This window comes from Lethenteron reissneri, unplaced genomic scaffold (assembly GCF_015708825.2).
Source record: "Lethenteron reissneri isolate LAM-NWPU_2019-01 unplaced genomic scaffold, ASM1570882v1 scaffold_1869, whole genome shotgun sequence".
Taxonomy (NCBI): domain Eukaryota; kingdom Metazoa; phylum Chordata; class Hyperoartia; order Petromyzontiformes; family Petromyzontidae; genus Lethenteron; species Lethenteron reissneri.
Window position 1 is genome coordinate 2,246 of NW_026891629.1, and position 72,089 is coordinate 74,334.

The 72,089-nt window shown below is 55.3% G+C and overlaps 1 protein-coding gene across 1 annotated transcript; it reads left to right on the plus strand.

Moving 5' to 3' along the window:
- Positions 1–11,325: 11,325 nt before the first annotated feature.
- LOC133339534 (dual specificity tyrosine-phosphorylation-regulated kinase 4-like) lies at positions 11,326–17,294 on the plus strand. The gene is made up of 4 exons (XM_061547639.1): positions 11,326–11,480; positions 12,157–12,217; positions 12,850–12,967; positions 16,942–17,294. Exons 1-4 carry the CDS (start codon positions 11,337–11,339, stop codon positions 17,207–17,209), a joined length of 591 nt encoding a protein of 196 aa, XP_061403623.1. The 5' UTR covers positions 11,326–11,336; the 3' UTR covers positions 17,210–17,294.
- Positions 17,295–72,089: the final 54,795 nt, after the last annotated feature.

Genomic DNA, 72,089 nt, shown 5'->3' on the forward strand with positions numbered 1-72,089 from the left:
TTTAAACCGGCTAAATGTTTTCTGCTTCGGGAATCGGTCAGGTATTTGGGCCATATCGTTAGCCGTTCAGGGATCTCTACAGACCCTGCTAAGACGAAATGCGTCAGCTCATGGCCAACGCCGACCTCTGTCACTGAAGTCCGCAGTTTCATAGGATTCGCCTCCTATTACCGTCGTTTTGTCAAGCAGTTTGCCACCATAGCCAGGCCCCTGCACGCTTTGACGGCTAAAGGGGTGCGGTTTCACTGGGGGTCGGAAGAGGAGGCCGCGTTCTGCTCCCTTCGTGACGCCTTGGTGCAGGCTCCCCCCTTGTGTTACCCCGATTTCACGCAACCGTTTGTGCTCGACACGGATGCCAGTAACACGGGTATCGGGGGAGTGCTCTCACAGGTGGTCGGGGGGGTCGAACGGGTGGTCGCCTATGGTAGCAGGGTTCTGTCCCCCGCGGAACAACGCTACTGCGTGACACGTCGTGAATTGCTGGCGATTGTGTTTTTTATACAGCAATTCAGGCCGTATCTTTATGGCCGTCATTTTACGGTTCGCACGGACCATGCGGCTCTCCAATACGCTATGCGGGTGGCGCAGCCATCCGGCCAATTGTCCCGATGGTTGGAGGTCCTTCAGGACTACCAATTCACGACGATTTACCGCAAGGGGTTGCGCCACTCGAATGCGGATGCATTGTCGCGGTTGCCGCCGCGTACGGAATGCGCATGTCAGTTGGGATCGGCGCGGTGTAAACCCTCTGTCGCTGTCCCCGCGGAAGTTGTGCTCGCCGCCACGGATACTACGGGGGTCGACGCTCCCACGGGGAGGGACTCGCTGTTAGCGTTGCCTCTCATCGAGTGGGGCCGTCTGCAAATGTCCGACAGCTCCCTACTCACGCTACGTCGGAAGGTTGACGATCCCGAGGGAGGGGAAACGCGGGTCGGTTCCTGGGTGTGCAGACAGGGCCTTTTGATGAGGTGGGACAACATGTCCCGGCGTCACGTGCTCGTGGTGCCGTTTGCTATGCGGGGTAGGGTCGTCCTGGCTGCCCATGAACGACTCATGCACCTGGGGTTTCACAAAACGCTCGCCCTCATTCAGCGAGACTACTATTGGCCGGGGATGGGCAACGACGTGGCGAACATTCTTAAGGGATGTGTAGGGTGCGCCCAAAGAAAACCACCACCAATAGCGGCTAATCCACCGCTGCAATCCATTCAGGTTTCGCGCACGAACGAATTGGTCGTGCTAGACATCTTGGGGCCCTTTCCCGTTACACCTCGGGGAAATAAGTTCCTGCTGGTTGGCGTAGAGTACTTCACCCGCTGGCCCATGGCATGGCCACTCGCCAACCAGTCGGCTGCGGCAGTGGCGGACGCCTTTGTCCAAGGTTATGTTTTGTACAAAGGCGCCCCCGAACGCTTGCTGACGGATCAAGGAAAACATTTTTCGAGCATTTTGTTGCGCGAGGTGTGCGACCTGTTGGGTACAAAGAAAGTACGTACCTCCCCGTACCACCCGCAGACTGACGGTATGGTTGAACGTCTGAACAGGACGATTACGTCTATGCTGTGCCAACAGGTATGCGACGACCAGGTGGATTGGGACTTACAGGTACCGGGGGTACTAGCGGCCTATCGAATGGCCCCTCATGCGGCGATGGGGTTTTCTCCATTTTTTCTGATGTATGGGCGGGAGGCTGATCCGGCCATGGACGTCCAACTGGGGATTTCCCAGCCACGTGCAAAATCTAAATTGGCAGACCATATCAAGTTTAATATCGCCAGATTGGCTGAAGCGCGAGAGGCTGCGAGATTGAATTCGCGGTCTCGGCAGATCGCGAACGAGCGATTGCATGAACGGAAGGTGCATACGCACGATTGGGAACCGGGCGATAAGGCCTGGCTGCATTGTCCACACGCACCGTTGGCTACGTCCCCCAAACTGTTGAGACCATGGAGAGGACCGGTGGAAATTGTGCGGGTTGCACGACCCCAGAGTATACAGATTAAATGGGGAAGACGCCGTTGGTACGTGCACCCCTCCCGACTGAAACCCTACGCGGCGCCGCGTGACCCCGTTTCGTGCCGTGACGACCGGGCGTGTGATGTGTCCGTCGACTCGGGGAGGGATGTGTCGCAGGCTGATCCTCACGTGTCTCCACCTGACCCACCCCCAGGTGTCTCGGACCTGACGGCTGTTGACCGTTGGGAAGCGGAACCCCGCGGCTCGCGCAGAGCCCCGAGGCCTGGCCCATGCCTTCCTGAACTGCCGGCGTCACCGGATGGCCGACCGCGTCTGGTGCCGTACGACGGACCGGCAAGGCGGACTCGGGCTAGGACGCAACACTTTTCATGAGAGAAAGAAAAAAAAAATTTCTTTTTTTGTTCAAAACCCGACCTCGCCGCCGTGTCCCCCCCTCTGCCGGGGAAATGTCCCGTTCAAGGGACGCTCGGACATATTGGGACGCTGCACGAGTCGGAGAGAAAGGAAGAGAAAAAGAATAAAGAAATGTTTTTTTATTACTCCTTCTGCATACACATTATCGTTGCCACTCGCCGGATTGTACATATTGTTCTTGCTGTGGGTGTGGCGGTTGCTGGTTTTTTGCGGATAGCGGTGTTCATGTTGTGTTGTTATGTTTTTGTTGTTATGTTACGGGGCACACATAAGGGGGAGAGGGTGTTGTATATTTTGTTAGCAGCCGGGTCGGCTGCGAGCTATGTGGTAGGGGGTGATGTAGTGGTGGTGTTGACGTGCGCCGACAGTGATGGATCACGGGGCGCGGGGTTGGGCACGCGATGTGGGCGTGGTATGAACGCGCACGCCGGTGGTGAGGCGCGCTGATACAATCGGGGAAAAGAGGATCGTAGCCAGCGCGCGCAGTGATTGGTCAATAAGATGGGTGCTCTCAGCGACGTCCGCAGGAGGGGTATAAAGGGAGACGCGAGAGAGCACTCGTGGTCAGTGTTAACCAGTTGAAGACCGAAGACGGAGTGGAGGAGGTAGTGGCCCGAGACCCCTAGTCCCGCTGTCCTTGTCGGGACCGGGGCCCTGTGTGGCTCGGAGCCGAGACTGGGGAACCCGTAGTCCGACGCCCGCGTGGGTCGGGACGGTGGTACCCAGAGCCGAGACGGACACCCCAGCCGGGTGTGTTCCGGAAGGCTACGGGGCGTAAGAGCCCGTGTCAGTATAGCTGAGTGGGTGTTAGTCACCCGAGTAGCTGAGTGGGTGTTAGTCACCCGAGTAGCTGAGTGGGTGTTAGTCACCCGTGTAGCTAAGTGGGTGTTAGTCACCCGTGGAGCTGAGTGGGTGTTAGTCACCCAAGGGGCTGAGTGGGTGTTAGTCACCCAAGGGGCTGGGTGAGTGTTAGTCACCCATATAACAGTTTGGTGTCAATAAAAAGGAGTGTGCTACTCGTGAAGACGTCTCCCGCCGAGTTACTACTTTACACATATGTAATAAAGGACTCGACCACGAAGTCTGGCTTGGTGTCCTTTATTCAGTTCTTCCTCGTAACCCACACGGCTGTCCTTCTATAAGACTTCTATACCGACACTGATACTGCTGTTAACCCCGTCACGCCAACAGTTCCTCTGTTGGTCTCCTGTTGCTCTCGTAGCCTTGCTGGCTGTCACCCTCACGCAGCCCCCCCACTGGCTGCTCTCCTGCAGTTTCTCCTCTCGTCGTTCTCTCAGCCTCTCTCTCCTCTCGTCGCTCTCGTAGCCTCTCCCTCACACACAGCCTCGCCGGCTGTGTTCACCGCAGCTCCTCGTCCGCCTTCTCTCCAGCAGCCCCACCGCTGTCTTCTCTCGCAGCTCCGCTGGCTGCTCCCTTAGCTGGCCACCGCTGGCCGCCCCTGCCACCCCTTCTGGCTTTGCCCACGTGGCCTTACTCTGGTCCAGTCCCACCCGTTCTGCCTTCCTCTTCCGGTCTCCTCCCTTAAGAACCTTAACCTTGCTCCCACGTCACCTAACTCCACCTCTCCGTGACGTCACATCCGGGAGGTCGCCCGCGCCCGCATTACACCACCCTCCCCCGTGGAGAAAAACCCAGCCGACCTCGGCTGAACAACACCAACAGTAATGCGGGCGAACCCGAGCGTAACACACCAAAGGACACCAAGCATGCAATATAACAGTAAGAACAATCAACACAACTCAACAATCAAATAACGTAGCAGAAGCAGGCAATAAATACACAGTAAGAACAACACAACATAACAAGCAACGAAACGCAAGGGATTTAGAGCGTGTGCGGGTCGCCGGCCCGTCCCGGACGGTCGGCGGCCCATCCGCGGAACGGGAACGTGATTGAGTTTGAGGAGCGACAGGGTGAAATCCCCCTGTCGCTGTTGGAAGTCCACCAACGTCCCGTGTCCCTTAAGGATCAGTCTTGGGCGTGTCCCGCGGATGTGTCTGCAGCGGGGTCGGAAGGGCTGCAGGGCTCGAAGGACCCGCAGATCTGGCAGGCACCCTCCGAGCAGGGCGCCTCGTCCCCTCCGGTGTCAAGGCCGGCCTGCCTGGAACAGGTACGACAGGCGCTCTAGCAAGATCAATGGACGCAGGCGGGGGAGAGTCGGCAGCAACAGACCCCGGCAAGGCAACATTGGGAGATGAAGCATCATGTAGGGGAGCAACATACGGTTTCAAGCGCGACGTGTGAACAAACCAGCGGCGAGAACCAATTTGAACACGCGCCGACTGAGGGTTAGGAACCTCAATGAGGCGGACGGGCCCTTGCCAAGGTTTGTGAAATTTGGGAGAGGTACCCGGCCGCACCTGCGGGCAATGGAGCCAGGCCAGGTCCCCAACCTTCCAGGGGCACTCCCCCTTGGAACGCCGTGCATACCTCTCATTCCGGGCCTGAGCTTTGGCCGTAGCCACACGGGCACTCTCCCGCGCCTCCGAGACCCGGCGAACAGTGTCCCGAATGTAGTCAGGAAGCGGTTTACAAGGTCCCCTTACACCGGTTCCCATCTGCACATCCATTGGCGGCACGTTTTCCCGACCATACATAAGGTAAAACGGCGAATAACCCGTAGCCGCATGAGGAGTCATCCTGTACGCCGAAAGCACCCCCGGGATGTGCAGGTCCCAATCCGATTGTTGCTCACTCACCGTGTGGCACAGCATGGCAGACAATGTCCGGTTTAGCCGCTCAACCATACCATCCGTTTGCGGATGGTATGGGGATGTCCGGACCTTCTTAGTCCCTAGGCCCGCGCATACTTCCGCCAATAATTTAGAAGAAAAATTTCGGCCCTGATCCGTAAGGAGTCTCTCCGGCGCACCCTTGTCCATGACATATCCGAACAAAAAGGCGTCGGTAATGGCCGCGGCCGATTGGTCGGGCAACGGCCAGGCCATCGGCCAACGGGAGAGGTACTCAACCCCGACCAGCAAATATTTATTACCCCTCGCCGAAGGTGGAAAAGGTCCCAAAATGTCCAGTGCCACCAATTCATTGACCCGAGACACCTGAATTGACTGTAAGGGTGGCACATAAGGATGTTTAGGTGGCTTACGCCGGGCACAGTCAGGGCACGCGCGGACGTGCCCCACGACATCCGTCGCCATGCCGTGCCAAAAATAATGACGTTGCAACGTCAACAAGGTCTTCTGCACACCCAGATGTAATAGCGTGTCACAATGGAGAGTTCTAATCAACTCGTATCGTAGGGACGCAGGCACTACTAGACGCCAGTGTTCCCGGAGACTTTCCCTCCACATAAGCAGACCATCTCGGACCGCGGTTTCCGGCGCACCCTCCGTAACCGGACCCCCAATCTCCACTTTGGATCGCTTCCGCAAGGACACTAACGACTCATCCATCATTTGCTCCCTTATCCAAACAGACCGTGGCAGATTCAAAACCCCATCAGTCGGCCCCGGTTCCACAGGAGCATCCGACTTCTCCACAGCCAATACCACCGGCTGAGGGGGGGGTAGGCTGGGCGCACATCTCTGCGTCCCCGACGCACATTTGCAAGGGGAGCGCTGCGGCAATCTAGAAAGTGCGTCTGCGTTCGCATGGCGCACCCCTTTACGATGGTGAATTTGAAATGAAAATTCTTGTAGCGTGTCCAACCAACGCGACAGCTGGCCGGAAGGTTGATCCATTTTAAGGGCATATTGCAAGGCCGCATGATCCGTACGTACGATAAAGGAACGGCCGTACAGGTACGGTCGAAACTGACGTAGGAAAAAAACAACGGCTAGGAGTTCCCTGCGAGTGACACAGTAGCGGGTTTCCGCGGGCGACAAGACCCGGCTACCATACGCAACGACGCGCTCTACGCCCCCTTTAGACTGAGACAACACCGCGCCAATACCTGTGTCGCTCGCATCCGTATCAAGAATGAACGGTTGATTGAAATCCGGATAATCCAATGTTGGGGCGGTAGCCAACAGATTACGCAGACTCTGAAAGGCCGCCTCTTCTGGCGGTCCCCACGCAAACTTACGTCCCTTACCCGTAAGGAGGTGCAAGGGCCTCGCGATGGTCGCAAAATTCGGTACAAATCTTCGATAATACGAGGCAAATCCCAGAAAGCGACGTACATCCCCCACGGTGGCCGGAGTTGGCCAATCTCGGACGCACGCCGTTTTTTCCGGGTCCGTAGACACCCCCTCAGCACTCACGATGTGCCCCAAATAACGGACGGACCGTTGCAGTAGGTGACATTTCTTTGGTTTAAATTTCAAGTTCGCGGAGCGCATCCTCGCGAACACCGTCTCCAGCCGCCTTAAATGTTCATCAAATGTGCGGCTGAAGACGATAATATCGTCCAAATATATGAGACATGTCTCCCACTGCAACCCCGTCAAAACGAGCTCCATGAGCCTTTGAAATGTGGCAGGGGCCGCATTCAGCCCCATCGGAAGGCAGTTAAATTGAAACAACCCCTGCGGCGTACGGAATGCGGTCTTCTCCCGTGAGGGCTCGTCAAGGGGAAGCTGCCAAAATCCCGAAGAGAGGTCCAGTGTAGAGAAAAACTTAGCCCCCGACAATGCGTCGAGGGAGTCGTCCATACGCGGCAGGGGATACGCATCTGCCACCAATATCTTATTCAATTTTCGAAAGTCAACACAGAATCGCAATTTGCCATCCTTTTTCTTAACCAAAACCACAGGCGCGCCCCATGGGCTGTTTGACGGCGATATAATATCCGCAGCCAACATATCCTCCACTGCCCCCCGAACGTGTTCTCGCTCGGCGGGACTCATTCGGTGCGAATTCAACCGAATAGGGGCAGCGTCGCCTGTATCAATGTGATGGTGAAGCAACGAGGTGCGTCCCAAATCCAAATCATTGGAGCTGAACACATCGGAATACGTCAATAACAATTTGTGAAGCGCACCCCGTTGATCCACAGACAGGGAAGAATTTCCGTCACGTAAGCTAGCAATCCAGCGGTCATCCGAAGCCACAGGCTCGGAAACACCAGCAACCACTCCCTGGCTATGCGAACAATCGTGAGCCGTAAATGCCGTGGTGGCATGTGCCACAACCGTGCTGGCCGGGACGCAAACATTTTCAGTACCCGCATTGAGCACCTGCAAAAACGGTAATTGATCTGGCCGGACGATGGTCTGCGCTCCGACCAGCACCAACCCGGCCGTTATCGAGGCTGAAGGTGACAACAAGATCCCAACCGCTCCCAGCCGACCAGGCAGGGGCTTCCGATACCGCAGGGGAATAAGCATCTGTGAACCAGGTGGAATGTCAACAGATGCCACGGATAGCGCCTGCACTTGTACGGCCGAAACAGGTCGCCCCCAGGGCGACGGCAGAAACGAAATTTGACGGCCACCCGGCAGTTCAATACAATTCTCATTAATTTTGATCAAAATAGGCATCTTAGCCAGAAAATCAGTGCCCAATAAACAAGGAACTGCCAAGGATCTCGAAATCAACACAACGCCCGAGGCCGACACATCCCCAATAGATATTTTAGCGTCCACCTGGCCCACGATGCCCATACTACCCCCGTTCGCAGCGACGCACGACCCGTAAACCGGACGCACGGCCCCTGGTGGAATGCCTAACAGATGAAAAATGACATCCGAAATAATAGTCGCGGACGCCCCGGAATCAACCAAAATGCGCACGTCCACCCCTTGTATAGACCCCGGCACGGTGGACGAACCCGTAGCGGCCGCGACAACCCTCCGTGCCAATTTGCGCCACTGCGTCACAGAGCGACAAGGCCCCGTCGAAGGTCTCTCTTTAACAACAACACTATGACCGCACAACGAAGGTGATGGGTGAGGTGTAAAGCCTTGCCGGGTGTCTGGTGCGTGCCGACTTGCCTGTTTCGGTGGATCCTTGGGCGGCTTGGCCGGTGATGAGGCCTCCTGTTGTGGCGGACCCGGGATGCGGGCCCAGCAGTCCTTCGCGTAGTGGCCCCTCCGTCCGCAGCGGAAACAATCGGCGTCGTTGCGCCGAAGCGCAGGCCTTGCATCGCGCCGACCTCGTATCGGCGGTGCAGCACGAGAGGCCGGTCCACCGCGGCTTGACCATGGCCCCGAGGCGGCCGTCAGCTCCTGAGGGCCCCCCCCATCCGGCACGTATACCGACTTCGTAGGGTCCCAACCCAGAGCGCCACCCTCTGCGACGGGCCCCCCTGTCCACGCCGCGACTTGTTTCCATCGTCGTAGGTTGAATTGTGCATCCAGACATTTCGCCGCCGCCCGGGAGGTGAGCTTCTCATGCCCGCACACCGGCATGGGAATCCCAAGATCCCTCGACAGCTCGAGCATCTTGCCCAAGATGAGAGGCTCGAGCAGGTCAGGTGTTGTATCTGGATACGCGGCCATAGCCAAATCAAGCACTGCACCCCTGTACGCCACAGGCGACTCCTCGGGCGCTCGTTGTCGTTGAGCGAATCGCCGATGCGCGTCGTCAGGTGGCTCGTAGGCGTCGGCCATTTCTTGAAAAACTCCGTATAATGTCCTCTTCTTCTCGGCCTTAATGGAGCGAAAAAAACGAACAGATTCGTCGTCCAGAAGAGTCGGCAACACGTCTAAGGCCTCAGCATCGGTCCATCTCGCAGAACGGACCGCCGCCAAAAATCTGCAGGCGAAAGCGCTCCAGTCGCCCCCAATGGCGAATTCTTTGACCGTGGTGAGATGGCGACTCCGACTTCGCTTTACTCCGCCCTCCGCCGATGGTTCCTCCGGAGGCAAATTCAAAATGGCGTCGAACCGCGGCGTGGTCAAGATGGCGGTTTCCCGCCGCGGAACGCGCAAGATGGCGGCCTCCTGCCGCGTGGTCAATGGCGCCGGGAGTGAAGATACCGTGGCGGCCTGTGGAGCACTCTCCGCTCTCTCCGTCGCCGTCCTTGGGGTGACGAGATGACACAATTGGCCCAGGGCGTCCTTGAGAGTCTCCAGTTGCTCCGCCACCTGCAGCCATCGCAGATCAGCGTCTGATGTTGTCGGCGGCCCTGACACTGTGGCTACATCTTCAACTCCCGTCCCCGCACTCGTTTCAGCAGGGCTCTCCTCTCCCACCCCGGCAGGATCCATGTTTGGAGGGAAGTCTTCGTCTTCGGACGAAGAAGCCGATGCTGGCGCTGGAACATTTTTCTTTCTCACTTGTTTCGACATGCCGTTGCACTTCCGACACCAATGTAATAAAGGACTCGACCACGAAGTCTGGCATGGTGTCCTTTATTCAGTTCTTCCTCGTAACCCACACGGCTGTCCTTCTATAAGACTTCTATACCGACACTGATACTGCTGTTAACCCCGTCACGCCAACAGTTCCTCTGTTGGTCTCCTGTTGCTCTCGTAGCCTTGCTGGCTGTCACCCTCACGCAGCCCCCCACTGGCTGCTCTCCTGCAGTTTCTCCTCTCGTCGTTCTCTCAGCCTCTCTCTCCTCTCGTCGCTCTCGTAGCCTCTCCCTCACACACAGCCTCGCCGGCTGTGTTCACCGCAGCTCCTCGTCCGCCTTCTCTCCAGCAGCCCCACCGCTGTCTTCTCTCGCAGCTCCGCTGGCTGCTCCCTTAGCTGGCCACCGCTGGCCGCCCCTGCCACCCCTTCTGGCTTTGCCCACGTGGCCTTACTCTGGTCCAGTCCCACCCGTTCTGCCTTCCTCTTCCGGTCTCCTCCCTTAAGAACCTTAACCTTGCTCCCACGTCACCTAACTCCACCTCTCCGTGACGTCACATCCGGGAGGTCGCCCGCGCCCGCATTACACATATAAAGGATTTGTAGTGAAAAACTTTGTTTTTACGGGTTAATTTTTTCAGGGTTAGCTCGCGTCAATGTCAACGTTGTGTCGTCAAAACCCGCCACCACCCGACGCAGCCACTCAGTGAGGTTCAGCGTCACGTGACCAGGACGCTCCAATTGACCACTTGCACAGCGCCAACCGGTGCGATGCAGAGGTCGCAAACGGGTTTTGATTCCTTAATCCTCGTACCCGTACCCTACCCGTACCCTACCCGTACCCGTACCCGGCCGCACCAGGGTCGCAAATGGGTACTCGTACCCAGCTGTACCCGTACCCGGCCGGGTATCGGGTAGGGTACGGGTTTTGGGTACCCGATTGCGACCTCCTGGGATGAAGCCATGTTGCAGGCGCGGGTGGGTTGATTCTAGGAACTTGAATTGTGAGAAGAGACAAGACGTTGGGAAATGAGTGACAAACGGTGACTCACCCAGTGACTCACGGCTTACCCGTACCCGTACCCGGCCGCACCAGGGTCGCAAACGGGTCCCCGTACCCGTACCCGGCCGGGTACGGGTAGCCGGGTATCGGGTAGGGTACGGGTATCGGGTACCCGGTTGCGACCTCTGGTGTACTGGAGATGTAAACCCACTACGACGTTTACAATTCGAGCGTCATCATCAGGCGGGCAGCCAGAGTACGCGGTCCAACCCAAAAAAACTCGCCTTCGCCGTGAAATATCGGTAGCAGAAGCCGACTACGCGTTTGACCGACCGAAAAGAAACCTGTTCAACCCACGTCGCTGTTGACGGAGGGACTACTTCATATCAGAGGTCGCAACCGGGTACCCGATACCCGTACCCTACCCGATACCCGGTCGGGTACGGGTACGGCCGGGTACGGGTACCCGTTTGCGACCCTGGTGCGGAATCAAAACCCGTTTGCGACCTCTGGGTGGTAGTGGTGGTAGTGGTGGTAGTGGTAGTGGTGGTAGTGGTGGTAGTGGTAGTGGTGGTAGTGGTGGTGGTGGTAGTGGTAGTGGTGGGGTCACGGTACCTCTGGTGAAGACAATTCGGGACGACCTCTGCTTCATATTCATTGTCGTTGTTGTTGTCGTTGTTGTTGTTGTTGTGCAGCCCAAACCGTGGGTGGGACGTTGCCCTACATGTCCCCGGAGCTGCCGCTGGGCTACCAGGTCACGTGCGCTGTGGACATGTGGGCGCTGGGCTGCACCGTGGCCGAGATGGCCACCGGCAAGGATCTCTTTGACTCACGGACATATGAAGAGCACCTGCCCTGCTGCATCGAGGTATGGGCTGTGGGTGGGAACGGTGGGTGTGGTGGGTGTGGTGGGTATGGTGGGTGTGGTGGGTGGGTATGGTGGGTATGGTGGGTGGGTATGGTGGGTGTGGTGGGTGGGTATGGTGGGTGGGTATGGTGGGTATGGTGGGTGGGTATGGTGGGTGGGTATGGTGGGTATGGTGGGTGGTGTGAGTACGGTGGGTACGGTGGGTGGGTATGGTGGGTGGGTATGGTGGGTACGGTGGGTATGGTGGGTGGGTATGGTGGGTGGGTATGGTGGGTGTGGTGGGTGGGTATGGTGGGTGGGTATGGTGGGTGGGTATGGTGGGTGGGCAGGCAGGTCTCTATGGGTCTCTGTTGGTCTGCACAAAGACCCATACTCACCCACAGAGACCCATACAGGCCCACAGAGACCCATACAGACCCACAGAGACCCATGCTCATAGAGACCCATACAGACCCACAGAGACCCATACTCGTAGAGACCCATACAGACCCACAGAGACCCACAGAGACCCATACAGACCCACAGAGACCCATCCTCATAGAATTTGATTCCCTCTCACGGCCACAATGGGCCCGCTGAGGCTACACCGGCTGTAACCCCCCCTCCTCCTCCTCCTTCCCCTCCTCCTCCCCCTCCTCCCCCTCCTCCTTTTGTCTTCATCTGAAACCACGTGCAGATCCTGGGCATGCCCCCGACAAAGATGGTGGACGAAGCCCCAAATGGGTCACTCTACTTTGGTGAGTCGAAGGCTCGGGCAGGCTGGTGTGTGAGTGAGCAGGTAGGTGGGTGGGTAGGTGAGTGGGTGGGTAGGTGAGTGGGTGGGTGAGCGGGTGGGTGAGTGGGTGGGTGGGTGAGTGAGTGGGTGGGTGAGTGAGTTGTTGGGTAGGTGAGTAGGTAGGTGAGTGGGTGGGTGAGTGAGTGTGTGGGTGAGTGAGTGGGTGAGTGAGTTGTTGGGTAGGTGAGTAGGTAGGTGAGTGGGTGGGTGAGTGGGTGGGTAGGTGAGTGGGTGGGTGAGTGGATGTTTGAGTGGGTGGGTGAGTGGGTGGGTTTGTAAGTGAGTGGTTGGGTAGGTGAGTGAGTGGGTGGGTGAGTGGGCGGGTGAGTGAGTGGGTGGGTGAGTGGGTGGGTGAGTGGGCGGGTGACTGAGTGGGTGGGTGAGTGGGTGGGTGAGTGGGTGGGTGAGTGGTTGGGTAGGTGAGTAGGTAGGGGAGTGGGTGGGTGAGTGAGTGAGATAGTGGCTGTGTAGTTGAGTGGGTGGGTGAGTGAGTTGGTATGTAGGTGTATATGAAGGTGGGTAGTCAAGTGGCTGAGTGGGTATGTGGGCGACATGCTGGCGGGTGACTTTGCGTGCGTCTCTGTCTCTCTGCAGACCCTGAGGGTCTCCCCTACAACGTGTCAATGCAGCGTCCACCAGGCAGCCTGTCCCTGCACCGCGCACTGCAGGGACACCACCCTCAGCTGGTGGACTTTGTCAGCCGCTGCCTGCAGTACGAACCACACTCACCCCTCGCTCACCTCCACTCACCCTCACTCACCCTCGCTCACCCCCACTCACTCACTCACTCACCCCCACTCACTCACTCATCCCCACTCACTCACTCACTCATCCCCACTCACTCATCCCCACTCACTCACTCATCTCCACTCACTCACTCGCCCCCACTCACTCACTCGCCCCCACTCACTCACTCACTCGCTCATCCCCACTCACTCACTCACTCACTCATCTCCACTCACTCACTCGCCCCCACTCACTCACTCACTCATCCCCACTCACTCACTCATCTCCACTCACTCACTCGCCCCCACTCACTCACTCACTCACTCATCCCCACTCACTCACTCATCTCCACTCACTCACTCGCCCCCACTCACTCACCCACTCATCCCCACTCACTCACTCACTCACTCGCCCCCACTCACTCACCCACTCATCCCCACTCACTCACTCACTCACTCACTCACCCACTCATCCCCACTCACTCACCCACTCACCCCACTCACTCATCCCCGCTCACTCACTCACTCAACCCCACTCACTCACTCACTCATCCCCACTCACTCACTCACTCACCCCCACTCACTCACTCACTCACTCATCCCCACTCACTCACTCATCCCCACTCACTCACTCACTCATCCCCACTCACTCACTCACTCACTCATCCCCACTCACTCATCCCCACTCACTCACCCCCACTCACTCGCTCCCACTCGCTCATCCCCACTCACTCACTCACTCACCCCCACTCACTCACTCACTCACCCCCACTCACTCACTCACTCACCCCACTCACTCACTCACTCATCCCCACTCACTCATCCCCACACACTCACTCACTCACCCCCACTCACTCACTCACTCACCCCCACTCACTCACTCACTCATCCCCACTCACTCATCCCCACTCACTCACTCATCTCCACTCACTCACTCGCCCCCACTCACTCACTCGCCCCCACTCACTCACTCACTCATCCCCACTCACTCACTCGCCCCCACTCACTCACTCGCTCCCACTCGCTCATCCCCACTCACTCACTCACTCACTCACCCCCACTCACTCACTCACTCGCCCCCACTCACTCACTCACTCGCTCCCACTCGCTCATCCCCACTCACTCACTCGCTCTCACTCACTCACTCACCCCCACTCACTCACTCACTCATCCCCACTCACTCATCCCCACACACTCACTCACTCACCCCCACTCACTCACTCATCCCCACTCACTCATCCCCACACTTTCACTCGCCCCCACTCACTCACTCACTCGCTCCCACTCGCTCATCCCCACTCACTCACTCACTCATCCCCACTCACTCATCCCCACACACTCACTCACTCACCCCCACTCACTCACTCATCCCCACTCACTCATCCCAACTCACTCACTCGCCCCCACTCACTCACTCACTCGCTCCCACTCGCTCATCCCCACTCACTCACTCACTCACCCCCACTCACTCACTCACTCACCCCCACTCACTCACTCATCCCCACTCACTCATCCCCACACACTCACTCACTCACCCCCACTCACTCACTCACTCATCCCCACTCACTCATCCCCACACACTCACTCACTCACCCCCACTCACTCACTCACCCCCACTCACTCACTCACTCATCCCCACTCACTCACGCACCCCCACGCACTCATCCTCACACCACTCACTCACTCACCCCCACTCACTCATCCCCACTCACCACCCCACACCTGTCTACACCTTATCAGTGTCCTACCTTACTACAGACCCAACTCAGACCTTTATTGATCACTCAGTGACCCTGATACATCTGAACGTACATCCTCCAAAGTCCCATCACAAGGAACAAACACAAACAAATAGACAAAAATGTTTTTAAATCCTTTATATTAAGCTCACTTGCTTGCTTGCCTACGACCGTGCAAAATTTTCGGTCGTTTTTTAACCCACTTCCCGTGATCCAATCGAGCTGACATTTTGCACACAGACTCGTTGTGCGTGACAATTTATTTTCGTGAAAAAAAATTTTTCTCCAAAATTTTACACTTTTTAGGACATATTTTTTTCATATTTAATTTAAAATACCAATGTGAAAAAAATAAAACTCTTACTCAAGAAAAACAGAAATGAATAATACAATAAAACCGATGCCACGCATATAAAGGATTTATAGTGAAAAACTTTGGTTTTACGGGTTAATTTTTTATTACCCAGCATTGAAACGGCCGCTCTCCGTACTGACCTGACAACTCAATCTCCCTGCACAAGAACACGGAATAAACCGTGCGGATTGACAGTCCTGCCACCCACTCACTACCCACTCACTACCCACCACCACTCCTTCCCCCCCTCTCCATCTCTACCCCCCACCACCCACGCCACCATCTCCCTCCCACCCTCCATCTCTACCCCCCACCCACCCACCATCTCCCTCCCACCCTCTGCATCTCTACCCCCCACCACCCACCCACCATCTCCCTCCCCCCCTCTCCATCTCTACCCCCCACCACCCACGCCACCATCTCCCTCCCACCCTCCATCTCTACCCCCCACCACCCACCCACCATCTCCCTCCCCCCCTCTCCATCTCTACCCCCCACCACCCACCCACCATCTCCCTCCCCCCCTCTCCATCTCTACCCCCCACCACCCACCCACCCACCATCTCCCTCCCCCCCTCTCCATCTCTACCCCCCACCACCCACCCACCATCTCCCTCCCACCCTCTCCATCTCTACCCCCCACCACCCACCCACCATCTCCCTCCCCCCCTCTCCATCTCTACCCCCCACCACCCATCCACCATCTCCCTCCCCACCCTCTCCATCTCTACCCCCCACCACCCACCCACCATCTCCCTCCCCCCCTCCATCTCTACCCCCCACCACCCACCCACCATCTCCCTCCCCACCCTCTCCATCTCTACCCCCCACCACCCACCCACCATCTCCCTCCCCCCCTCTCCATCTCTACCCCCCCCCACCACCCACCATCTCCCTCCCCCCCTCTCCATCTCTACCCCCCACCACCCACCCACCATCTCCCTCCCCCCTCTCCATCTCTACCCCCCCACCACCCACCCACCATCTCCGCTCCCCCCCTCTCCATCTCTACCCCCCCCACCACCCACCCACCATCTCCCTCCCCCCCTCTCCATCTCTACCCCCCACCACCCACCCACCATCTCCTCCCCCCTCTCCATCTCTACCCCCACCACCCCCACCATCTCCCCCACTCTCCATTTCTACCCCCACCCACACCACCACTCCCTCCCACCCTCTCCATCTCTACCCCCCACCACCCACCCACCATCTCGCTCTCCCCCTCCATCTCTACCCCCCACCACCCACCCACCATCTCCCTCCCACCCTCTCCATCTCTACCCCCACCACCCACCCACCCACCATCTCCCTCCCCCCTCTCCATCTCTACCCCCCACCACCCACCCACCATCTCGCTCCCCCCCTCCATCTCTACCCCCCACCACCCACCACCATCTCCCTCCCACCCTCTCCATCTCTACCCCCCACCACCCACCCACCATCTCGCTCTCCCCCTCCATCTCTACCCCCCCACCACCCACCCACCATCTCCCTCCCACCCTCTCCATCTCTACCCCCCACCACCCACCCACCATCTCCCTCCCCCCCTCCATCTCTACCCCCCACCACCCACCCACCATCTCCCTCCCACCCTCTCCATCTCTACCCCCCACCACCCACCCACCATCTCCCTCCCCCCCTCCATCTCTACCCCCCACCACCCACCCACCCACCATCTCCCTCCCCCCCTCCATCTCTACCCCCCCCCACCACCCACCCACCATCTCCCTCCCCCCCTCTCCATCTCTACCCCCCACCCACGCTACCATCTTTCCACTCTCCCCCCACCTCCCACCCTGTCACATCTGCTCACCTTGCCCCTGTCCACCACGTGGTGTGCCTCTCCTCCTCCTCCTCCCACCACCAGATGGGATCCCAATCTCCGCATGACGCCTGAACAGGCGCTGGCTCACAGCTGGCTACAAACCACCACCACTACCAGGGCCACCACCATCCGGGCCACCACCACCACCACCACCATTAGGGCCAACCCCACCACCAGAGAGACCACCACCACCATCAGGGCTACCCCCACCACCACCACCCAGGCCACCACCACCCGGGCAACCACCACCACCACCATCAGCAGCAGCAGCACTCCAGTGCAGGGCTCTGCAGCTGCTGAGCCACGGTGAGCCTCTCTCTGTGTACCTCGCCTGGTACGCAGGAGGTCGTGGGTTCGATCCCGACCCTGATGAGATGTTAATTAACTCGCCTGGTACGCAGGAGGTCGTGGGTTCGATCCCGACCCTGATGAGATGTTAACTACCTCGCCTGGTACGCAGGAGGTCGTGGGTTCGATCACGACCCTGACGAGATGTTGACTACCTCGCCTGGTACGCAGGAGGTCGTGGGTTCCATCCCGACCCTGACGATGCCTGCTGCTGCTGCTGTATATCTGCAGTCTGTGTTTCTGTCCCCGTGGTGGTCACTGCGTGGATTCTTCTCAGGGTCCTCCAGATTTTCCCCTCCACGTTTAGAATCGGCGTCACGCACTTCGAGTGTTTGACTGCCTCTATGAATGTCCACGCGATGCAGATGATGATGACGATGTTATCAGATGATGATGATGATGTTATCAGCCAACTTGATTCGGCTATCAGCTGAGATGGCCAAGTCACTTCTGGTCTACGTGGGTCTCTGTGGGTCTCTGTGGGTCTCTGTGAGTCTCTGTGGGTCTCTGTGAGTCTCTGTGGGTCTCTGTGAGTCTATGGGTCTCTGTGGGTCTATGGGTCTCTGTGGGTCTCTGTGGGTCTCTGTGAGTCTCTGTGGGTCTCTGTGAGTCTATGGGTCTCTGTGGGTCTATGGGTCTCTGTGGATCTATGGGTCTCTGTGGGTCTATGGGTCTCTGTGAGTCTATGGGTCTCTGTGAGCTTATGGGTCTCTGTGGGTCTCTGTGGGTCTGTGGGTCTCTGTGGGTCTCTGTGGGTCTCTGTGAGTCTCTGTGGGTCTCTGTGAGTCTCTGTGGGTCTCTGTGAGTCTATGGATCTCTGTGGGTCTATGGATCTATGGGTCTCTGTGATTATGGGTCTCGGTGGGTCTGTATGGGTCTGTATGAGTATGGGACTCTATGAGTATCGGTCTCTGTAGATCTCTATGGGTCTGTATGAGTATGGGTCTCTGTGGGTCTGATGATGACGATGCTGACGATGAAGATGACGATGAGGATGACGACGACGATGATGATGATGATGACGATGACGACGACGATGATGACGACGATGATGACAATGATGATGATGATGACGATGATGATGATGACGTTGATGATGATGATGATGCGCTGCTGTGGTGCTGCTGCCTCTCTCTCTCCACAGAGCGGAGCCAGAGAAGAAGCTCCCATCATCATCGTCATCATCATCGTCATCATCGTCATCGTCATCATCGTCGTCATCGTCATCATCGTCATCATCATCAACATCATTGTCATCATCGTCGTCAGCATCACACACTCACTCACCACCCACACTCACCACCCACACTCACCACCCACACTCACCACACTCACCACCCACACTCACCACACTCACTCACCACACTCACCACACACACTCACCACCCACACTCACCACCCACACTCACCACCCACACTCACCACCCACACTCACCACACACACTCACCACACACACTCACCACCCACACTCACTACACACACACACCACACACACACTCACCACCCACACTCACCACCCACACTCACCACACACTCACCACACTCACTCACCACACTCACCACCCACACTCATCACCCACACTCACCACCCACACTCACCACCCACACTCATCACCCACACTCACCACCCACACTCACCACACTCACCACCCACAGTCATCACCCACACTCACCACCCACACTCACAACCCACACTCACCACCCACACTCACCGCCCACACTTACCACACTCACCACCCACACTCACCACCCACACTCACCACCCACACTCACCAGCCACACTCACCACCCACACTCACCACACTCACACCACACACACTCACCACTCACACTCACCACACCACCCACACTGACCACACTCACCACCCACACTCACCACCCACACTCACCACCCACACTTACCACACTCACCACCCACACTCACCACCCACACTCACCACCCACACTCACCAGCCACACTCACCACCCACACTCACCACACTCACACCACACACACTCACCACTCACACTCACCACACCACCCACACTGACCACACTCACCACCCACACTCACCACCCACACTCACCACCCACACTTACCACACTCACCACCCACACTCACCACCCACACTCACCACCCACACTCACCAGCCACACTCACCACCCACACTCACCACACTCACACCACACACACTCACCACTCACACTCACCACACCACCCACACTGACCACACTCACCACCCACACTCACCACCCACACTCAACACACTCACACCACACACACTCACCACTCACACTCACCACACCACCCACACTTACCACACTCACCACCCACACTCACCACCCACACTGACCACCCACACTCACCACCCACACTCACCACACATACTCACCACCCACACTCACCACACTCACCACCCACACTCACCACACTCACTCACCACACACACACACCACACACACACTCACCACCCACTCACCACCCACACTCACCACACTCACCACACACACTCACCACCCACACTAACCACACACACTAACCACACACACTCACCACCCACACTCACCACACACTCACCACTCACACTACCCACACTCACCACACTCACCACCCACACTCACCACCCACACTCACCACCCACACTCACCACCCACACTCACCGCACTCACCACACACTCACCACACACACTCACCACACACACTCACCACACTCACTCACCGCCCACACTCACCGCCCACACTCACCGCCCACACTCACCGCCCACACTCACCGCACTCACCACACACTCACCACCCACACTCACCACCCACACTCACCACCCACACTCACCACCCACAATCACCCACCACACTCACCACACTCACCACACTCACTCACCACCCACACTCACCACCCACACTCACCCACCACACTCACCACACACACTCATCACCCACACTCACCACACTCACCACCCGTACTCACCACCCGCACTCACCACCCGCACTCACCACACACACTCATCACCCACACTCACCACACTCACCACCCGTACTCACCACCCGCACTCACCACCCACACTCACCACCCACACTCACCACACACACTCACCACACAATGGACTAGAGCCTGCCTAGCCACGTGTACGTGTGAAGAGTTAGGATAGAGATAAGAACAAGTTATAATGTAATAATGTGTACATATACATCTAGACCATTGTTTGTTTATCGATTGTTGTTGCTAATAAATAAGCGGACTCAACAGAACGCTGCAATTGTGTTTGTTGTGGCGAGATGCTGCTGCCTGGGGTCTCAGGTGACTTGGGTCCAGATGTTGACTACCTCGCCTGGTACACAGGGGGTCGTGGGTTAAATTCCGACCCTGGTGAGATGCTAACTACCTCGCCTGGTACACAGGAAGTCGTGGGTTAAATTCTGACCCTGGTGAGATGTTGATTACCTGGCCTGGTACACAGGAGGTCGTGGGTTAAATTCCGACCCTGGTGAGATGTTGACTACCTCGCCTGGGACACAGGAAGTCGTGGGTTAAATTCTGACCCTGATGAGATGTTGACTACCTCGCCTGGTACACAGGAGGTCGTGGGTTAAATTCCGACCCTGGTGAGATGTTGACTACCTCGCCTGGTACACAGGAGGTCGTGGGTTAAATTATGACCTTGGTTAGATGTTGACTACCTCGCCTGGTACACAGGAGGTCGTGTGTTAAATTCCGATCCTGATGAGATGTTAACTACCTCGCCTGGTACACAGGAGGTCGTGGGTTAAATTCCGACCCTGATGAGATGTTGACTACCTCGCCTGGTTACGCAGTTGGTCGTGGGTTCGATCCCGACCCTGACGATGCCTGCTGTTGTATATTTGGAGTCTGCGTCTCTCTCTCATCATCATCACCACAGTGGCTAGGAGATGTTAACTACCTCGCCTGGTATACAGGAGGTCGTGGGTTCCATCCCGACCCTGACGATGCCTGCTGCTGCTGTATATTTGAAGTCTGCATCTCTCTCTCTCTCTCATCATCAACACAGTTGGCTAGGAGATGTTGACTACCTCGCCTGGTATACAGGAGGTTTTGGGTTCGATCCCGACCCTGACGATGCCTGCTGCTGCTGCTGTGTATTTGGAGTCTGCCCAGCTTCGTGTCTCATCAGCAGAAGCAGAGACAGGCTCTGCTTGAACCAACGCTGGTGAACTGCCCAGATGTTTGTCGTCAGATGCACCAAGCCTGGCACAGCAGTCAACCCATGGCACCTGCTGGGCCTGTCCCGTGACCTCCTCCTGCACCTAGCCTGGCACAGCAGTCAACCCATGGCACCTGCTGGGTCTGTCCCGTGACCTCCTCCTGCACCTAGCCTGGCACAGCAGTCAACCCATGGCACCTGCTGGGTCTGCCCCGTGACCTCCTCCTCCTGCACCTAGCCTGGCACAACAGTCAACCCATGGCAACTGCTGGGCCTGTCACGTGACCTCCTCCTGCACCTAGCCTGGCACAGCAGTCAACCCATGGCAACTGCTGGGCCTGTCTCGTGACCTCCTCCTGTACCTAGCCTGGCACAGCAGTCAACCCATGGCAACTGCTGGGCCTGTCTCGTCACCTCCTCCTGCACCTAGCCTGGCACAGCAGTCAACCCATGGCAACTGCTGGGCCTGTCACGTGACCTCCTCCTGCACCTAGCCTGGCACAGCAGTCAACCCATGGCAACTGCTGGGCCTGTCACGTGACCTCCTCCTGCACCTAGCCTGGCACAGCAGTCAACCCATGGCACCTGCTGGGCCTGTCCCGTGACCTCCTCCTGCACCTAGCCTGGCACAGCAGTCAACCCATGGCAACTGCTGGGCCTGTCCCGTGACCTCCTCCTGCACCTAGCCTGGCACAGCAGTCAACCCATGGCACCTGCTGGGTCTGTCACGTGACCTCCTCCTGCACCTAGCCTGGCACAGCAGTCAACCCATGGCACCTGCTGGGTCTGTCCCGTGACCTCCTCCTGCACCTAGCCTGGCACAGCAGTCAACCCACAGCACCTGCTGGGTCTGTCCCGTGACCTCCTCCTGCACCTAGCCTGGCACAGCAGTCAACCCATGGCACCTGCTGGGTCTGTCACGTGACCTCCTCCTGCACCTAGCCTGGCACAGCAGTCAACCCATGGCACCTGCTGGGCCTGTCACGTGACCTCCTCCTGCACCTAGCCTGGCACAGCAGTCAACCCATGGCACCTGCTGGGCCTGTCACGTGACCTCCTCCTGCACCTAGCCTGGCACAGCAGTCAACCCATGGCACCTGCTGGGCCTGTCACGTGACCTCCTCCTGCACCTAGCCTGTCCTTGTGGAAGAGATACGTAGATGACACGTTCGTCATCTGGCCACATGGCCGACGAGCTTTGAACCAATTCCTCAACCACATCAATTCCATTCACCATGGAGGTGGAAAAGGATGGCAAGCCATCATTCTTGGGTGTTTTAATCGATGGCTCAATGGGCCATTCTGTCTACAGGAAAGCCACCCATACGGACGCCTACCTAAAACCTGGCTCCCACCACCATCCATCCATCCCAGAAGAATTCCCTCATCAAAACTCTACACCATAGAGCTCGTTGCATTTCCGACCATCATCACCGCCTAGCCAGTGAACTGGAACATGTACAGCAAGCTCTCAAGACGAACGGATATTCAGACTACACAATCCGTAAAGCTATCACCCCAACCGTTGGGAAAGGACCATCTTGAGGACTCAATCAAAACCATCACCTTGTCATACATAGCAGGGGTCACCAAACAGATTTCCAAAATCAAGAGCAAACACAAGATCCAGGTTCGATTTAACACAGTACGTAAAATTCGTGATCTGATCTCATCTGTGAAGAATGTGATCCCTGACGTGCAATACCCCGGCGTCTTCAAACCAAGCTGTGTATGCGGCAGTAGTTACATTGGGGAAACTAAGCGACATGTCTCGGACCGTGTTCGTGAACACAAGGCAGATCTGAAACACGGTAGGACCAATACCTCGGCCGTGGCTGATCATTGTTTTAATGCGGTGGGCTCACGCGAGATTGATTTCTCGAAGACGAAGGTGCTTTGCAAACCCACTCGCTATAAACAAAGATTTGTTCATGAAGCCATCCATATACACAGACACAATTTCAGCCGAGAAGATGGTTACAAACTTAGCAATCGTTGGAAGGACGTTATCAACCAGTTCTTCATAACTGGCTGTGATGTTCCCATCCTGCCACCTTCAAATGTTAATTGTCGTTTACAGCTCTCCGATTTTACATTAACAGGTTAAATTTCTCACACCAACACAGCCACCTCCGCGCTTCGACCTCGATGAGACGGTGGCTCTGAGATCTCACATTGACATGCTAATCTTTACCTGGCAGCCCTTTAATTGGTCGAAACCCACCACTAAGGCCGTCGCTGCCCATCACTCACATTAACATCGGCTGCTCTGCCCACGCTGCTGATGTGGTGCCACCGCGGATTAAGGCTGATCCACCGGAGGGTAGGGAGTGCACATTCGTACGGCGACGTGCGCCTGCAGGGGCGCGCGTGTGCACGCAGCCACCTCCGCATTAGCGGTGGTGTACGGGGGGAGTGCGTCAGAGATCGCAACCAGGTACCCGATACCCGTACCCTACCCGATACCCGGTTACCCGTACCCGGCCGGGTACGGGTACCCGTTTGTGACCCTGGTGCGGCCGAGTACGGGTACGGGTAGGCCGTGAGTCACTGGTGAGTCACCGTTTGTCACTCATTTCCCAACGTCTTGTCTCTTCTCACAATTCAAGTTCCTAGAATCAACCCACCCGCGCCTACAACATGGCTTCATCCCAGAGGTCGCAATCAGGTACCCGATACCCGTACCTTACCCGTGTCCGGCCGGGTACGGGTAGGGTACGGGTACGGCCGGGTACGGCCGCACCCGTTTGCGACCCTGGTGCGGCCGGGTACGGGTACGGGTAAGGAATCAAAACCCGTTTGCGACCTCTGGAGTGCGTGTGGGATAACTCGGGGTGGTGGTGAGCCAGCCACTTTGCCGTGTCCCTCAGAGAGGGCGCTGGTGCGGGGGGGAGGGGCCGATCAGCGGGGGCCCGGCGAGAAGTGGCCGAGCAGGAGGGGGGAGTGGAGGGGGTGTGACGTCACACCCCACACTGACACGTGGGAGACGGCCATTTTAAACCTTTATAGACAGTTTGCCGAGCCCTGGACTTTGCGGAAGCCCATGATCTTGTCCTCGCCAACACCTTCTTCAAGAAGAGACCGTCCCATCTCATTACGTACGCCAGTGGTGGGAGATCAACTAAAATTGATTACTGGCTTGTCAAGCGGGATAAGCTGAAAACGGTGACAAACACTAAAGTCATACCATCGGACAACATCGCCCCACAGCATCGCATCCTGGCCATGGACATAAAAATGGACATTGGCCAGCGACATCGCCCACCAACAACTGGACAGCAGCGAATTAAGTGGTGGCGGATGAAGGAATGCAAGGATCAGCTGAGAGTCGCCTTTAATCAGATTGACGTGAACATCAACCGACCAGCGAATGTGATTTGGGAAGATCTTGCCGGCCAACTGTGCACAGCAGCAACGGAAGCACTGGGGCTAACTAAGCCGGGAAAACACTTCATTGACAAGCAAATATGGTGGTGGAACGAAGAAGTTCAGCTAGCAGTGAAAGAGAAGAAGCTAGCTTTCAAGAAGTGGCGTCAAACGCTCGCAGATCTGGATTACCAACAATACAGAAACTGCAAATCGGCAATAAAGTGAGTAGTTGCAGCGGTGAAATTAGCTCAATACGACCAACTGTATGTCGAACTGGACACCCCAGAAGGTGCCAATAAGATCTATCGACTGGCAGAGGCGCGCCATCGTTCGACTCAGGATATTGGTCAGGTCAAATGCATAAAGGATGAGAATCACAGCGCTCTCAGAGACCCGCCCGCCATCCTTCAACGCTGGAGCGACTACTTCTCTGGAATCTGCAACCAGGAATTTCCCCACCCACCTATTATTAGCGCTGAACACGTCATCGGTCCGGTTCCACCTATCACCATCACCGAAGTGGAACAAGCTATCAAGAGAATGAAGAATGGGAAAGCGACTGGCCCGGACGATGTACCTGCTGAGGCCTGGAAGATCCTTGGCAGGCAGGGTGCTGCCCTCCTTACCCAACTCTTCAGCACCATCACGAGCACCGGTGAGGTCCCAGAAGCCTGGTCGACCAGCACGACGGTTCCAATTTGGAAGGGTAAAGGGGACGTGGCAGAATGCTCGAATTACAGGCCAATCCGGCTCCTGTGTCATGCGATGAAGATCTTTGAGCGAGTTTTCGACACGAGGATTAGAAACATCATCACCCTATCACCCAACCAATGCGGCTTCGTCAAAGGATGTGGCACTACGGACGCCATCTTCGCGGCGAGGCTCCTGCTGGAGAGGCACAGAGAGAAGAACAAGGCTGTGCACGTGTCGTTCCTCGACCTTGAAAAGGCATTTGACAGGGTCCCCCACGACCTCATCTGGCACTCGCTTCGATCCCATGGAGTCCCTGAAACCTACGTGCATTGGGTGCAACTCCTATACAAGAACGTCACCAGTGCAGTCAGGTGTGCAGTGGGCATATCACCGCCATTTCCCATCAGCGTTGGAGTGCACCAAGGATCGGCCCTGTCTCCACTCCTGTTTATCCTGTGCATGGACACGATCACTGCCGACCTGCACACGTCCCTTCCATGGTCAATTCTCTACGCGGATGACGTCCTCCTCTCAGATGAAGAGAGAGAAGAAGTGGAAAGACAAACGCGCCTGTGGAAGGAACGTTTGGACGAACACGGGATGAGGTTCAACATCAAAAAGACGGAGTATATGGAGTGTGGCCCCCAAACCGACGGCACCATCAGTATTGACGGAGAAGATCTGAAGAAAGTGACGGACTTTAAGTACCTGGGCTCCACCATCAGCTCAGATGGTAGCATCACGAGTGATGTGAGGTCACGAGTCAATGCGGCGTGGATGAAATGGAGGCAAGTCACCGGAGTCCTCTGTGATCGGAAAATGCCGGATAGGCTAAAGGGAAAACTATACAAGACCATCGTCCGACCGGTGGCACTCTATGGATCCGAGTGCTGGCCAGCCACAACTGTACACGAACAAGCTCTCCACACCATGGAGGATGCTCAGATGGAGCCTCGGGCTCACTCGATGGGATCGTGTCAGGAACGAAGACGTTCGGAAGCGACTTGGTGTGGCCCCCATTGCGGACAAGATGCTTGAGGCAAGGCTTCGGTGGTACGGCCATGTGATGCGAAGTGAAGAGTCATCAGTGGCCAAGACTGCCGTGCGTATTGAGCCAGAGGGCCGCCGTCCACGCGGACGTCCGAAGAAGCGATGGATGGACCGAATAAAGGAAGACGTGAAGACGGTCAACGCATCCCCTGAAGATGCCCTGGACCGAGCCAAATGGAGAAGACAATGCCGAAAAGCGGACCCTGCGCCACAGCGGGAACAACGCTAGGAAGAAGAAGATAGACAGTTTGCCATTAGAAGCTCCTCCCCTTTTCATGACGACGTCCGCTTGTGTTGCGATTGAAAGGTCATAATTTTTCGATTTCAAGCTTTCGTGACTGCAGGGATTCATCTTCTTGGTTCTTTCGGTAAAGTCATCACGTAGAAAGGAAATAATAAAATAATAAAAATAAAACAATTAAATCATTCTCACGACGTTTCGGCCACAACGCATTCCACAAGTAGTACTAATCCCATATCTGCATTTCCCATAAATATGCTAAATTCCTCTTGATATGCAAATTCTTTTGTCAAGGCGCTCTTCCCCCTCCAACCCAGCTTAAATAGACGCTCCAAGACTGGTGGTGTTTCATTCAGACGCTGTCTCCCCGACAGACCTGTTCTCCACCTGAGGATGACGGCTGCTTGCGTTGTGGACGAAACGTCGTGAGAATAATTTTATTATGTTTTATTTTTATTATTTTATTACTTCCCTTCTACGTGACTTTACCGAAAGAACCAGGAAGAGGCTTATGTCATGTAGGGAATGTGGAGGGCTGGTAACGTGGGAGCCTATGGGAGCTCTATGGGAGTGGCCGGCGAGGGTGATTGTAATGCGTAGTGTGGATAGGTATGGATGCTTATGTCATGTAGGAAATATGGAGGGCTGGTAACGTGGGAGCCTATGGGAGCTCTATGGGAGTGGCCGGTGAGGGTGATTGTAATGCGTAGTGTGGATAGGTAGGGATGCTTATGTCGTGTAGGGAATATGGAGGGCTGGTAACGTGGGAGCCTATGGGAGCTCTATGGGAGTGGCCGGTGAGGGTGATTGTAATGCGTAGTGTGGATAGGTAGGGATGCTTATGTCGTGTAGGGAATGTGGAGGGCGGGTAACATGGGAGCCTATGGCAGCAGCTAGCGAAGGTGATTGCAATTTGTAGTGTGGATAAGTAACATCTCATCAGGGTCGAAATTGAACCCACGACCTCCTGTGTACCTGGCGAGGTAGTCAACATCTCATCAGGGTCGGAATTGAACCCACGACCTCCTGTGTACCAGGCGAGGTAGTCAACATCTCATCAGGGTCGGAATTGAACCCACGACCTCCTGTGAACCAGGCGAGGTAGTCAACATCTCATCAGGGTCGGAATTGAACCCACGACCTCCTGTGTACCAGGCGAGGTAGTCAACATCTCATCAGGGTCGGAATTTAACCAACGACCTCCTGTGTACCAGGCGAGGTAGTTAACATCTCATCAGGGTCGGAATTGAACCCACGACCTCCTGCGTACCAGGCGAGGTAGTCAACGTCTCATCAGGGTCAGAATTTAACCCACGACCTCCTGTGTACCAGGCGAGGTAGTCAACATCTCACCAGGGTCGGAATTTAACCCACGACCTCCTGTGTACCAGGCGAGGTAGTCAACATCTCACCAGGGTCGGAATTTAACCCACGACCTCCTGTGTACCAGGCGAGGTAGTTAACATCTCATCAGGGTCGGAATTGAACCCACGACCTCCTGCGTACCAGGCGAGGTAGTCAACGTCTCATCAGGGTCAGAATTTAACCCACGACCTCCTGTGTACCAGGCGAGGTAGTCAACATCTCACCAGGGTCGGAATTTAACCCACGACCTCCTGTGTACCAGGCGAGGTAGTCAACATCTCACCAGAGTCGGAATTTAACCCACGACCTCCTGTGTACCAGGCGAGGTAGTCAACATCTCACCAGGGTCAGAATTTAACCCACGACCTCCTGTGTACCAGGCGAGGTAGTCAACATCTCACCAGGGTCGGAATTGAACCCACGACCTCCTGTGTACCAGGCGAGGTAGTCAACATCTCACCAGGGTCGGAATTGAACCCACGACCTCCTGTGTACCAGGCGAGGTAGTTAACATCTCATCAGGGTCGGAATTGAACCCACGACCTCCTGCGTACCAGGCGAGGTAGTCAACGTCTCATCAGGGTCAGAATTTAACCCACGACCTCCTGTGTACCAGGCGAGGTAGTCAACATCTCACCAGGGTCGGAATTTAACCCACGACCTCCTGTGTACCAGGCGAGGTAGTCAACATCTCACCAGAGTCGGAATTTAACCCACGACCTCCTGTGTACCAGGCGAGGTAGTCAACGTCTCATCAGGGTCAGAATTTAACCCACGACCTCCTGTGTACCAGGCGAGGTAGTCAACATCTCACCAGGGTCGGAATTTAACCCACGACCTCCTGTGTACCAGGCGAGGTAGTCAACATCTCACCAGAGTCGGAATTTAACCCACGACCTCCTGTGTACCAGGCGAGGTAGTCAACATCTCACCAGGGTCAGAATTTTACCCACGACCTCCTGTGTACCAGGCGAGGTAGTCAACATCTCACCAGAGTCGGAATTTAACCCACGACCTCCTGTGTACCAGGCGAGGTAGTCAACATCTCACCAGGGTCAGAATTTAACCCACGACCTCCTGTGTACCAGGCGAGGTAGTCAACATCTCACCAGGGTCAGAATTTAACCCACGACCTCCTGTGTACCAGGCGAGGTAGTCAACATCTCACCAGAGTCGGAATTTAACCCACGACCTCCTGTGTACCAGGCGAGGTAGTCAACATCTGGACCCAAGTCACCTGAGACCCCAGGCAGCAGCAACTCGCCACAACAAACACAATTGCAGCGTTCTGTTGAGTCCGCTTATTTATTAACAACAACAATCGATAAACAAACAATGGTCTAGATGTATATGTACACATTATTACATTGTAACTTTTTCTTATCTATATCCTAATTCTTCACACGTACACGTGGCTAGGCAGGCTCTAGTCCATTGTGTGGTGAGTGTGGTGGTGAGTGCGGGTGGTGAGTACGGGTGGTGAGTGTGTGTGGTGAGTGGTGAGTGTGGGTGGTGAGTGCGGGTGGTGAGTACGGGTGGTGAGTGCGGGTGGTGGGTGTGGTGAGTGTGGGTGGTGAGTGTGGTGAGTGTGGGTGGTGAGTGTGTGTGGTGAGTGTGGGTGGTGAGTCTGGTGAGTGTGGGTGGTGTGGTGAGTGTGGGTGGTGTGGTGAGTGTGGGTGGTGAGTGTGGGTGGTGAGTGAGTGTGGGTGGTGAGTGAGTGTGGGTGGTGAGTGTGGGTGGTGAGTGAGTGTGGGTGGTGAGTGTGGGTGGTGTGGTGAGTGTGGGTGGTGAGTGTAGGTGGTGTGGTGAGTGTGGGTGGTGAGTGTGGGTGGTGGGTGTGGTGAGTGTGGTGAGTGTGGATGGTGTGGTGAGTGAGTGTGGTGAGTGTGGGTGGTGAGTGTGGGTGGTGTGGTGAGTGTGAGTGGTGAGTGTGTGTGGTGAGTGTGGGTGGTGAGTGTGGTGAGTGTGGGTGGTGTGGTGAGTGTGGGTGGTGAGTGTGTGTGGTCAGTGAGTGTGGTGAGTGTGGGTGGTGAGTGTGGGTGGTGTGGTGAGTGTGAGTGGTGAGTGTGTGTGGTGAGTGGGGGTGGTGAGTGTGGTGAGTGTGGGTGGTGAGTGTGGTGAGTGTGGGTGGTGAGTGTGGGTGGAGATTGTGGCTGGTGAGTGTGGGTGGTGAGTGTGGGTGGTGTGGTGAGTGTGGGTGGTGTGGTGAGTGTGGGTGGTGAGTGTGGGTGGTGAGTGTGGGTGGTGAGTGTGGGTGGTGTGGTGAGTGTGGGTGGTGTGGTGAGTGTGGGTGGTGAGTGTGGGTGGTGAGTGTGGGTGGTGTGGTGAGTGTGGGTGGTGAGTGTGGGTGGTGAGTGTGGGTGGTGAGTGTGGTGAGTGTGGGTGGTGAGTGTGGGTGGAGATTGTGGCTGGTGAGTGTGGGTGGTGAGTGTGGGTGGTGTGGTGAGCGTGGGTGGTGTGGTGAGTGTGGGTGGTGTGGTGAGTGTGGGTGGTGAGTGTGGGTGGTGAGTGTGGGTGGTGTGGTGAGTGTGGGTGGTGTGGTGAGTGTGGGTGGTGAGTGTGGGTGGTGTGTGGGTGTGGGTGGTGAGTGTGGGTGGTGAGTGTGGTGAGTGTGGGTGGTGAGTGTGGGTGGTGTGCTGAGTGTGGGTGGTGTGGTGAGTGTGGGTGGTGAGTGTGGGTGGTGAGTGTGGGTGGTGAGTGTGGGTGGTGAGTGTGGGTGGTGAGTGTGGGTGGGGAGGGTGGTGAGTGAGTGTGGGTGGTGAGCGTGGATGGTGAGTATGTGTGGTGAGTGTGTGTGGGGAGTGTGGTGAGTGTGAGTGAGGGTGGTGAGTGTAGTGGTGAGTGTGGGTGGTGAGTGTGGGTGGTGAGTGTGAGTGGTGAGTGTGGTGAGTGTGGGTGGTGAGTGTGAGTGGTGAGTGTGGTGAGTGTGGGTGGTGAGTGTGGGTGGTGAGTGTGGGTCCACTCCGCTACTCTGCCGTGGGCCGCCCACCACAGAGCATCAGGCGTCTGAGGAGCGAGCGGACTGAGCGTAGCGCCCTGCCCACACGCACCATGACCCCTCGCTCCCTTTCCTCCTTCTCCTCCTCGTCGTTGTCGTCATCCTCCTCCTGCGTCTCCACCACCTCCACCACCTCCGTCCTCTCTCCAAAGGTCTGAGTGAGCGGTGACTATGACGATGATGATGACGATGATGATGATGACGATGGGAGCTTCTTCTGCGGCTCCGCTCTGTGGAGAGAGAGAGGCAGCAGCACCACAGCAGCGCATCATCATCAACGACATCGTCATCATCGTCATCAACATCATCATCATCGTCATCATCATCGTCGTCGTCGTCGTCAACATCATCATCAACATCATCATCAACATCATTATCAACATCATCATCAACATCATCATCAACATCGTCATCATCAACATCATCATCAACATCATCATCAACATCGTCATCATCAACGTCATCATCATCGTCGTCGTCGTCAGCATCAGACTCACAGAGACCCACACTCATACAGACCCATACAGATCTACAGAGACCGATACTCATAGAGACCCATATTCAGAGACCCATACTAACAGAGCCCATATAGACCCCAGAGTCCCATACTCATAGAGACCCATACAGACCCACCGAGACCCATAATCACAGAGACCCATAGACCCACAGAGACCCACACAGACCCACAGAGACCCACACAGACCCACACAGACCCACAGAGACCCACACAGACCCACACAGACCCACAGAGACCCACAGAGACCCACAGACCCACAGAGACCCACAGAGACCCACAGAGACCCATAGATCCACAGAGACCCATAGTGACCCACAGAGACCCATAGACCCACAGAGACCCACAGAGACCCATAGACCCACGTAGACCAGAAGTGACTTGGCCATCTCAGCTGATAGCCGAATCAAGTGGGCTGATAACATCATCATCATCATCTGCATCATAGCGGCAGTCAAATACTCGAAGTGCGTGACGCCGATTCTCAACGTGGAGGAGGAAATCTGGAGGACCCTGAGAAGAATCCACGCCGTGACCACCACGGGGACAGAAACGCAGACTGCAGATATACAGCAGCAGCAGCAGGCATCGTCAGTGTCGGGATCGAGCCCACGACCTCCTGCGTACCAGGCGAGGTAGTTAACATCTCATCAGGGTCGGTATCGAACCCACGACCTCCTGCGTACCAGGCGAGGTACACAGAGAGAGGCTCACCGTGGCTCAGCAGCTGCAGAGCCCTGCACTGGAGTGGTGCTGCTGCTGATGGTGGTGGTGGCCCAGTTGGTGGTGTCGGGCCAGGTGGTGGTGGTGGCACGGATGGTGGCGGTGGTGGGAGTAGCGCTGATTGTGGTGGTGGTAGCGCTGATGGTGGTGGTGGTGGTGGCCTGGGTGGTGGTGGTGGTGGGGGTGGCCCTGATGGTGGCTCTGCTGCTGCTGCTGCTGGTGGTGGCCCTGATGGTGCTGCTGCTGCTGGTGGTGGTGGCCCTGATGCTGCTGCTGCTGCTGGTGGTGGCTCTGCTGCTGCTGCTGGTGGTGGTGGTGGTGGTGGCCCTGATGCTGCTGCTGCTGGTGGCTCTGCTGCTGCTGCTGCTGGTGGCTCTGCTGCTGCTGCTGGTGGTGGGGGTGCCCCGGATGGTGGTGCTGGTGCTGGTGGTGGTGGTTTGTAGCCAGCTGTGAACCAGCGCCTGTTCAGGCGTCATGCGGAGATTGGGATCCCATCTGGTGGTGGGAGGAGGAGGAGGAGAGGCACACCACGTGGTGGACAGGGGCAAGGTGAGCAGATGTGACAGGGTGGGAGGTGGGGGGAGAGTGGGGAGATGGTGGCGTGGGGGGAGGGGGGGTAGAGATGGAGAGGGGGGAGGGAGTGGTGGTGGGTGGTGAGTGGGTGGCAGAGCTGTAGTAAGGTAGGGCACTGATAAGGTGTTGACAGGTGGTGAGTGGGGATGAGTGAGTGAGTGGGGTTGAGTGAGTGAGTGGGGGTGAGTGAGTGGGGGTGAGTGAGTGAGTGGGGTTGAGTGAGTGAGTGAGTGGGGGTGAGTGAGTGAGTGAGTGGGGATGAGTGAGTGAGTGGGGATGAGTGAGTGAGTGGGGGTGTGTGAATGGGGTTGAGTGAGTGAGTGAGTAGGGTTGAGTGAGTGAGTGGAGATGAGTGAGTGAGTGGGGATGAGTGAGTGAGTGGGGGTGAGTGAGTGAGTGAGTGGAGATGAGTGAGTGAGTGGGGATGAGTGAGTGGGGATGAGTGAGTGGGGGTGAGTGATGTGGGGATAAGCGGGTCGGGGTGAGTGAGTGGGGGTGAGCGAGTGGGGATGAGTGAGTGAGTGAGGATAGTGGTGTGAGGATGAGCGAGTGGGGGCGAGTCGGGGTGAGCGAGGGGTGAGCGAGGGGTGAGTGTGGTTCGTACTGGAGGCAGCGGCTGACAAAGTCCACCAGCTGAGGGTGGTGTCCCTGCAGTGCGCGGTGCAGGGACAGGCTGCCAGGTGGCCTCTGCTGGGACACGTTGTAGGGGAGACCCTCAGGGTCTGCAGAGAGACACACGCAGAGTCACCCGCCAACACGTCGCCCACATACCCAGTCAGCCACTTGACTACCCACCTTCATACCAACTCACCTACCTACTCACCTACATATCAACTCACCCACCCACCCACTCACGTACCCACCCACTAACCCACTCACTCAGCCACCCACTGACTCCCTTACCTACTCACCTTCCCAACCACTCACTCATCCACCTACTCACCCACTCACCTACCCACCCACTATTCCACTTACTCACTCACCCACTCACCTACCTACTCACCCACCCAATCACTCACCCACCCACTCACCCACTCACCCACCCACTCACCCACCCATTCACCCACTCACCCACCCACTCACCCACCCACTCACCCACCCACTCACCCACCCACTCACCCACCCACTCACCTACCTACTCACCTACCCAACCACTCACCCACCCACCCACTCACCCATTCACCCACCCACTCACCCACCCACTCACCCACCCACTCACCCACCCACTCACCTACCCACCCACCTGCTCACACACCCACCTATGCTTCCTAGCGACCGCTACAGAAAGCCCCAAACCCCACCCCACCCCCCACCTCCGGCATATTCAGAGACCCCCCCCCAGCACCCCCCTCAACCCCTCCCCACAAAATAACCCTATAAGAGCCTCACTGCCACCGCCAGCTAACAAGACGGAATGGGTCACATCGCTGGCGCCAGCTGCCCGAGCCTTGGACTCACCAAAGTAATTTGACCACTCATCCACTTAACTACCCACCTTCCTATCCACCTACATACCCACTCACCCACCCACTCATCCACTCACCCACCCACTCACTCACTCACTCATCTACCTACTCACCCACCCACTCACCTACCCACTCACCCACCCTCCCACTCACCCACCCTCCCACTCACCTACCCACCCACTCACCTACCTACTCACCTACCCAACAACTCACTCATCCACCCACTCACCCACCCACCCACCCACTCACCTACCGACTCACCTACCCAACAACTCACCCACTCATCCACCCACTCACCCACCCACTCACCTACCCACTCACCTACCCAACAACTCACCCACCCACTCACCTACCTACTCACCTACCCAACAACTCACCCACCCACTCATCTACCCACCCACCCACTCACCTACCTACTCACCTACCCAACAACTCACTCACCCACCCACTCACCTACCCCACCCACTCACCTACCTACTCACCTACCCAACAAGTCACTCACCCACCCACCCACTCACCCACCAACTCACCTACCTACTCACCTACCCACCCACTATTCCACCCACTCACCCACCCACTCACGTAGCCACCCACTCACCTACCCAACAACTCACTCACCCACCCACTCACCTACCTACTCACCTACCCAACAACTCACCCACCCACTCACCCACCCACTCACCTACCCAACAACTCACTCACCCACCCAACAACTCACTCACCCACCCACTCACCTACCTACTCACCTACCCAACAACTCACTCACACACCCACTCACCCATCCACCCACTCACCCACCCACCCACCCACTCACCCACCCACCCACTCACCTACCCATCCACCCGCTCACTCACACACCAGCCTGCCCGAGCCTTCGACTCACCAAAGTAAAGTGTCCTGTTAGGGGCTTCGTCCACCATCTTTGTCGAGGGCATGCCCAGGATCTGCACGTGGTTTCAGACGAAGACCAAAGGAGGGGGAAGAGGGGGAGGAGGGAGAGGAGGGAGAGGAGGAGGGGGAGGAGGAGGAGGGGGGGAGGAGGAGGGGGAGGAGGGGGAGGAGGAGGGGGAGGAGGAAGAGGAGGAGGGAAGGGAGGAGGAGGAGGAGGAGGAGGAGGGAAAGGAGGAGAAGGAGGGGGAGGAGGAGGAAGGGGGGTTACAGCCGGTGTAGCCTCAGCGGGCCCATTGTGGCCGTGAGAGGGAATCAAATTCTATGAGTGTGGGTCTCTGTGGGTCTGTATGGGTCTCTGTGGGTCTGTATTGGTCTCTGTGTCTGTATGGGTCTCTGTGGGTCTGTATGGGTCTCTGTGGGTCTGTATTGGTCTCTGTGGGTCTGTATGGGTCTCTGTGGGTCTGTATGGGCCTGTATGGGTCTCTGTGGGTCTGTATGGGTCTCTGTGGGTCTGTATGGGTCTCTGTGGGTCTGTATGGGCCTGTATGGGTCTCTGTGGGTCTGTATGGGTCTCTATGAGTATGGGTCTCTGTGGGTCTGTATGGGTCTCTGTGGGTCTGTATGGGTCTCTGTGGGTCTGTATGGGTCTCTCTGAGTATGGGTCTCTGTGGGTCTGTATGGGTCTCTGTGGGTCTGTATGGGTCTGTATGGGTCTCTGTGGGTGAGTATGGGTCTCTGTGCAGACCAACAGAGACCCATAGAGACCTGCCTGCCCACCCACCACACCCACCGTACCCACCCACAGCCCGTACCTCGATGCAGCAGTGCAGGTGCTCTTCATATGTCCGTGAGTCAAAGAGATCCTTGCCGGTGGCCATCTCGGCCACGGTGCAGCCCAGCGCCCACATGTCCACAGCGCACGTGACCTGGTAGCCCAGCGGCAACTCCGGGGACATGTAGGGCAACGTCCCACCCACGGTTTGGGCTGCACAACAACAACAGCAACAACAATGACAACAACAACGACAATGAATATGAAGTAGAGGTCATCCCAGATTGTCTTCACCAGAGGTACCGTGACCCCATCACTACCACCACCACGACCACCACCACCACTACCACCACCACGACCACCACCACCACTACCACCACCACCACTACCACCACTACCACCACCACCATTACCACCACCACTACCACCACCACCACTACCATTACCACCACCACTACTACCACCACCACTATCACCACCACTATCACCACCACTACCACCACCACTACCACCACTACCACCACTACCACCCAGAGGTCGCAAACGGGTTTTGATTCCTTACCCGTACCCGGCCGCACCAGGGTCGCAAACGGGTCCCTGTACCCGATACCCGGCCGGGTACGGGTACAGGTATCCATTTGCGACCCTGGTGCGGCCGGGTACGGGTACGGGTAGACCGTGAGTCACTGGGTGAGTCACCGTTTGTCACTCATTTCCCAACATCTTGTCTCTTCTCACAATTCAAGTTCCTAGAATCAACCCACCCGCGCCTGCAACGTGGCTTCATCCCAGGAGGTTGCAATGGGGTACCTGATACCCGTACCCTACCCGTTACCCGGCCGGGTACGGGTACAGCCGGGTACGGGTACCCATTTGCGACCCTGGTGCGGCCGGGTACGGGTAGGGTAGGGTACGGGTAGGGTACGGGTACGAGGGGTAAGGAATCAAAACCCGTTTGCGAGCTCTGCAGCACAGCGGGTGGCGCTGTGCAAGTGGCGAATTGGAGCGTCCTGGTCACATGACGCTGAACCTCACTGAGTGGCTGCGTCGGGTGGCGGCGGGTCGGACAACACAACGTTGACGTTGACGCGAACTAACCCTGAAAAACAAAAAGCTCCACGCACGCAAAGCCACTCACAGTGAGACTTCAGGTAGCAGCTGCAGCCGAAGTCGGTGACCCTCACTTTGCCAGCCGCCGTGAGCAGAATGTTGTCCTGGACAAAGGGGAGGGACAGAGAAGAATTCCACGCTCTGAGGTTATGGCAAGAGTGTCCATGCAAAGTGACGCATTGACACCCACACGGGCAGCACCCCCCCCCCCCCCGCGCCACTTTTGGCACGGGCTACGTGCCTGAGACCCGTTCAAAATCTTTTAATAAACTAGCCGCTCCGCTCACCGGCTTGATGTCTCCGTGGACGATGCCCCGTCGCTTGGCGTACAGCAGGAAGTCGAGGATGGTCCTGGTGTACTCCCTCAAGCGCCTCACGCAGATTCGCTTGATGCTCCCTTTGTTCATCACGTCGTAGAGGCTCTTCCTGTGACGACAACGACGACGATAATTGTTTTTAAATCCTTTATATTAAGTTCGCTTGCTTGCTTGCTTGCTTACGACGGTGCAAATCTTTCGGTCGTTTTTTAACCCACTTCCCGTGACAAAAATATTATATTTAATTACCAATTGCTTAATGGTGCAATGCAATCATCTGACCCATACGTGGCAGCCATCTCAAGCCAGAGGACGAGAGGACTCTAGCCGCCACGCATATAAAGGATTTAGATTGAAAAACTTAGTTTTTACGGGTTATACTTGTTTTACCCTTCTATCTGGCAACAAAACTGACACCTTCTAGATTTGAAGCTTTCGTGACTGCAAGGATTCATATTCTTAGGTTTTTTCGGTAAAGTCACGTAGGTAAAAAATTAAAATTAGTAAAATTAAAATAAAATAAAAATCACGACGTTTCGGAGGCAACACAAGCTTCCGTCTTCAGGTGGAACCGTCACAGAACGATTGCTGTATCAAGTGACATTTAATTTGTCTTCACTTGATACAGCTGTCGTGCTGTGACGGTTCCACCTGAAGACGGAAGCTTGTGTTGCCTCCGAAACGTCGTGATTTTTATTCTATTTTTACTTTTATTGATTTAAAAAAATTTCCCACGTGACTTTACCGAAAAAAACCTATGAATATGAATCCTTGCAGTCACGAAAGCTTCAAATCTAGAATTCCGAAATAAATCAACTATCGAGCGGAGCAATGGACACGCAAAGGCACGTGGGTAGAGGGGTGGGGGGGGAGGTTCGCATACTTCAAGAGCTCGACGACGAGGCAATTGTGTCCGCGGAATTGGAACGTGTCCAGGAGCCGGATGACTCCGTAGCGCTCATCGCTGGCCTTGCCCTGCAGCTCCTTGGTCACCTCCAGCTCCGTCCTCTGGCGGGACGCTGTCGAGGTGCTGCGTAGAGGGAGGGGGGAGGCCACGACATCAACGGTGACTCTGTGTGGCTGACTCTGTGGGTGACTCTGTGGGGGTGACTCTGTGGGTGTCTCTGTGGGGGTCTCTGTGTGTGACTTTGTGGGGGTCTCTGTGGGTGACTCTGTGTGGGTGACTGGGTGACTCTGTGGGTGTCTCTGTTGGTGTCTCTGTGTGGGTGTCTCTGTGGGTGTCTCTGTGGGTCTCTAAGGGTCTTGGTGTATCTGTGGGTCTTTCAGGGTCTGGGTGTATCTGTGGGTCTCTAAGGGTCTGGGTGTATCTGTGGGTCTCCAAGGGTCTGGGTGTATCTGTGGGTCTCCAAGGGTCTGGGTGTCTCTGTGGGTGTCTCTGTGGGTCTCTGTGGGTGTCTCTTTGGATGTCTCTGTGGGTGTAGTTTGCAGCAGTTAGTATTTTGTTAGCGAGTCCATAGTCAATGGCAGTGTCCACGGCGGTGCCTCCAATCGTTTGATGATTATTGTCCGAGAGCGCGGGCCACCGCGGACTCACCACAAGGGCAGCGACAGGATCTTGACGGCCACGAGCGTTTTGGTTTTGTGGTCGAGGCACTGCAGCACCAGGCCCTGGCCTCCCTCGCCGATCAGCTTCTGCACCTCGTAGCGGTAGTGGAGCTGCTCCTTGCGGACCTGGGGAGGCGGAGGAGGAGGTACGGACCGGTCGTCAGAGTCGCCGCGATCGGAGCGCCTGATGCTCAATGGTGGTGGCAGCAGCGGCAGTCGGGGCTTCCACGGCCGCCATTTTCCACGGCCGCCATTTTCCACCACGGAGGTTTCTATTTGCTTGGGTGCTAGATTGCGCGAATGTTTAAATGCTTCGTTAAACTCGCCGAATGATTGACTTGAAGCTTTCGTGACTGCAGGATTTAATATTTTTGGGTCTTTCGGTAAAGTCACAAAGATTGGTTCAAAGAAAATAAATAATAAAATAACGGAAAACTGCGACGTTTCGATCGCAACGCAAGCGGTCGTCTTCCTGATATTTCTATTATTTTCTTTGAACCTGTCTACGTGACTTTAACGAAAGACCCGAGAATACCGAATGCTGTTAAATAAAAATTAATAAAAATTAAATAATAATAATTCACGACGTTTATTATTTTATTTTTATTCATTTCAATTTCACTTTTTTACCTACGTGACTTTACCGAAACAACTAAGAGTATGAATCCTTGCAGTCACGAAAGCTTCAAATCTAGAATTAACACTGGGTAGTCAGAGGCTGGTGGTGAGACACTGGTGGTGAGACACTGGTAGTGAGACACTGGGTAGTGAGACACTGGGTAGTGAGACACTGGTGGTGAGACACTGGGTGGTGAGACACTGGGTAGTGAGACACTGGTGGTGAGACACTGGGTGGTGAGACACTGGCGGTGAAACACTGGGTAGTGAGACACTGGGTAGTGAGACACTGGTGGTGAGACACTGGGTAGTGAGACACTGGTGGTGAGACACTGGTGGTGAGACACTGGCGGTGAAACACTGGGTAGTGAGACACTGGGTAGTGAGACACTGGGTGGTGAGACACTGGGTGGTGAGACACTAGGTGGTGAGACACTGGTGGTGAGACACTGGGTAGTGAGACACTGGTGGTGAGACACTGGTGGTGAGACACTGGGTAGTGAGACACTGGGTAGTGAGACACTGGTGGTGAGACACTTGGTGGTGAGACACTGGGTAGTGAGACACCGGTGGTGAGACACTGGGTAGTGAGACACTGGGTAGTGAGACACTGGGTGGTGAGACGCTGGGTGGTGAGACACTGGGTGGTGAGACACTGGCAGTGAAACACTGGGTAGTGAGACACTGGGTGGTGAGACACTGGGTAGTGAGACACTGGTGGTGAGACACTGGGTAGTGAGACACTGGGTAGTGAGACACTGGGTGGTGAGACACTGGGTAGTGAGACACTGGGTGGTGAGACACTGGCGGTGAAACACTGGGTAGTGAGACACTGGGTGGTGAGACACTGGGTAGTGAGACACTGGTGGTGAGACACTGGGTAGTGAGACACTGGGTAGTGAGACACTGGGTGGTGAGACACTGGGTAGTGAGACACTGGGTGGTGAGACACTGGCGGTGAAACACTGGGTAGTGAGACACTGGGTAGTGAGACACTGGTGGTGAGACACTGGGTAGTGAGACACTGGTGGTGAGACAGAGGTGGATAAAATTCTCAATAAGAATTTATGTTTAATTAATACATTTTTTATTATTTTATTATTTCCCTTCTACGTGACTTTACCGAAAGAACCAAAAATATGAATCCATGCAGTCACGAAAGCTTTAAATCGAGATTACACATTTATAATCATGCCTTATAACCCAATAAAAACCTCTGTGTGTGTCTAATGGTGTCTCTTTGGGTGCCTCTGTGGGTCTCAATGGGAGTGGGTCTCTGTGGGTCTCTATGGGTGTCTCTGGGTCTCTGTGTGTGTCTCTTTGGGTCTCTATGGGTGTCTCTGTGGGTCTCTGTGTGTGTCTCTGTGGGTCTCCATGGGTGTCTCTGTGGGTCTCTATGGGAGTGGGTCTCTATGGGTGTCTCTGTGGGTCTCAATGGGAGTGGGTCTCTATGGGTGCCTCTGTGGGTCTCAATGGGAGTGGGTCTCTGTGGGTCTCTATGGGTGTCTCTGGGTCTCTGTGTGTGTCTCTTTGGGTCTCTATGGGTGTCTCTGTGGGTCTCTGTGTGTGTCTCTGTGGGTCTCCATGGGTGTCTCTGTGGGTCTCAATGGGAGTGGGTCTCTATGGGTGTCTCTGTGGGTCTCAATTGGAGTGGGTCTCTGTGGGTCTCTATGGGTGTCTCTGTGGGTCTCAATTGGAGTGGGTCTCTGTGGGTCTCTATGGGTGTCTCTGTGGGTCTCAATGAGAGTGGGTCTCTGTGGGTCTCTATGGGTGTCTCTGTGGGTCTCAATGGGAGTGGGTCTCTGTGGGTCTCTATGGGTGTCTCTGTGGGTCTCAATGGGAGTGGGTATCTGTGGGTCTCTATGGGTGTCTCTGTGGGTCTCAATGGGAGTGGGTCTCTGTAGGTCTCTATGGGTGTCTCTGTGGGTCTCAATGGGAGTGGGTCTCTGTGGGTCTCTATGGGTGTCTCTGTGGGTCTTAATGGGAGTGGGTCTCTGTGGGTCTCTATGGGTGTCTCTGTGGGTCTCAATGGGAGTGGGTCTCTGTGGGTCTCTATGGGTGTCTCTGTGGGTCTCAATGGGAGTGGGTCTCTATGGGTGCCTCTGTGGGTCTCAATGGGAGTGGGTCTCTGTGGGTCTCTATGGGTGTCTCTGTGAGACTCACAGGGATGTAGTTGTTGTTATCGTCGTCGTAGCCGTCGTTGTCGTCGTCGACAGTGAAGAACCAGACTTGTTCCATGGCCGCCAGCTCCAGCTTTTGGCGATGACTCAACTGAGGCCCAAAGAGATCCAGGATCACTGCACACGTGACAACAACAACTTTGAACTATTTCTGTTTTGTTTACATGCCAGGTAAGGCCTCCGCTAAAGCTACATCGTCGTCATCATCACGTGGAGACTCATCACTCCACTCAGACTCACAAAGACCCACAAAAACCCATACTCATATAGAACCACTAGCTGTACTACCCGGCTTCGCCCGGGACTTGTATCTACCACGGCCGGCCGCCTTTGTCTCCCCAGTGGTGATGTTAATACGCTACAGCAGTTACTCGTTTGAGGCAGAGTCGACCTAGGGGAGGTTCAAATAATCGTCACCGGTGGTGGCCGTGAGCGGGAATCGAACTGGGTTTGCCGTGTTGGTAGCGCAGCGTAGCGTTAAGCACTACACCCACCGCTCCTCACACACCACACACGCACACACACAGACACACACACAGACACACACACAGACACACACACACAGACACAGGCAGCACGCTAAGCACTACACTACCGTTCCCCCTACACAACACACGCGCGCGCGTCCATAGGTACACATACACGCGCTTGCTGCAGACACACACGACTTTCAGGGTGCGTACGGCAGTAAACGACTGAAATAATAAAGCGGCAATGCTGTGTAAGGAACGCCTTAGACCCGCATTACACATTTGTGTAATGCGAGCGTAAACACACAAACACACACGAACACATACACAATACACACACACATACATGCAAACACACAGACAGACACATAACACACATACATACACACACGTACAAACACAGAAACACATACACACACATACATAGACACACACATACACATCCACAGACGTACATACACACATACATACAGGCACGCAGACATACACATAAACACATACAAAAAAACCCACATACACACACACATACATACACACAAACACATGCACACACATACATACACACATGCATACAGACACACAGACATACACATAAACACATACACACATACACATGACCCGGCTTCGCCCGGGACTTGGATCCACCACGCCCGGCCGCCTTTGTCTCCCCAGTGCCGATGTTAATACGCAACACCAGTTACTCGTTTGAGGCTGAGTCGACCTAGGGGAGGTTCAAATAATCGTCACCGGTGGTGGCCGTGAGCGGGAATCGAACTCGGTTCGCCGGGTTGGTAGCGCAGCGTAGCGTTAAGCACTACACCCACCGCTCCTCACACACCACACACGCACAGACACACACACAGACACACACACAGACACACGCAGACACACACAGACAGACACAGACAGACACACACACAGACACACAGACAGCACGCTAAGCACTACACTACCGCTCCCCACACACCACACACGCACACACACAGACACACACACAGACACACGCAGACACACACAGACAGACACACACACACAGACACAGACAGCACGCTAAGCACTACACTACCGTTCCCCCTACACAACACACGCGCGCGCGTCCATAGGAACACATACACGCGCTTGCTGCAGACACACACGACTTTCAGGGTGCGCACGGCAGTAAACGACTGCAATAATAAAGCGGCAATGCTGCGCGAGGAACGCCTTAGACCTGCAACACATTTGTGTAATGCGAGCGTAAACACACAAAGACATACAAACACATACACACACATACACACAAACACATACACACACATACACACACATACATACACACAGACATACACATACACACAAACACACACATACATGCACACAAACACATACACAATACACACACACATACATGCAGACACAGACAGACACATAACACACATACATACACACACATACATACACAAAAACACATACACACACATACATAGACACACACATACATACACACAAACACATGCACACACGTACATACACACATACATAGAGACACGCAGACATACACATAAAGACATAAAAAAAACCCACATACATACACACACACATACACACAAACACATACATACACATACATACACACATACATAGAGACACACAGACATACACATAAACACAAACACACATACACATGACCCGGCTTCGCCCGGGACTTGGATCCACGATGCCCCGCCGCCTTTGTCTCCCCAGTGACGATGTTCACACACGACAGCAGTTACGCGTTTGAGGCTGAGTGGACCTAGGGGAGGGCCAGGTCCGTTTCAAATAATCGTCAGCGGTGGTGGGCGTGAGTTGGAATCGAACTGGGGTCGCTCAAGCAGCTTAATGACTGTTTGTACAAAGAACATATAAAGAATCGATTATAATAACCAGGTTACAGTCCACATTATAGACTGCCAGTACACGCAGTCAGCTTCATAAGCAGGCTAGAGTGTACATGATAGAGTGGCAGTACGCTCACCGAGCTTAATAAGCAGGCTACAGTGTACATAATAGACTGGCAGTACGCTCACCCAGCTTAATGAGTATTTGTACAGTGAACATTAAAGTAATCGATTGTTGGCGCGTTGGGTTTAAAAGTAATATTAATAGCACACATTGTGGTGGGGGTGTAGTGAAGAGTAGGAAAAACTTTGATGAATTTACCTCAGAGTGGCGTGGTGGGTGTCGAGGCCTAGTAGCGTGCAAAGCCTGCGGCCTCGCCTAAAATTGTCGGCTTGGAGGAGGCAGGGTACGGGTGGCGTTCCTTCCCCCCCCCCTCAGCGCTCCAACAATACTGTGTAATGGCTATTATTTAATTAAATACGGAGCTTATGAAAGTGGCGAAGGCGTGGCTAGCCGTTGGCAGGGGCAACCGCCGTCCAATGAAACTGCAGCCCTTGGCGAAGGCGTCGCTAGCCGTTGCCAGGTCCAATGAAAGCGGCGAAGGCGTGGCTAGCCGTTGCCAGGGGCAACCGCCGTCCAATGAAAGTGCGTATGGGCCGAAATACACACACACACACACAGACAGACAGACATGAACGATTTTATATATATAGATAGAGACCCATACTCATAGATCCATAGAGACCCACAGAGATCCATGCTCATATCGAACCATAAAGACCCACAGAGACCCATACTAAAACTAAACTATATAAACTCTTTGGTTCTTTCAGTACAGGCATGACTTCGCCAAAAGAACCAAAGAGTATGGATCCCTGCAGTCATGAAAACTTCAAATCTAGATTAAACTATTTTTTTTTATTTTGGCAGCTAAGGCCCCACCCAACCACTCAACTACCCAACCACTCACCCACCCAACCACTAACCCACCCAACCACTCACCCACCCAACCACTCGCTCACCCACTCACCCACCCACTCACCCATCCACCAAAACATCCACCCACTCACCCACCCCACTCACTCACCCACCCAACCACTCACCCACCCAACCACTCACCCACCCAACCACTCACCCACCCATCCAAACATCCACCCACCCAACCACTCACCCACCCAACCACTCACCCATTCATCCACCCAAACATTCACCCACCCACCCAACCTCTCTGGCTGAAATCATCATCTTCATCACGTGGAAATATATACCGGCAGCCAAATACCCATGCAACATCCCCAATGCAACATGGCCACCATGACAACCCCCATGCAACATGGCCATCATGAAATCTCTAATGCAAAATGGCCACAATGAATTCCCCCATATAACATGGCCGCAGTGACATCCCTCATGCAAAATGGCTGCAATAAAGTCCCCCATGCAACATGGCCGCAGTGACATCCCTCATGTAACATGGCCGCAAAAAAGTCCCCCTTGCAACATGGCTGCCGTGACATCCCCCATGTAACATGGCAATCATAACATTCCTCATGCAACATGGCCGCCCTAAAGACCCCCATGCATCATGGCCACCGTGAAATCCCCCACGTAACATGGCCATAGTGACGTCCCCCATGCAACATGGCCGTAGTGATGTACCCCATGCAACATGGCTGCCACAAAGTCCCCTAAGCAACATGGCCACCGTGAAGTCCCCCATGCAACATGGCGGTAGTGACTTCCCCCCCCCATTCACCGTGGCCATGTTTGCTCTCACTGCTGTTCTCACCTCGAGGCGATTTGCTGCGGATGGGGCCGGTGCCGGCTGCGGACAGCGCGCTCCACGTGTTGCCAGAGACTCCCTCCCTCCTCCTCGCTCCAGCTTGGCTCGTCTACACGCACAAAGACAAAGATGAAGATCCCCCGTGTAGCCTCAACAGACTGTAGGGGCAAGTGCTGTTAGCGAGTATCACCTATGAAGGCCGGCACGGCACACGAGGGGGTGGGTGGCCAGCACCACGCCCGACCGCCTTTGTCTCCCCAGTGGCGATGTTTACACACCGCACCAGGTACTCATTTAAGGCTGAGTCGACCTGGGGAAGGCCCAGGACCAGTTTAGTGCCGGTGGTGTTCATAAGTGTGGGTGGTGTTCATAAGGGATGGTGGTGTTCATAAGTGTGGGTGGTGATCATAAGTGTGGGTGGTGTTCGTAAGGGATGGTGGTGTTTGTAAGTGAAGGTGGTGTTGGTAAGTGAGGGTGGTGTTGGTAAGTGTGGGTGGTGTTTGTGAGTGAGGGTGGTGTTGGTAAGTGAGGGTGGTGTTGGTAAGTGAGGGTGGTGTTGGTAAGTCGAGAGTAGGGGCCCATGCGTACATCCATGGTGATGATGCTCAGAGTGGCTTCTCTCATGCAGCAGTCTCCAAGGTCTCTGTGTGGAAAGCTGTGGGAGGGGGGGAAGGGGTGGAGATGGTGTAGAGAGTCACAACACGAACTCACATCCTCACCACTGTCCCACATCCCCCTACCAGGAACCCACCATTCTCACCACGAACCCCCATCCTCGCCACAAACTCACAACACGGACTCACATCCTCACCACGAACTCAAAATATGGACTCACATCCTCACCACGAACCCACAAAACGGACCCACACACTCACCACGAACCCACAAAACGGACCCACACACTCACCACGAACCGACAACACGGACCCACACACTCACCTCGAACCCACAAAACGGACCCACAAACTCACCACGAACCCACAACACGGAACCACACACTCACCACGAACCCACAACACGGACCCACACACTCACCACGAACCCACAACACGGACCCACACACTCACCACGAACCCACAACACGGACCCACACACCACGAACCCACATCACGGACCCACACACTCACCACGAACCCACAACACGGACCCACACACCACGAATCCACAACATGGACACACACACTCACCACGAACCCACAACACGGACCCACACACTCACCACGCACCCACAACACGGACCCACACACCACGAATCCACAACATGGACACACACACTCACCACGAACCCACAACACGGACCTACAAACTCACCACGAACCCACAACACGGACCCACACACTCACCACGAACCCACAACACTCACCACACACTCACCACGAACCCACAAAACTCACCTCGTCAAAGTTTCGCTCGGATGGCTTCAGCAGAAGTCGTTGGAAAGGCGACGATGACGAAGCTGCAGCAGCTGCAAGTGTAAGAAGCTGCCGTCTCCTTCACGCGCGTCTACAACTCTGAGGAAGCACGTGGCGATTGCGACGTCACCGGTGACGTCTCAGTGCGAGGGGCGTGACCACGCCCCCTTAAGCCACGCCCCTCCGAGTGACGTCACCGCGCGCGACCACGCCCCCGGAAGTCGCCTCCCGCCCCTCCTCTTTGGGCGCCCCCCCCACCTCCACCCCCAGATTCTACTTCCGCTTCCGGTCGGGGCCAATGGCGGCGATAGCGGGAAAAATGGGAAGCCTGTCTGGGCCTCCTCGAGGTCGACTCAGCCTGAAGATGTCTCCACGGGTCTCTGTGTGAGGTGAGTCTGTGGGTCTCTGTGTGAGGTGAGTCTGTGGGTCTCTGTGTGGTGAGTCTGTGGGTCTCTGTGTGAGGTGAGTCTGTGGGTCTCTGTGTGGTGAGTCTGTGGGTCTCTGTGTGGTGAGTCTATGGGTCTCTGTGTGGTGAGTTTGTGGGTCTCTTGTGTGGTGAGTCTATGGGTCTCTGTGTGGTGAGTCTGTGGGTCTCTGTGTGAGGTGAGTCTGTGGGTCTCTGTGTGTGGTGAGTCTGTGGGTCTCTGTGTGGTGAGTCTGTGGGTCTCTGTGTGGTGAGTCTGTGGGTCTCTGTGTGAGGTGAGTCTGTGGGTCTCTGTGAGGTGAGTCTGTGTGTCTCTGTGTGAGGTGAGTCTGTGGGTCTGTGTGAGGTGAGTCTGTGGGTCTCTGTGTGAGGTGAGTCTGTGGGTCTCTGTGTGAGGTGAGTCTGTGGGTCTCTGTGTGAGGTGAGTCTGTGGGTCTCTGTGTGGTGAGTCTGTGGGTCTCTGTGTGGTGAGTCTGTGGGTCTCTGTGTGAGGTGAGTTTGTGGATCTCTGTGTGAGGTGAGTTTGTGGGTCTGTGTGGTGAGTCTGTGGGTCTCTGTGGTGAGTTTGTGGATCTCTGTGTGGTGAGTCTGAGACTCTGTGGGTGTCTCTACATTTCCACACAATGATGATGATGTTATCAACCACTTAGTTGACCTTCTATCATTTGTAATTGCCAGCGCTACATAGCTCCCTACCTGGTAACATTTAAATCATTTAGTTTAGTATCTTTGTGGCTCTCTGTGTGTGTCTCTCTGGGTGTCTGTGGGTCTCTATGTATATATATGGATCTGTGTGTCTCTATGGGTCTCTATGTATCTCTATGAGTCTCTATGCATTACTATGGGTCTCTGTGTCTCTATGGGTCTCTGCGTTTCCCTGGATATCTGTGTCTCTATCGGTCTCCATGTATCTCTATGGGTCTCTATGTATCATTATGGGTATCTGTGTGTTTCTATGGGTCGCTATGGGTCTCTATGTATCACTAGGCTAGGTGCAGGAGGAGGTCACGGGACAGACCCAGCAGGTGCCATGGGTTGACTGCTGTGCCAGGCTAGGTGCAGGAGGAGGTCACGGGACAGACCCAGCAGGTGCCATGGGTTGACTGCTGTGCCAGGCTAGGTGCAGGAGGAGGTCACGGGACAGACCCAGCAGGTGCCATGGGTTGACTGCTGTGCCAGGCTAAGTGCAGGAGGAGGTCACGGGACAGACCCAGGTAGTGCCATGGGTTGACTGCTGTGCCAGGCTAGGTGCAGGAGGAGGTCACGGGACAGACCCAGCAGGTGCCATGGGTTGACTGCTGTGCCAGGCTAGGTGCAGGAGGAGGTCACGGGACAGACCCAGCAGGTGCCATGGGTTGACTGCTGTGCCAGGTTAGGTGCAGGAGGAGGTCACGGGACAGACCCAGCAGGTGCCATGGGTTGACTGCTGTGCCAGGCTAGGTGCAGGAGGAGATCACGGGACAGACCCAGCAGGTGCCATGGGTTGACTGCTGTGCCAGGCTAGGTGCAGGAGGAGGTCACGGACACAATTGCAACGTTCTGTTGAGTCCGCTTATTTATTAGCAACAACAATCGATAAACAAACAATGGTCTAGATGTATATGTACACATTATTACATTATAACTTTATCTTATCTCTATCCTAATTCTTCACACGTACACGTGGCTAGACAGGCTCTAGTCCATTGTGTGGTGAGTGTTGGTGGTGAGTGCGGATGGTGAGTACGGGTGGTGAGTGTGGGCGGTGTGGTGAGTGTGGGTGGGTGGTGAGTGAGTGTGGTGAGTGTGGGTGGTGAGTGTGGGTGGTGTGGTGAATGTGGGTGGTATGGTGAGTGTGAGTGGTGTGGTGAGTGTGAGTGGTGAGTGTAGGTGGTGTGGTGAGTGTGGGTGGTGAGTACGGGTAGTGAGTACGGGTGGTGAGTGTGGGTGGTGTATTGAGTGTGGGTGGTGAGTGTAGGTGGTGTGGTGAGTGTGGGTGGTGAGTGTGAGTGGTGAGTGTGGGTGGTGAGTGTGAGTGGTGAGTGTGAGTGGTGAGTGTGGGTGGTGAGTGAGTGTGGTGAGTCAGTGTAGTGAGTGTGGGTGGTGAGTGAGTGTGGTGAGTGTAGGTGGTGTGGTGAGTGTGGGTGGTGTGGTGAGTGTGGATGATGATTGTGGGTGGTGGGTGTGGTGAGTGTGGTGTGGTGAGTGAGTGTGGTGAGTGTGGATGGTGAGTGTGGGTGGTGAGTGTGGGTGGTGTGGTGTCGTGAGTGTGAGTGGTGGGTGTGGGTGGTGAGTGTGTGTGGTGAGTGTGGGTGGTGAGTGTGGTGAGTGTGGGTGGTGAGTGTGGGTGGTGAGTGTGGTGAGTGTGGCTGGTCAGTGTGGGTGGTGAGTGAGTGTGGTGAGTGTGGGTGGTGAGTGAGTGTGGTGAGTGTGGGTGGTGAGTGAGTGTGGTGAGTGTGGGTGGTGAGTGTGGGTGGTGAGTGTGGGTGGTGAGTGAGGGTGGTGAGTGTGGGTGGTGAGTGTGGGTGGTGAGTGTGGGTGGTGAGTGTGGGTGGTGAGTGTGGGTGGTGAGTGAGTGAGTGAGTGTGGTGAGTGTGGGTGGTGAGTGAGTGAGTGTGGTGAGTGTGGGTGGCGAGTGTGGGTGGTGAGTGTGGGTGGTGAGTGTGGGTGGTGAGTGAGGGTGGTGAGTGTGGGTGGTGAGTGTGGGTGGTGAGTGAGTGTGGGTGGTGAGTGTGAGTGTTGAGTGTGAGTGTTGAGTGTGGGTGGTGAGTGTGGGTGGTGAGTGTGGGTGGTGAGTGTGGGTCCACTCCGCTACTCTGCCGTGGGCCGCCCACCACAGAGCATCAGGCGTCTGAGGAGCGAGCGGACTGAGCGTAGCGCCCTGCCCACACGCGCCATGACCCCTCGCTCCCTTTCCTCCTTCTCCTCCTCGTCGTTGTCGTCATCCTCCTCCTGCGTCTCCACCACCTCCACCACCTCCGTCCTCTCTCCAAAGGTCTGGGTGAGCGGTGACGACGATGATGATGACGATGATGGGAGCTTCTTCTCCGGCTCCGCTCTGTGGAGAGAGATGCAGCAGCACCACAGCAGCGCGTCATCCCCATCATCAACATCAACATCGTCATCAACATCGTCATCATCATCGTCGTCGTCGCCATCATCGTCATCATCATTGTCGTCATCGTCATCATCGTCAGCATCGTCGTCATCAGACCGACAGAGACCCATACTCAGAGACCCATAGAGATCTACAGAGACCGATACTCATAGAGACCCACAGAGACCCATACTCATAGAGACCCATAGATCCACAGAGACCCATAGACTCACAGAGACCCACAGAGACCCACAGAGACCCACAGAGTCCCATACTCAGAGACCCATACAGACCCATACAGACGCACCGAGACCCATAATCACAGAGACCCATAGATCCATAGACCCACAGAGACCCATCGACTCAGAGACCCACACAGACCCACAGAGACCCACAGAGTCCCATACTCATGGAGACCCATACAGACCCATACAGACCAATACTTATACAAACCCATACAGACCCACCGAGACCCATAATCACAGAGACCCAGAGACCCACAGAGACCCACACAGACCCACACAGACCCACAGAGTCCCATACTCATACAGACTCATTCAGACCCACCGAGACCCATAATCACAGAGACCCATAGACCCACAGAGACCCATAGACTCACAGAGACCAACATAGACTCACAGAGACCCACAGAGATCAGAAGCGACTTGGCCATCTCAGCTGATAGCCGAATCAAGTTGGCTGATGACATCATCATCATCATCTGCATTGCGTGGACATTCATAGCCGCAGTCAAATACTCGAAGTACGTGACGCCGATTCTAAACGTGGAGGAGGAAATCTGGAGGACCCTGAGAAGAATCCACGCAGTGACCACCACGGGGACAGAAACGCAGACTGCAAATATACAGCAGCAGCAGCAGGCATCGTCAGGGACGGGATCGAGCCCACGACCTCCTGCATACCAGGCGAGGTAGTTAACATCTCATCAGGGTCTGGATCGAGCCCACGACCTCCTGCATACCAGGCGAGGTAGTCAACATCTCATCAGGGTTGGGATCGAACCCATGACCTCCTGCGTACCAGGTGAGGTAGTTAATATCTCATCGGGGTCAGGATCGAACCCACGACCTCCTGCGTACCAGGCGAGGTAGTTAGTCTCATCAGGGTCGGGATCGAACCCATGACCTCCTGCATACCAGGTGAGGTAGTTAACATCTCATCAGGGTCGGGATCGAACCCATGACCTCCTGCGTACCAGCCGAGGTAGTTAACGTCTCATCAGAGTCGGGATCGAACCCATGACCTCCTGCGTACCAGGTGAGGTAGTTAACATCTCATCAGGGTCAGGATCGAACCCAGGACCTCCTGCGTACCAGGTGAGGTAGTTAACATCTCATCAGGGTCAGGATCGAACCCATGACCTCCTGCGTACCAGGTGAGGTAGTTAACATCTCATCAGGGTCAGGATCGAACCCACGACCTCCTGCGTACCAGGCGAGGTAGTTAAAGTCTCATCAGGGTCGGGATCGAACCCACGACCTCCTGCGTACCAGGCAAGGTAGTTAACATCTCATCAGGGTCGGGATCGAACCCACGACCTCCTGCGTACCAGGCGAGGTAGTTAACATCTTATCAGGGTCGGGATCGAACCCACGACCTCCTGCGTACCAGGCGAGGTAGTTAAAGTCTCATCAGGGTCGGGATCGAACCCACGACCTCCTGCGTACCAGGCGAGGTAGTTAACATCTCATCAGGGTCGGGATCGAACCCACGACCTCCTGCGTACCAGGCGAGGTACACAGAGAGAGGCTCACCGTGGCTCAGCAGCTGCAGAGTCCTGCACTGGAGTGGTGCTGCTGCTGATGGTGGTGGTGGTGGTGGCCCAGTTGGTGGTGTCGGGCCAGGTGGTGGTGGTGGCCCGGGTGGTGGCGGTGGTGGGGGTAGCCCTGATGGGGGTGGGGGTAGCCCTGATGGGGGTGCGGGTAGCCCTGATGGTGGTGGTGGTGGCAGTGGGGGTGGCCCTGATGGTGGTGGTGGTGGGGGTGGCCCTGATGGTGGTGGTGATGGGGGTGGTGGGGGTAGCCCTGATGGTAGTGGTGGCCCTGCTGCGGGTGGTGGTGGTGGTGGGTGTGGTCTCTCTGGTGGTGGGGTTGGCCCTAATGGTGGTGGTGGTGGCCCGGATGGTGGTGGGGGTAGCTCTGATGGTGGTGGTGGTGGCCCTGCTGGTGGTGGGGGTGCCCCGGATGGTGGTTGTGGTGGCCCTGGTGGTGGTGGCTCGGGTGGTTTGTAGCCAGCTGTGAGCCAGCGCCTGTTCAGGCGTCATCCGGAGATTGGGATCCCATCTGGTGGTGGCAGGAGACGCACACGCGGTGACATGGGCAAGGTGAGAAGATGTGACAGGGTGGGAGGTGGGGGGAGAGTGGGGAGATGGAGAGGGTGGGGGGGGAGTGGTGGTGGGTGGTGAGTGGGTGGCAGAGCTGTCAATCCGCACGGTTTATTCCGTGTTCTTGTGCAGAGAGATTGAGTTGTCAGGTTATACAGAGTGTAGCCGTTTAAATGCTGGGTAACGACAAGAATGTTTGTGTCTATTTGTTAGTGTTTGTTCCTTGTGATGGGACTTTGCAGGATGTACGTTGAGATGTGTAAGGATCACGGAGTGATCAATAAAGGTCTGAGTTGGGTCTGTAGTAAGGTAGGGCACTGATAAGGGGTTGACAGGTGTGGGGTGGTGAGTGGGGATGAGTGAGGGGGGGGGAGTGAGTGAGTGAGTGGGGATGAGTGAGTGAGTGAGTGGGGATGAGTGAGTGGGGATGAATGAGTGAGTGGGGTTGAGTGAGTGAGTGGGGGTGAGTGAGTGAGTGAGTGGGGATGAGTGAGTAAGGGTGAGTGAGTGAGTGGGGATGAGTGAGCGGGGGTTAGCGGGCAGGGGTGAGCGGGCGGGGGTGAGCGAGCGGGGGTGAGCGGGCGGGGGTGAGTGAGTGAGTGGGGATGAGTGAGTAAGGGTGAGTGAGTGAGCGGGGGTTAGCGGGCGGGGTGAGCGGGCAGGGGTGAGCGAGCGGGGGTGAGCGGGCGGAGGTGAGGTGAGTGAGTGAGTGGGGATGAGTGAGTGAGTGGGGATGAGTGAGTGAGTGGGGATGAGTGAGTGAGTGGGGATGAGTGAGTGAGTGGGGATGAGCGAGCGGGGGTGAGCAGGCGGGGGTGAGCGGGCGGGGGTGAGCGAGCGGGGGTGAGCGAGCGGGGATGAGTGAGTGAGTGGGGATGGATGAGTGAGTGAGTGAGTGGGGGTGAGTGAGTGAGCGAGTGGGGATGAGTGAGTGAGCGAGTGAGTGGGGATGAGTGAGTGGGGGTGAGCGAGGGGTGAGTGTGGTTCGTACTGGAGGCAGCGGCTGACAAAGTCCACCAGCTGAGGGTGGTGTCCCTGCAGTGCGCGGTGCAGGGACAGGCTGCCAGGTGGCCTCTGCTGGGACACGTTGTAGGGGAGACCCTCAGGGTCTGCAGAGAGACAGAGACGCACGCAGAGTCACCCGCCAGCACATCGCCCACATACCCAGTCAGCCACTTGACTACCCACCTTCATATCCACCTACATACCAACTCACCTACCTACTCACCTACATATCAACTCACCCACCCACCCACTCACGTACCCACCCACTAACCCACTCACTCAGCCACCCACTGACTCCCTTACCTACTCACCTTCCCAACCACTCACTCATCCACCTACTCACCCACTCACCTACCCACCCACTATTCCACTTACTCACTCACCCACTCACCTACCTACTCACCCACCCAATCACTCACCCACCCACTCACCCACTCACCCACCCATTCACCCACTCACCCACCCACTCACCCACCCACTCACCCACCCACTCACCCACCCACTCACCCACCCACTCACCTACCTACTCACCTACCCAACCACTCACCCACCCACCCACTCACCCACTCACCCACCCACTCACCCACCCACTCACCAACCAACTCACCCACCCACTCACCTACCCACCCACCTGCTCACACACCCACCTATGCTTCCTAGCGACCGCTACAGAAAGCCCCAAACCCCACCCCACCCCCCACCTCCGGCATATTCAGAGACCCCCCCCAGCACCCCCCCCAACCCCTCCCCACAAAATAACCCTATAAGAGCCTCACTGCCACCGCCAGCTAACAAGACGGAATGGGTCACATCGCTGGCGCCAGCTGCCCGAGCCTTGGACTCACCAAAGTAATTTGACCACTCATCCACTTAACTACCCACCTTCCTATCCACCTACATACCCACTCACCCACCCACTCATCCACTCACCCACCCACTCACTCACTCACTCATCTACCTACTCACCCACCCACTCACCTACCCACTCACCCACCCTCCCACTCACCCACCCTCCCACTCACCTACCCACCCACTCACCTACCTACTCACCTACCCAACAACTCACTCATCCACCCACTCACCCACCCACTCACCCACTCACCTACCGACTCACCTACCCAAAAACTCACCCACTCATCCACCCACTCACCCACCCACTCACCTACCCACTCACCTACCCAACAACTCACCCACCCACTCACCTACCTACTCACCTACCCAACAACTCACCCACCCACTCATCTACCCACCCACCCACTCACCTACCTACTCACCTACCCAACAACTCACTCACCCACCCACTCACCTACCCCACCCACTCACCTACCTACTCACCTACCCAACAAGTCACTCACCCACCCACCCACTCACCCACCAACTCACCTACCTACTCACCTACCCACCCACTATTCCACCCACTCACCCACCCACTCACGTAGCCACCCACTCACCTACCCAACAACTCACTCACCCACCCACTCACCTACCTACTCACCTACCCAACAACTCACCCACCCACTCACCCACCCACTCACCTACCCAACAACTCACTCACCCACCCAACAACTCACTCACCCACCCACTCACCTACCTACTCACCTACCCAACAACTCACTCACACACCCACTCACCCATCCACCCACTCACCCACCCACCCACCCACTCACCCACCCACCCACTCACCTACCCATCCACCCGCTCACTCACACGCCAGCCTGCCCGAGCCTTCGACTCACCAAAGTAAAGTGTCCTGTTAGGGGCTTCGTCCACCATCTTTGTCGGGGGCATGCCCAGGATCTGCACGTGGTTTCAGACGAAGACAAAAGGAGGAGGAGGGGGAGGAGGAGGAGGGGGAGGAGGGGGAGGAGGAGGAGGAGGAGGGGGAGGAGGAGGGGGGGTTACAGCCGGTGTAGCCTCAGCGGGCCCATTGTGGCCGTGAAAGGGAATCAAATTCTATGAGTATGGGTCTCTGTGGGTCTGTATGGGTCTCTGTGGGTCTCTGTGGGTCTGTATGGGTCTCTGTGGGTCTGTATGGGTCTCTGTGGGTCTGTATGGGTCTCTGTGGGTCTGTATGGGTCTCTGTGGGTCTGTATGGGTCTCTGTGGGTCTGTATGGGTCTGTATGGGTCTCTGTGGGTCTGTATGGGTCTGTATGGGTATGGGTCTCTGTGGGTCTGTATGGGTCTGTATGGGTCTCTGTGGGTCTGTATGGGTCTCTGTGGGTCTCTGTGGGTCTGTATGGGTATGTATGGGTCTCTGTGGGTCTGTATGGGTCTCTATGAGTATGGGTCTCTGTGGGTCTGTATGGGTCTCTATGAGTGTGGGTCTCTGTGGGTCTGTATGGGTCTCTGTGGGTCTGTATGGGTCTCTGTGGGTCTGTATGGGTCTCTGTGGGTCTGTATGGGTCTCTATGAGTATGGGTCTCTGTGGGTCTGTATGGGTCTCTATGAGTATGGGTCTCTGTGGGTCTGTATGGGTCTCTATGAGTATGGGTCTCTGTGGGTCTGTATGGGTCTCTATGAGTTTGGGTCTCTGTGGGTCTGTATGGGTCTCTATGAGTATGGGTCTCTGTGGGTCTGTATGGGTCTCTATGGGTATGGGTCTCTGTGGGTCTGTATGGGTCTCTATGAGTATGGGTCTCTGTGGGTCTGTATGGTCTCTGAGTATGGGTCTCTGTGGGTCTGTATGGGTCTCTATGAGTATGGATCTCTGTGGGTCTGTATGGGTCTGTATGGGTCTCTGTGGGTCTGTATGGGTCTCTATGAGTATGGGTCTCTGTGTCTGTATGGGTCTCTATGAGTATGGGTCTGTATGGGTCTCTATGAGTGTGGGTCTCTGTGGGTCTGCATGGGTCTCTATGAGTATGGGTCTCTGTGGGTCTGTATGGGTCTATGAGTGTGGGTCTCTGTGGGTCTGTATGGGTCTCTATGAGTATGAGTCTCTGTGGGTCTGTATGGGTCTATGAGTATCGGTCTCCGCGGGTCTGTATGGGTCTCTATGAGTATGGGTCTCTGTGGGTCTGTATGGGTCTATGAGTATGGGTCTCCGCGGGTCTGTATGGGTCTCTATGAGTATGAGTCTCTGTGTCTGCATGGGTCTCTATGAGTATGGGTCTCCGTGGGTCTGTATGGGTCTCTATGAGTATGAGTCTCTGTGTCTGTATGGGTCTCTATGAGTGTGGGTCTCTGTGGGTCTGTATGGGTCTCTATGAGTGTGGGTCTCTGTGCAGACCAACAGAGACCCATACCCATAGAGACCTGCCTGCCCACCCACCATACCCACCGTACCCACCCACCATACCCACCCACCATACCCACCGTACCCACCCACCATACCCACCCATCCACCTTACCCACCCACCCACCGTACTCATACCACCCACCGTACCCACCCACAGCCCGTACCTCGATGCAGCAGTGCAGGTGCTCTTCGTAGGTGCCCGAGTCAAAGAGATCCTTGCCGGTGGCCATCTCGGCCACGGTGCAGCCCAGCGCCCACATGTCCACGGCGCACGTGACCTGGTAGCCCAGCGGCAGCTCCGGGGACATGTAGGGCAACGTCCCACCCACGGTTTGGGCTGCACAGCAACAACAACAACGACAACAACAACGACAACAACAACGACGATGAATATGAAGTAGAGGTCGTCCCAGATTGTCTTCACCAGAGGTACCGTGACCCCACCACTACCACAACCACCACCACCACTACCACCACCACTACCACCACCACTACCACCACCACTACCACCACCACTACCACCACTACTACCACCACTACTACCACCACCACTACCACCACCACTACCACCACCACTACCACCACTACCACCACCACCACTACCACCCAGAGGTCGCAAACGGGTTTTGATTCCTTACCCGTACCCGTACCCGGCCGCACCAGGGTCGCAAACGGGTACCTGTACCCGAAACCCGGCCGGGTACGGGTAGCCGTTTGCGACCCTGGTGCGGCCGGGTACAGGTATGGGTAGGCCGTGAGTCACCGGTGAGTCACCGTTTGTCACTCATTTCCCAACGTCTTGTCTCTTCTCACAATTCAAGTTCCTAGAATTAACCCACCCGTGCCTGCAACATGGCTTCATCCCAGGAGGTCGCAATCGGGTACCCGATACCCGTACCCTACCCGTTACCCGGCCGGGTACTGGTACGGCCGGGTACGGGTACGGGTAGACCGTGAGTCACTGGGTGAGTCACCGTTTGTCACTCATTTCCCAATGTCTTGTCTCTTCCCACAATTCAAGTTCCTAGAATCAACCCACCCGCGCCTGCAACATGGCTTCATCCCAGGAGGTCGCAATCGGGTACCCGATACCCATACCCTACCCGTTACCTGGCCGGGTACGGGTACAGCCGGGTATGGGTACGGGAAACCCATTTGCGACCCTGGTGCGGCCGGGTACAGGTACGGGTACGAGGGGTAAGGAATCAAAACCCGTTTGCGAGCTCTGCAGCACAGCGGGTGGCGCTGTGCAAGTAGCGAATTGGAGCGTCCTGGTCACGTGACGCTGAACCTCACTGAGTGGCTGCGTCGGGTGGCGGCGGGTCGGACGACACAACGTTGACATTGACGCGAACTAACCCTGAAAAACAAAAATCTCCACGCACGCAAAGCCACTCACAGTGAGACTTCAGGTAGCAGCTGCACCCGAAGTCGGTGACCCTCACTTTGCCGGCCGCCGTGAGTAGAATGTTGTCCTGGACAAAGGGGGAGAGACGGAGAAAGAATTAATTCTAGATTTGAAGCTTTCGTGACTGCAAGGATTCATATTCTTAGGTTTTTTCGGTAAAGTCACGTAGGTAAAAAATTTAAATTAATAAAAGTAAAATAAAATTAAAATAAAAAATCACGACGTTTCGGAGGCAACACTAGCTTCCGTCTTCAGGTGGAACCGTCACAACCACGACAGCTGTATTAAGTAAATGAGAGATTACAAGAGATACCACTCCGTTTATATAATGGTTGAGGGGGGAAGGGCCAGGAACGGCACACTTTTTATTAATATGGTAAGGTGAGGCTTAAGACTAAGAATAGACTGCATAACAAAAGACTGAGCCTGTATTATGGAGAGGTGCGGTTTGTGACTAACGCCTAGCCTACATAACAAAAGTTTGAAAAAAAGAAAAACTAAACCTGGTAAAACAAAACTGGCTGTCTATCAGAAGGAATTCCACTCTGTGAGGTTACAGCAATAGAGTGTCCAGCCAGTAGCGGGTATGTCAATCAAAGTGACGCATTGACACCCACACGGGCTGCAGGGTTTTGGTGGTGCATGTTGTTGCTGCCATTTATTGTGAAAATTTCGTCACAGTTCCTATGACCACTGTTTCATTGCTTTCATGGCTTTATTTTGGTGATTTCGAAAAGTGTATTGGTTTAGCCATGTTTGTTTGTGATCGCTGCAAAGTGTGATCCGTGTTTTGATTTGGTGTGCTGATCTTAAAGGGGCATTGAAAAATGTTGACACTTCGACTGATGCTCCTGCTGTTGTGGAGTGACTCATGCAGCCAGCTATGGCTGCAGGGTTTGGTGGTACATGTTGTTGACGTCGTTTATTGTGAAAATTCGGTCACAGTTCATATGATCACTGTTACATTGGTTTCATGGCTTTATTTTGGTGATTGTATTGGTTTAGCCATGTTTGTTTGTTGTAGTACAGAGTTAGACTGATGGCCTTTATCTAAGTTGTCTTGTGGATGTTGTTGTTGTTTGACTTGCATCCCACTGGGATTTTTGCACACAGCGTTGGTGTACGGTGTTTTTTTCTGCAATATTTTGCTGTCTTTTCTTGGATTTTCTGTTTGCACTCAGTCACATATTCACTTTAAGATGTTTTCTTGTTCATGTTTTTGTTTTTTGTTTGTTGCGGTTGCACCCGTGACCCTACCACTACTACCACCAACACCACCACCACCACTACTACCACCACCACCACCACCCCTACTACCACCACCACCACCACTACCACCACCACTACCACCACCACTACCACCACTACCACCACCACTACCACCACTCCCACCACTACTACCACTACCACCACCCCTACTACCACCAACACCACCACCACTACCACCACCACTACCACCACCACTACCACCACTCCCACCACTACTACCACTACCACCACCACCACTACTACCACTACCACCACCACCACTACCACCACCACTACCACCACTCCCACCACTACCACCACTACCACCACTACCACCACCTTCCTCCAGATGGACGGAACCAGCGCATCGACCCCGCGATCAACAGCGGCCGGGCTGCCTCGGCGCCAGCTAACCGAGTCCCCGGTGAGAGGGTGCGATCACCGCCCCCGCTCCGCTCACCGGCTTGATGTCCCCGTGGACGATGCCCCGTCGCTTGGCGTACAGCAGGAAGTCGAGGATGGTCCTGGTGTACTCCCTCAAGCGCCTCACGCAGATTCGCTTGATGCTCCCTTTGCTCATCACGTCGTAGAGGCTCTTCCTGTGACGACGACAACGACGACAAGGACGACGATAATTGGGGTTTTACCCTTCTATCTGGCAACAAAACTGACACCTAGATTTGAATCTTTCGTGACTGCAAAGATTTATATTCTTAGGTTTTTTCGGTAAAGTCACGTAGGTAAAAAAAAAATTTAATAAAATAAAAATAACATAAAAATCACGACGTTTCGGAGGCAACACAAGCTTCCGTCTTCAGGTGGAACCGTCACATAACGACAGCTGTATCAAGTGACATTTAATTTGTCTTCACTTGATACAGCTGTCGTGCTGTGACGGTTCCACCTGAAGACGGAAGCTTGTGTTGCCTCTGAAACGTCGTGATTTTTATTTTATTTTACTTTTATTAATTTAAAACATTTTCCCACGTGACTTTACCGAAAAAACCCTAAGAATATGAATCCTTGCAGTCACGAAAGCTTCAAATCTAAAATTCCGAAATAAATCAACTATCAAGCGGAGCAATGGACACGCACGTGGGTGGGGGAGGGGAGGTAGGGGGGGAGGTTCGCGTACTTCAAGAGCTCGACGACGAGGCAATTGTGTCCGCGGAATTGGAACGTGTCCAGGAGCCGGATGACTCCGTAGCGCTCATCGCTGGCCTTGCCCTGCAGCTCCTTGGTCACCTCCAGCTCCGTCTTCTGGCGGGACGCTGTCGAGGTGCTGCGTAGAGGGAGGGGGGAGGCCACGAAATCAACGGTGACTCTGTGTGGGTGACTCTGTGTGGCTGACTCTGTGTGGGTGACTCTGTGTGGGTGACTCTGTGTGGGTGACTCTGTGTGGGTGACTCTGTGTGGGTGACTCTGTGTGGGTGACTGTGTGGGTGACTGTGTGGGTGACTCTGTGTGGGGGGGTATGTGTGGGTGACTCTGTGTGGGGGTGACTCTGTGTGGGGGGGTCTGTGTGGGTGACTCTGTGTGGGTGACTCTGTGTGGGTGACTCTGTGTGGGTGACTGTGTGGGTGTCTCTGTGTGGGTGACTCTGTGTGGGTGACTCTGTGTGGGTGTCTGTGTGGGTGTCTCTGTGTGTGGGTTTCTCTGTGGGTGTCTCTGTGGGTGTCTCTGTGGGTCTCTGTGGGTGTCTTTGTGGGTGTAGTTTGCAGCAGTTTTACGGCAGTTAGCATTTTGTCAGCGAGTCCATAGTCAGTGGCCGTGTTCACGGCGGTGCCTCCAATCGTTTGATGATTATTGTCCGAGAGCGCGGGCAACCGCGGACTCACCACAAGGGCAGCGACAGCATCTTGACGGCCACGAGCGTTTTGGTTTTGTGGTCGAGGCACTGCAGCACCAGGCCCTGGCCTCCCTCGCCGATCAGCTTCTGCACCTCGTAGCGGTAGTGGAGCTGCTCCTTGCGGACCTGGGGAGGCGGAGGAGGAGGCAGGGACCGGTAGTCAGAGTCGTCGCAATCGGAGCGCCTGACGCTCAATGCTGGTGGCAGCAGCGGCAGTCGGGGCTTCCACGGCCGCCATTTTCCACGGCCGCCATTTTCCACAGTGGAGGTTTCTTTTCGTTTGGGTGTTAGATTGCGCGAATGTTGAAATGTTTCGTTAAACTACCGAATGCTTCAATCTTAATATGGAGCTTTCGTGACTGCAGGAATTACTCTTTGGTTCTTTCGGTAAAGTCACGTATAAAGATAAAATAATAAATTAAATAATAGCATACGACGTTGCAATCGAAACGTTGTATGCAATTATTTAATTTATTATTTTATCTTTATACGTGACTTTACCGAATGCTTCACTTGAAGCTTTTGTGACTGCAGGAATTAATATGTTTGGGTCTTTCGGTAAAGTCACAAAGATTGGTTCAAAGAAAATAATAAAAATAACAGAAAACTACGACGTTTCGATCGCAACGCAAGCGGTCGTCTTACTGATATTTTTATTATTTTCTTTGAACCTGTCTACGTGACTTTAACGAAAGAACCAAGAATACCGAATGCCGTTAAAACTTGTGGGGGGGGGGGGGGGGGGGGTGGTTGTTCGCCTTTTTGCGTTTATCCATCTGACACTGGGTAGTCAGAGGCTGGTGGTGAGACACTGGGTAGTGAGACACTGGGTAGTGAGACACTGGTAGTGAGACACTGGTGGTGAGACACTGGTGGTGAGACACTGGTGGTGAGACACTGGGTAGTGAGACACTGGGTGGTGAGACACTGGGTGGTGAGACACTGGGTGGTGAGACACTGGGTGGTGAGACACTGGTGGCGAGACCCTGGTAGATAACATTCTCAGTGAGAATTAATGTTTTATTTATATAAATTTTATTATTTTATTATTTCCCTTCTACGTGACTTTACCGACAGAACCAAGAATATGAATCCATTCAGTCACGAAAGCTTTAAATCGAGATTACACATTTATAATCATGCCTTCTAACCCAATAAAAACCTCTGTGGGTGTCTAATGGTGTCTCTTTGGGTGCCTCTGTGGGTGTTTCTGTGGGTCTCTGTGGGTGTCTCTGTGGGTCTCTGTAGGTCTCTATGGGTGTCTCTGTGGGTCTCTGTGGGTGTCTCTTTGTGTCTCTGTGGGTCTCTATGGGTGTCTATTTGGGTCTCTGTGGGTCTCTAAGGGTGTCTCTGGGTCTCTGTGGGTGTCTCTTTGGGTCTCTGTGGGTCTCTCTGGGTGTCTCTGTGGGTCTCTGTGGGTCTCTACGGGTGTCTCTGTGGGTCTCTATGGGTGTCTCTGTGGGTCTCTATGGGTGTCTCTGTGGGTCTCTGTGGGCCTCTATGGGTGTCTCTGTGGGTCTCTATGGGTGTCTCTATGGGTGTCTCTATGGGTGTCTCTGTGGGTCTCTGTGGGTGTCTCTTTGTGTCTCTGTGGGTGTCTATTTGGATCTCTGTGGGTCTCTACGGGTCTCTGTGGGTCTCTACGGGTGTCTCTGTGGGTCTCTGTGGGTCTCTGTGGGTCTCTGTGTGTCTCTGGGTCTCTGTGGGTGTCTCTTTGGGTCTCTGTGGGTCTCTATGGGTGTCTCTGTGGGTCTCTACGGGTCTCTTTGGGTCTCTGTGGGTGTCTCTTTGGGTCTCTATGAGTCTCTATGGGTGTCTCTGTGTCTCTGTGAGCCTCACAGGGATGTAGTTGTTGTTATCGTTGTCGTAGCCGTCGTTGTTGTTGCCGCCCCGGGGTTTGTCGACCTCGTCCACAGTGAAGAACCAGACTTGTTCCATGGCCGCAAGCTCCAGCTTTTGGCGATGACTCAGCTGAGACCCAAAGAGATCCAGGATCGCTGCACACGTGACAACAACAACAACTTTGAATTATTTCTGTTTTGTTTACATGCCAGGTAAGGCCTCCACTAGAGCTGCATCGTCGTCATCATCACGTGGAGACTCATAACTCCACTCAGACTCACAGAGACCCACAAAAACCCATACTCATATAGTACCATAGAGACCCATACTCATATAGACCCATACTCGTATAGAACCATAGAGACCCATACTCATATAGAACCATAGAGACCCATACTCATATAGAACCATAGAGACCCATACTCATATAGATCCATAGAGACCCACAGAGATCCATGCTCGTATCGAACCATGAAGACCCACAGAGACCCATACTAAAACTAAACTATATAAACTCTTTGGTTCTTTAGGTACAGTTATGACTTTGCCGAAAGAACCAACGAGTATGGATCCCTGCAGTCATGAAAACTTCAAATCTAGATTAAACTATAATGTTTTATCTTGGCAGGTAAGGCCCCACCCAAGTAGCTAATATCATCATCTTCATCACGTGCAAATATATAGCGGCAGCCAAATACTCTATACCCATGCAACATGGCTGCCGTGACATGCCCCATGCAACATGGCCACCATGACAACCCTCATGCAACATGGCCACCATGACAACCCCCATGCAACATGGCCGCTGTGATATCCCCCATGCAACATGGCCGCCGTGACATCCCCCATGCAACATGGCCACCATGACAACCCCCATGCAACATGGCCACCATGACAACCCCCATGCAACATGGCCGCTGTGATATCCCCCATGCAACATGGCTGCCGTGACATCCCCATGCAACATGGCCGCTGTGATATCCCCCATGCAACATGGCCGCTGTGATATCCCCCATGGAACATGGCCATCATGACTTCCCTGATGCAAAATGGACAAAATAGAATTCCACATTGCAACATGGCCGCAGTAACATCCCTCATGCAACATGGCCGCAGTAACATCCCCCATGCAACATGGCCGCAATAAAGTCCCCCATGCAACATGGCCACAGTGACATCCCTCATGCAACATGGCCGCAATAAAGTCGCCCTTGCAACATGGCCGCAGTGACATCCCTCATGCAACATGGCTGCAATAAAGTCCCCCTTGCAACATGGCCGCAGTGACATCCCTCATGCAACATGGCTTTCATGACATTCCTCATGCAACATGGCCGCCGTGAACACACCCACGTAACATGGCCATAGTGACGTCCGCCATGCAACATGGCCGTAGTGATGTACCCCATGCAACATGGCTGCCATAAAGTCCCCTAAGCAACATGGCCACCGTGAAGTCCCCCATGCAACATGGCGGCAGTGACCTCCCCCCCCCCCCCCCATTCACCGTGGCCATGTTTGCTCTCACTGCTGTTCTCACCTCGAGGCGATTTGCTGCGGATGGGGCCGGTGCCGGCTGCGGACAGCGCACTCCACGTGTTGCCAGAGACTCCCTCCCTCCTCCTCGCTCCAGCTTGGCTCGTCTACACGCACAAAGACAAAGACAAAGATCCCCCGTGTAGCCTTAACAGACTGTAGGGGCAAGTGCTGTTAGCGAGTATCACCTATGAAGGCCGGCACGGCACACGAGGGGGTGGGTGGCCAGCACCACGCCCGACCGCCTTTGTCTCCCCATTGGCGATGATTACACACCGCACCAGGTACTCATTTAAGGCTGAGTCGACCTGGGGGAGGCCCAGGGCCAGTTTAGTGCTGGTGGTGTTCATAAGGGATGGTGGTGTTCATAAGTGTGGGTGGTGATCATAAGTGTGGGTGGTGTTCGTAAGGGATGGTGGTGTTCTTAAGTGCTGGTGGTGTTTGTAAGTGTGGGTGGTGTTCAAAAGTGTGGGTGGTGTTTGAAAGTGAAGGTGGTGTTGGTAAGTGTGGGTGGTGTTGGTAAGTGAGGGTGGTGTTTGTGAGTGTGGGTGGTGTTGGTGAGTGTGGGTGGTGTTGGTAAGTGAGGGTGGTGTTAGTGAGTGAGGGTGGTGTTGGTAAGTGAGGGTGGTGTTGGTAAGTGTGGGTGGTGTTGGTAAGTGTGGGTGGTGTTGGTAAGTGAGGGTGGTGTTTGTGAGTGTGGGTGGTGTTGGTAAGTGTGGGTGGTGCTGGTAAGTGAGGGTGGTGTTGGTAAGTGAGGGTGGTGTTGGTAAGTGAGGGTGGTGTTGGTAAGTGGAGAGTCGGGGCCCATGCGTACATCCATGGTGGTGATGCTCAGAGTGGCTTCTCTCACACAGCAGTCTCCAAGATCTCTGTGTGGAAAGCTGTGGGAGGGGGGGAAGGGGGTGGAGATGGTGTAGAGAGTCACAACACGAACTCACATCCTCACCACTGTCCCACATCCCCCCACCAGGAACCCACCATTCTCACCACGAACCCCCATCCTCGCCACGAACTCACAACACGGACTCACATCCTCACTACGAACTCACAACACGAACTCACATCCTCACCACGAACTCACAACACGAACTCACATCCTCACCACTGTCCCACATCCCCCCACCAGGAACCCACCATTCTTACCACGAACCCCCATCCTCGCCACGAACTCACAACACGGACTCACATCCTCACCACGAACTCACAACACAAACTCACATCCTCACCACGAACTCACATGGACTCACATCCGCACCATGGACCCAGTCTCACCAACAACCCACAACACAGACCCACACACTCACCACGAACCCACAACACAGACCCACACACTCACCACGAACCCACAACACGAACCCACACCCTCACCATGAACATACAACACGGACCAACACACTCACCACGCACCCACAACACAGACCACACACTCACCACGCACCCACAACACAGACCACACACCACGAACCCACAAACTCACCACGAACCCACAACACGGACCCACAAACTCACCACGAACCCACAACACGGACCCACACACTCACCACGAACCCACAACACGGACCCACACACTCACCACGGACCCACACACTCACCACGAACCCACAACACGGACCCACACACTCACCACGGACCCACAACACGGACCCACACACTCACCACGAACCCACAACACGGACCCACACACTCACCACGGACCCACACACTCACCACGAACCCACAACACGGACCCACACACTCACCACGGACCCACAACACGGACCCACACACTCACCACGAACCCACAACACGGACCCACACACTCACCACGAACCCACAACACGGACCCACACACTCACCACGAACCCACAACACGGACCCACACACTCACCACGAACCCACAACACGTACCCACACACCACGAACCCACACACTCACCACGAACCCACAACACGGACCCACACACTCAGCACGAACCCACAACACGGACCCACACACTCACCACGAACCCACAACACGTACCCACACACCACGAACCCACACACTCACCACGAACCCACAACACGGACCCACACACTCACCACGGACCCACACACTCACCACGAACCCACAACACGGACCCACACACTCACCACGAACCCACAACACGGACCCACACACTCACCACGAACCCACAACACGTACCCACACACCACGAACCCACACACTCACCACGAACCCACAACACGGACCCACACACTCAGCACGAACCCACAACACGGACCCACACACTCACCACGAACCACAACACGTACCCACACACCACGAACCCACACACTCACCACGAACCCACAACACGGACCCACACACTCAGCACGAACCCACAACACGGACCCACACACTCACCACGAACCCACAACACGGACCCACACACTCACCACGAACCCACAATACGGACCCACACACTCACCACGAACCCACAACACTCACCACACACTCACCACGAACCCACAAAACTCACCTCGTCAAACGTTTCGCTCGGATGGCTTCAGCAGAAGTCGTTGGAAAGGCGACGATGACGAAGCTGCAGCAGCTGCAAGTGTAAGAAGCTGCCGTCTCCTTCACGCGCGTCTACAACTCTGAGGAAGCACGTGGCGATTGCGACGTCACCGGTGACGTCTCAGTGCGAGGGGCGTGGCCACGCCCCCTCAAGCCACGCCCCTCCGAGTGACGTCACCGCGCGCGACCACGCCCCCGGAAGTCGCCTCCCGCCCCTCCTCTTTGGGCGCCCCCCCACCTCCACCCCCAGATTCTACTTCCGCTTCCGGTCGGGGCGAATGGCGGCGTTGGCGGGAAAAATGTGAAGCCTGTCTGGGCCTCCTCGAGGTCGACTCAGCCTGAAGATGTCTCCACGGGTCTCTGTGTGAGGTGAGTCTGTGGGTCTCTGTGTGATGAGTCTGTGGGTCTCTGTGTGAGGTGAGTCTGTGGGTCTCTGTGTGGTGAGTCTGTGTGTCTCAGTGTGTGTCTGTGGATCTCTGTGTGTGTCTGTGGGTCTCTGTGTGTGTGTCTCAGTGTGTGTCTGTGGGTCTCTGTGTGTGTCTGTGTGTCTCAGTATGTGTCTGTGGGTCTCTGTGTCTGTGGGTCTCTGTGTGTGTGTATCAGTGTGTGTCTGTGGGGAGCGGTAGTGTAGCGGTTAGCGCGCTGCGCTATGAACCTGGCGACCCGGGTTCGATTCCCGCTCACGGCTAACACCAGTGACGATTATCTGAACCGGTCCTGGGCCTCTCCTAGGTCGACTCAGCCTTAAATGAGTACCTGGTGCGGTGTGTAAACATCGCCACTGGGGAGACAAAGGCGGTCGGGCGTGGTGCTGGCCACCCACCCCCTCGTGTACCGTTCCGGCCTTCATAGGTGCTCGCTAACAGCACTTGCCCCTACAGTCTGTTAAGGCTATACGGGGGATCTTTGTCTTTGTCTGTGGGTCTCTGTGTGTGTCTGTGGGCCTCTGTGTGGTGGGTCTGTGGGTCTCTGTGTGAGGTGAGTCTGTGGGTCTCTGTGTGTGTCTGTGGGTCTCTGTGTATGTCTGTGTGAGGTGAGTCTGTGGGTCTCTGTGTGTGTCTGTGGGTCTCTGTGTGTGTCTGTGTGTGTCTGTGGGTCTCTGTGTGTCTGTGTGAGGTGAGTCTGTGGGTCTCTGTGTGATGAGTCTATGGGTCTCTGTGTGGTGAGTCTGTGGGTCTCTGTGTGAGGTGAGTCTGTGGGTCTCTGTGTGAGGAGTCTGTGGGTCTCTGTGTGGTGAGTCTGTGGGTCTCTGTGTGGTGAGTCTGTGGGTCTCTGTGTGAGGGGAGTTTGTGGATCTCTGTGTGAGGTGAGTCTGTGGGTCTCTGTGTGGTGAGTCTGTGAGTCTCTGTGTGGTGAGTCTGTGTGGTGATTCTGTGCGTCTCTGTGTGGTGAGTCTGTGGGTCTCTGTGTGAGGTGAGTCTGTGGGTCTCTGTGTGATGAGTCTGTGGGTCTCTGTGTGAGGTGAGTCTGTGGGTCTCTGTGTGGTGAGTCTGTGGGTCTCTGTGTGATGAGTCTGTGGGTCTCTGTGTGAGGTGAGTCTGTGGGTCTCTGTGTGGTGAGTCTGTGTGAGGTGATTCTGTGGATCTCTGTGTGAGGTGAGTCTGTGGGTCTCTGTGTGTGTCTGTGGGTCTCTGTGTGTGTCTGTGGGTCTCTGTGTGTGGTAAGTGTGGTGAGTCTGTGGGTCTCTGTGTGGTGAGTCTGTGAGTCTCTGTGTGGTGAGTCTGTGTGTGTCTGTGTGGTGAGTCTGTGTGAGTCTGTGTGAGGTGATTCTGTGGATCTCTGTGTGACGTGAGTCTGTGGGTCTCTGTGTGTGTCTGTGGGTCTCTGTGTGTGGTGAGTGTGGTGAGTCTGTGGGTCTCTGTGTGGTGAGTCTGTGGATCTCTGTGTGTGGTGAGTCTGTGGGTCTCTGTGTGGTGAGTCTGTGGGTCTCTGTGTGTGGTGAGTGTGGTGAGTCTGTGGGTCTCTGTGTGATTAGTCCGTGGGTCTCTGTGTGAGGTGAGTGTGGGTCTCTGAGTGGTGAGTCTGTGGGTCTCTGTGTGGTGAGTCCGTGGGTCTCTGTGTGAGGTGAGTGTGGGTCTCTGAGTGGTGAGTCTGTGGGTCTCTGTGTGGTGAGTCTGTGGGTCTCTGTATGGTGAGTCTGTGTGGTGAGTCTGTGGGTCTCTGTGTGGTGAGTCTGTGGGTCTCTGTGTGATGGGTCTGTGGGTCTCTGTGTGGTGAGTCTGTGGGTCTCTGTGTGATGGGTCTTTGGGTCTCTGTATGGTGAGTCTGTGTGGTGATTCTGTGCGTCTCTGTGTGGTGAGTCTGTGGGTCTCTGTGTGATGGGTCTGTGGGTCTCTGTGTGGTGAGTCTGTGGGTCTCTGTGTGGTGAGTCTGTGGGTCTCTGTGTGAGTGAGTCTGTGGGTCTCTGTGTGGTGAATCTGTGGGTCTCTGTGTGGTGAGTCTGTGGGTCTCTGTGTGGTGAGTCTGTGGGTCTCTGTGTGATGAGTCTGTGAGTCTCTGTGTGACGTGAGTCTGTGGGTCTCTGTGTGTGTCTGTGGGTCTCTGTGTGTGGTGAGTGTGGTGAGTCTGTGGGTCTCTGTGTGGTGAGTCTGTGGGTCTCTGTGTGTGGTGAGTCTGTGGGTCTCTGTGTGGTGAGTCTGTGGGTCTCTGTGTGTGGTGAGTGTGGTGAGTCTGTAGGTCTCTGTGTGATGAGTCCGTGGGTCTCTGTGTGAGGTGAGTGTGGGTCTCTGAGTGGTGAGTTTGTGGGTCTCTGTGTGGTGAGTCCGTGGGTCTCTGTGTGAGTTGAGTGTGGGTCTCTGAGTGGTGAGTCTGTGGGTCTCTGTGTGGTGAGTCTGTGGGTCTCTGTATGGTGAGTCTGTGTGGTGAGTCTGTGGGTCTCTGTGTGGTGAGTCTGTGGGTCTCTGTGTGATGGGTCTGTGGGTCTCTGTGTGGTGAGTCTGTGGGTCTCTGTGTGATGGGTCTGTGGGTCTCTGTATGGTGAGTCTGTGTGGTGATTCTGTGCATCTCTGTGTGGTGAGTCTGTGGGTCTCTGTGTGATGGGTCTGTGGGTCTCTGTGTGGTGAGTCTGTGGGTCTCTGTGTGGTGAGTCTGTGCGTCTCTGTGTGGTGAGTCTGTGGGTCTCTGTGTGGTGAGTCTGTGGGTCTCTGTGTGAGTGAGTCTGTGGGTCTCTGTGTGGTGAATCTGTGGGTCTCTGTGTGGTGAGTCTGTGGGTCTCTGTGTGGTGAGTCTGTGGGTCTCTGTGTGATGAGGCTGTGGGTCTCTGTGTGATGAGTCTGTGGGTCTCTGTGTGGTGAGTTTGTGGATCTCCGTGTGGTGAGTCTGTGGGGTCTCTGTGTGGTGATTCTGTGCGTCTCTGTGTGGTGAGTTTGTGGATCTCTGTGTGGTGAGTCTGAGTGGTGAGTATGTGTGGTTAGTCTGTGGGTCTCTGTGTGGTGAGTGTGGTGAGTCTGTGGGTCTTTGTGTGGTGAGTCTGTGTGGTGATTCTGTGCGTCTCTGTGTGAGGTGAATCTGTGGGTCTCTGTGTGGTGAGTCTGTGGGTCTCTGTGTGGTGAGTCTGTGTGGTGAGTCTGTGGGCCTCTGTGTGACGTGATTTTGTGGATCTCTGTGTGATGGGTCTGTGGCTCTCTCTGTGTGGTGAGTCTGTGTGGTGATTCTGTGGGTCTCTGTGTGGTGAGTCTGTGGGTCTGTGTGGTGAGTCTGTGGGTCTGTGTGGTGAGTCTGTGGGTCTGTGTGGTGAGTCTGTGGGTCTGTGTGGTGAGTCTGTGGGTCTCTGTGTGGTGAGTCTGTGGGTCTCTGTGGTGAGTGTGTGGTCTCTGTGTGGTGAGTCTGTGGGTCTCTGTGTGGTGAGTCTGTGGGTCTCTGTGTGGTGAGTCTGTGGGTCTCTGTATGGTGAGTCTGTGTGGGTGAGTCTGTGGTCCTCTGTGTGGTGAGTCTGTGGGTCTCTGTGTGATGGGTCTGTGGGTCTCTGTGTGGTGAGTCTGTGGGTCTCTGTGTGATGGGTCTGTGGGTCTCTGTATGGTGAGTCTGTGTGGTGATTCTGTGCGTCTCTGTGTGGTGAGTCTGTGGGTCTCTGTGTGATGGGTCTGTGGGTCTCTGTGTGGTGAGTCTGTGGGTCTCTGTGTGGTGAGTCTGTGGGTCTCTGTGTGGTGAGTCTGTGGGTCTCTGTGTGAGTGAGTCTGTGGGTCTCTGTGTGGTGAATCTGTGGGTCTCTGTGTGGTGAGTCTGTGGGTC

Coding starts and splice junctions, on each gene's coding strand:
- LOC133339534 (XM_061547639.1), top strand. CDS start 11,337: ATGTCCCCGGAGCTGCCGCTGGGCTACCAGGTCACGTGCGCTGTGGAC. Junction 12,218..12,849: donor AAATGGGTCACTCTACTTTG/GTGAGTCGAAGG, acceptor GTCTCTCTGCAG/ACCCTGAGGGTCTCCCCTAC. Junction 12,968..16,941: donor TTTGTCAGCCGCTGCCTGCA/GTACGAACCACA, acceptor TCCCACCACCAG/ATGGGATCCCAATCTCCGCA.